This window comes from Tripterygium wilfordii, chromosome 7 (assembly GCF_013401445.1).
Source record: "Tripterygium wilfordii isolate XIE 37 chromosome 7, ASM1340144v1, whole genome shotgun sequence".
In the NCBI taxonomy this organism is placed as follows: Eukaryota; Viridiplantae; Streptophyta; class Magnoliopsida; order Celastrales; family Celastraceae; genus Tripterygium; species Tripterygium wilfordii.
In genome coordinates this window covers 7,240,083-7,312,171 of record NC_052238.1, presented here as the reverse complement: position 1 = coordinate 7,312,171, position 72,089 = coordinate 7,240,083, and the positions used below count along the sequence as shown (strand labels likewise).

Genomic DNA, 72,089 nt, shown 5'->3' with positions numbered 1-72,089 from the left:
CCGTTTACTAAGGGGTTGAGTAGAGAGCAAGTAGACTGCGCTTCGAGGGGGATGGGCTTGAAAGCCTTGATTCAATAAGTTACCTAGATAGAAACCTAACCTAGCGATTGGAGATCCCAGGGACTAGGTTCAATAAGACAACACAAGTTGGGTGTAACTTAAGTGTGAGCAGTACGAAGTTTTACTCCAACCCATTCCTAAGATGCACAAAGTGCTACTAGAATGTGTGTATAAGGTTAACTATGCTTTTAACGATTCCTATATCTTGTGATAAACAAGTGGAGTATTAGAGGATACTCCTGATAGGAAATCACATATGTGAGTGAAGAGTATGGCCGGCTCTATGAAAATATTTTAAGGCGATATTTTCTAAAACACTCACTGAACCCAAGAAGTTCATGGCCGAAATAATTAACACAACCGAGAACCAATTATGAATTGGATCAGTGCTATGTGAGGTCTGTTGACTAGGCTTACACGAACAACTGGCAGTTCAAGGCGTTAGTCCACCGACTAGTTAAGTAAGTCCGATGGATTTTCGCTAGGGAAGGTTCAAAGCCAAAAGCTACCTATCTCGACGTAGTATTGATTCTACTACACTCTCAGACGTATTCTCGTGTCTGAAATGGTCGTCTGTTCACATTCAATGTGGAGGATTGTTGGAAAATGATGGTCAACTATAGTTTGACCATTATTAATTGAAAGCTCAATAATAATTATTGAATGAAAGTTATGGGCAATTGATCCTTGTTATAAGGACAATAAATTGGAGCAATTAGTGTGACCAAATCATTTTTTGATTGAATTTAAAAAGACTCTAAAGTGACCATGATGAGCATGGTGAACATAGTACAATAAGTGTGTGTTTGGAAATCCCACATTAGAAAAATACCATGTGAATGTGTAGTTTATAAGCTCAAGTGTTGAAGTAAGACTTTGGGCCCAAGGGCACCCAAGCTTTTGTGGGAGTGAGAGGCTCCACATTATAAGCTTGGATTAAAACACACACGCGCAAGCCCGCGGCCGATCGGTCGGGCGTGGTGAGGCGAGCTTGCGTGTGGGCCAGACCCATACTCGGACTTGGGCTTACGTGGCCCAACAATTTCTTATATTTTTGCACTCTGTCACAAGCTTATAAAAGAAAAGCCCAAATGCATTGAATATGGACTTGAGACTATTTCAATGTCAAGCCCGAAATTGCAGCCCATGACTTGGTCAAGTACGGTTGCACCTTACCTGGTCAAATAGCAGTTGCAACAGCCCAAGATATGGGCTAGCGGTTGCAACATTTTTGGCCTGAAAATCAGTAATTTTCCACTGATTTTTTTGGGTTTTGGTTGCTGGGCTCTCTTATATAAGGAGAGCTTGGCAGCAGCTTTCAACACCGAAATTTTCCTTCTCTGTCTCTGTGTTGGCTATACACGAAATTCATCTTTTCTATCTCTATTACTCTGCCAAATTTTCATCTACTCTAAGAGTGCAATGCCTGTTTAGTTCGATTGTGACCACTTGTATTGTTGTGCTGCCTACTCGTGGTTGGGGCGTTGAATCTTGGGAAGAGTCTGTCCGGAGAGCTTAGCACCGGTGGATGGGACATTTCTCTTTAAGGAGATTCGCAAAAGGCGTACCTCGCTCCTCCTATCAATTGCCTTGACGATTTGGTTTGGTATTTTTTAATACAAGCGATTGTATTTATGTTACTATTTTGTTAATGTTACTGTTTGTGTAACTTGGTCGTTGTTGATGCAATTATTACTATATTGATTTATGCATGCTAAATCTCCAACAGTATGAAGGTAAACAAGTTGATTGTTTGGAATTTCCTTTCTGAAGCAACCGGCATGAAAAACAATGAAGTCGCCACCAATTGATTTTTAGGAGGCAATTGGACATCCATTTTGGTCTAAGAAAAGTGGGTAAGGAGGTCTATTGAGCATGGGGAAGGTGTTATACACCCCACAACTCCCAAAAATGGTTACCTTCAAAAATGTTTTCCTATTTGGCTCTACTTTGTTTTAAAGAATGATTGTATGTCCCAAATGTTGGACCTATGGTCCTATATGTCTAATTTTGATGATATTAAATCATTTATAAATGATAATGAAACATTAAAGCAATATTTGATTTATATGAATTGAATTTAAATGACTATATATTTTTGAGATAGTGCTGGAAATTAAGGTTTGAAAACAAACATACATGAACTAAGTTAGAGCATTAATTTTCCAATTATCATATCTTAACCAACTTAGGTCGAAATGACTTGAAACTTGAACCACATGCACATGAAGGCTTAATATATGTTCTAGGACTATAATCATGAGAAATTAAGTGCATCACATATATATTTGGTCATATGCTTAAATTCCGCCAAAACTAGGTTTTACCTAATTTTGTGCATATGTGTTCTTTGTGAACGTGGTGAACCAAATGAACTCCGATTTAAATGAAATTTCGTGTGCATCTTAGTTTCATCACTATGAACATATTTGATTTAGTAAAGTTCAAGAGAAAAGGCCATTTACACTGAGTTTGCAAAATGACTTTGAATTTACACTTAAAATTTATCAGTTTCACTATTAGTGATCAAATTGCTTGGTTGAGTGACCAAACGATTTCCGATTGTTATGAAATTTTACATGGACATTCTAATACATATAAAATGATTTATCATGCAGTAATATGAATTTTCTGGGTTGTTTTTCTAATATAATTAACCTATGCGCTCTATATGAAGCTCTTTGAGCTTACATGCAATTGGGGAGTTCTACCTCCTATTTCCTTGTAGGTTAATCATCATTGTGGTCTCATATGGCTCAGAATTCAGTATGTTCAAGAGTGGTCGAAGTCCAGTTTCTAAGAATGAGCTTGGAGCTCTAGGAAACTATGAAAAATCCTATATTTGCCAACTTTCCACTAAGGCACTTAATCAAGTTGAATGAATCAAACATTGAGGCTATTGGTTGTGGTCTTCATGGAGATACAACTCTTTTCAATCATATGAGACAAACCTTGTCCTCTCTATCATTAGTGATATATTCTTGTTTGACATTTTCACTCAAGACATGTGCTACCAAGAAAGTTAGGTTGGTGCAATCAAACAAGATCCTTGACATTTTCACTCAAGACATGTGCTACCAAGAAAGTTATGTTGGTGCAATCAAACAAGATCCTTGACTAAGGGATCACTTTTGAAGTCTTTGATTCAAAATGAAGGGACAAGATGACATAGTACAATCTACATCCATGGTTGAGAATTAAAGAGAGTTTGAATGGTCAAGATTTGAAGACATACATTGATCAAATGGTTGTGCATAAGACAACTTTCTTGCTTGCAATTTTTGACTTAAAAAAAAGAGCATGTGCAACGTCTATATGCTCTATGGTGGAGATTTGTTTGCTCAAATCATCAATGACCAAGATTAGGAGCTGCAATGGATGGTAGAGATCAACTCTTGAAGTTTGATCCAATGGCTGCAAGCATAGGAGAGAATTGCCTTTAAAAGAGGATCTTCCCTTTCATACAACTTGGAGAAGCATTTACAATCAAGAGAGAACTTTGTTCAAAGCTTTCAAGCATTCAAGCATCCATTGTCTACTAAAATCCCAGCTTCTTCTTGAGCCACTACTCAAGGCCTTCTCACCATTTTGCTGCTGCAAAGAGAGGGTGCTTTCACTTAAGCTCAAGGTGTTATTTCTCCCAAAATCACCTCACCTTACCTACTTGAAAATCCTACCCGTGAGTGTGTGATTGTTGTTATTGAAAGTTCTTCACTTAAATAGCTTAGTGCTAGTTGTGAGAACCTTGGCTAAAAAACCCATTGAGAAAGTCCCTTTGTTAGGGCATATTACAAACATTGAAGTTTGAGGGAGTTCTTAGAAACCCTTGGTTGTAAAGTTTGAAGATTGTCTTGAAATCTTCAGTTTCAAGGGTGACCTAAAAACCCTTGTGAGTTTTGTGGAGCTCTTGAGAAAACCACATCCTTAGTGGAGGTTGAAAATCTTAGGTTGGTGAACCTAGGTAGTAGACGTAGGAGAAGGGTCTCCGAACTACTATAAATCGCTGTGTCAATTTTTGTTCATTGCATTGTTTGCATGTTGATTGACTAAGTGTTTAATTGTTTCCTAAACTATTTTGGTCATTGCAAGGCCATGCATTAAAACTGATTTTCTGCCCTTGTGTGTTGATAATTTGCTTGAGGTTGATAATTGCATTAGTGGAGGTTTCTTTGTTAATTGTCATTAATTTGTTTAAATTGAAAAAGGGATTCCAATTGGAATTTGGGGACACAATTCACCCCCCCCCTCTTGTGTTAAACTCGATCCGTCACCAAATGTTTTAATGAGTTTTTCATATGCCTGGAAAATCATGTATTATTAAATGGGTGGAAATGTTACATTAATGTTAGACCAAGATTTGATTTTAAAAATCTTATTTTTATGGGTTTTGATAAAAAAGAAAAAGGTGCAAGGGATCACTATGGCCATTCCCGGCTTGGCCAAAAATATTTAATAAAAAAACTCCACTTGAAGTGGTCTTTGATAAAAAAAAAAAGGGTGCACGGGATCACTAAGGCCATTTTCGGCTTGACCAAAAATGTTTAATAAGAAATTCCACTTGAAGTGGTTGTTGAAATAAAAAGGTGCACGGGATCACTATGGCCATTCCCGGCTTGGCCAAAAATGCTTAACAAAGGACTCCTCTTGAAGTGGTTTCTAATAAAAAGAAGGTGCACGGGAACACTCTGGTCATTCCCAGCTTGGCCAAAAAATGTTTTCCTTGGTCTTGGATGAAAAATCCATATCGGAGTGAGTTTTGATGTTTTTGATGATTTGGAAAAGAGATTATTTGGATAGGAACATTGGAATGGGTTTTGATGGTTTTGGTGAAGAGATTTTTGGGAACTTGGTTGATGCACCAAAAAGGCCCACAATCAATGAAAAAGGTTCAATTCAAGTCTTACTCACAATTATATTCTTCATGAGAAAAGAAAGAATTCATTTAAGGCCCATCGGATGGGCCAAATTTTTTTAAACCCCCCTTTGGGTCCTTAAATAAATTCTCCTACTCCCTAAAAACATATTTGCTTTCTGGGTCCATGAAATCCAAATGTTTTGGATGAATGCCAATGGAACCCTAATATCTTGAAGGCTCCTTGGTATTTAAACAAAACATAAAGGTTCCATAAGTTAATCTTGGTGTGTTTATTAAGGTGAGAGGGCTTGGATTAATTCTAATGACTAACGCGTTGCATTCATTTCCATTGCATTCAAACAATTCTAGCATACATCTAAGCATCATGGCATAGTGTGAGAAATCAAAGTCCTAAGCATGCATTCTAATGCAAACATCATTCACAAAATCAATCTCTAGTTTCTATATGCTTCTAGCATCCTAGAATATCATGTATGCACTTTTCACTATTTTTACTACACTATTATAAAGTTTACACTTTACAAGTATGTACAAAACTAAAAAATAATAAAAAATAAATACAATATAACCCATGAAGGTCAATGCTCAAATCCGATCCAAATCCTCTAAGTTTGCCCTTCGACCCAAGTGTGATCAAGCCCGGTCCAAGCCCTAACATCAAACACAAAAAAATGGGGTCAAATAGATATCCAAACATAATATCAAACCAAACTCATATTTAAAGATTCATATACACATATAAACATATACAATATCGTACACATTCATCTCCAAACCATGTACATACATATACATATATAAACACATAATTCATGTGCATATATACACACACATACATATATGAACAGATACAATATATATATATATATATATGTATACCAACAAACGCATCATATATACACGCACATATACTTTATATAATATACACACTAACACCTACACATACAGAAACATACTGTACACACACCCACACCGTATACACATATACATAAACCCAAACCGTATATATATCATCCATATACACATATAGCACATATATCATATACTTATATTCAATCCTAAACAGTGCCTATATACACACATATACATATTCGGATCAAAGAATAACAAAGACCATATTTCATTTATAAACTTCGACACACTCGGACATAGTTAAGATCAAACTCAAATTAATATATCACAAACAAGAGGCAGAGTTTCAAACATTCATCATCACTAGATAACAAACACATACTCACGATATGAACCCGACTTAAGCACAAGGGCATAGAGCGGCACACACGAGTATAGCAAATATATTTCCAGAAATTTATAGAAATGAACTCACAAATATCCTCAGAAACATAAAGTCAAAGAAAGGATGGACATATGGGCAAGCTTTTTACTTCCTCAGATATGAAAGCCAACCAGTGCAAACTAGAAGCAGGGCACAACAAAGAAATGAAATCAAATTCAGAGGTATGGATTACTACCTTCCCAGGGGATAAATCCCGATTTCCGTCTTAGCTCCTTTCGTCGGCCTTCTTCTCTCAACGATCCCTCTCCGTGACAGATTCCTTCTCTGCGATTTCTCTCCTTTTGTTTTGTTTCCCCGTTGTGTAGCTCCTCTGTTTTGCTCTCTCTTCTTTCTTTTTCCTCTCCTTTTCTTTTCCTATGTTTTTCTTCTTTCCAGCCCTGATTTCCCCTCTTCTCTCTCTCTCTCTCTGTTTTTCTTTCTTTCTTTCTTTTGCAGCCGCCTTAGTCTCCTTTTGTTTGTGTTGTGTGGCTGCTTTTTCTCCCTCTCAAATAATGCTTCCTTTCTTTTATATTAAGAGAGAGTGAGACCCCCTCTCTCTTAAAACCCTAGTTCTTTCAATTTGTCCCTTTTGCCCTTTCTTTTTCTTTCCTTTTAACAAGGTTTTTAAAACCGGACCGGTCATCAAACAGGAAAAATCTTCGGTTTAAGGTTCAAAGGTTCTACCGGGTTCGAACCGGTTTTAACATACTGAATTATTTATATATATATTTATATTATATGCATATAATATATAAGAAAACTTCATAAAAATACAATATATTTAAATAAAGTATCTTTTTAAAGAAAGAAAGTTTCATAGCCTAGTGATTAAAAGCCTTTTTTTAATGAACAAATGGTCATGAGTTCAAACTATACAAATAACAAAATTAAAAAATATTTTATTAACTTTAATAAATGAACCGAACCGGTTCTGACCGGTTCAACTGAAAACATCCCGGTTCACAAATTACCGGTTCTGGCACCTCAACCGGACCAGACAAGTGGCCGGTCACCGGTTGGACCGGTCCAATCGGCCGGTCCGGTCCGGTTTTCAAAACCTTGCCTTTTAACCAAGGTGGCTATTCTTTTTGTTCTTTTCCACTTTTAATTTTTTCATTTAATTTATTTTTATTCTCTAGATATTTTCTAGGGTTTTGCTTTTGATAATTGGGCCAAAACTTAGGAATTAAACCTTAAATTTTGAATTTATGAATCTATGGACTTTTAAGCAAAGACATAAGTTTGAACTTCATTTTATTGCCTTTAATTTATATTTTAAATTTTTCTATTTTTCTATTTTTTGGACCGGACGAAAACCAGGTACTACACTTTCGTTGGTTGGTTCAAATTCAATAATGACGGTACTTCCAAGAGGAATCAAACTCTGCACTCTCTTTCTCGCCCTCCCCAACTCCCCCCAACCAACCTCCATTTTCCTACATTTGTTTCAAGGTTTCTCATTATGTATTATCATTATCATCATGAAAGTCATGACTAAGATATTTAGGGCCAGCTACTAGAATAAATTCTTAAAAAAAAAAACAAAAGTGAGTTTTGAAAGATATTTGGGGTGGGGGGCAAGAGATGGGGTGAGATAATGAAAGCAAAGATGAAGAATGAGGTGCTCAACAAAATAATGGTTAAAAGGTCTAGGATTCAAAGTATCATTAAAAGGTTTTAAGAGTTTTATTTAATTGTATTAAGAAAAAAAAATGTGTACAAAAAGTAAATAAGTCTTAAAATAATTTCATATAAGGATAATTTAATATATTTAAATTTCTTACAAAAATCTGTGTATAGTGAGTCAAAATGCTACAAGGTTAATATTTTTAGTAATATACCACATTTAATTTTTTTTGCTCAAGAATGCTTATTTTTTAAAATTCACCCGGGGTCTCTGAAGACTCAGGTACATCATTGTATGCAAATATCGACTTTCAATTTTAAAAGTGTTGTAAACTTAAAATTTTTTGTGGTATAAATAAAATCTCTATCGCGTGATATTAAATTTAACATAACAAATTCCCAAATTTACCCATTACATGGAACATAAAATAACTTGATACGGGATGTGAATGCTCATTTTGGCATTTTGCCAAACGCAAGCACGAGCGAGAGGTCGTTGCCAAGCTTTCAATGCACCACTTTAATTTAGTACGAGTTCCTGAAGACGTGGTTCACATTGACCGTCCGATCGCATCGTCTAATGTTTTATTATAGGTTATGGTCATGTGCAGGGGCGGATGTATGAAGGGTCAAAGGTGGGCAATTGCCCACCCTGACTATTGGAAAAAAAAAATAATGTTATTTTTAATTTTTTAACAATAATGATAATTTCGCTCACTCTGACTTTGTAGTATTTTGGTTGAAGTACAAAAAAGAAATATATATATATAGGGGTTGGCATCCGACCAGGCCGATCCGGCCCTTTTTTTTGGGCCCGGACCCGATTTTGAAAATCGGGCTTCGGGTCAAGCTTGGTTCTCAAAATGAGGTACAGGCCCGGCCGAGCCCGACTTTTAACTACTATAATATTTATTTTCAAAGAAATGTATTATATATATGTATACGTATTATGTATATATATATATATACACACACATACATTGCAAATATAATATATATGTATATATATAATGTATGTTGCCTAGTCGGGCTCGGGTCGGGTTGGGGCTCGGGCCAGGCCAAAATTGGTAAGAGGTGTCAGGCTTAGGGCCGGGCCCTAGAAAGGAGCCCATGCCAGGTATAATTTCAAGCCGGGCTCGGGCTCGTGGGCCAAAAGGTGACCCCTAGATATATATACTATTTTTTACCTTTGTTATTATCTTTTCAAACAAGAAATTGGATATCAAGGGGGTGACAATTCTTTTGTTGTTGATGGGGTTTACAAATTGGAAGAAAATAGAGTCTTCGAAAATATGTTATCCAAGGAATTGATTCGACCTATCACAATTGCTCGTGTAGAGAGAGAATTTTATACCTCGAAGAATATCAAGATTCGGAATCAAATAGGCGATCAATGGTTAAATGTTAATTTAGTTGTTTACAGTGAAAACATATTTTTGTGGCTATTCCAAATGTGGTTATTAAAACAATTTCAAAATATAAAAAATCATTAACAACATTTGTGAATCAAATTTTAATTATTACTTACCTCTATTTTATAATATTTTTGATTTTGTATTGTTTTCCATATTTTGAAGACATAATTAATAAATCATTCAAAAAATTATGTGAGCATTGCCCCCAGACCTCAACAAGACTTTGTCCACCCTAAGGTAAAGTCCTCCATCCACCCCAAGTCATGTGGCGCCACATTAGTATTGTACATAGATACTCTTCCATTATATTTCTACGAACTTTTTTTTTTCTATTTTTATTATTAATTTTATATATTAGTATCATAAATTGCATTATTTTCTTTTCTATCAAATGTCATGTGGCATATTTTATATATAGTGTAATATTTAGGTCAACACTTCCACATATCGGTAACTTTAATTTTCATTTTTAAATATTCTTTAAGTGCTAAGTATGGTTAAAGTGATAAAGTTTTTTAAAAAAATTAAAATTTTTTTCCTAGATTATATTTAGCTACAAAAGGTTAATATTGATTTTTTTCCTTATTATATATTATTAAGTATATTCAAAAAAAAATTTGTGAGCAAACACTGCTTGCTTATTGTCGCAACCGGGGTCACAACGCGGACCAGCGATGGAAGAATGAAAAATGTTTAGAGTCGCCACCAATTGATTTAAGTCCAATTGGACACTAAAAAATATGGTCTACGAACCAGAAAATGGGTAAGGGGGTCTATTGAGTGTGGGGAAGGTGTTAGACACCCCACAACTCCCTAAAATGTTACCTAGATTGATCTATGTGCCTTTTCTTGAAAAGTTGTTTGTCCAATATAAATGATATTTTGATTTGAAAAGATAACATAATTAAAGCATAGGCAGGAGCTGAATGTCATCAAGTCCTCCTCCTAATTAACTTCAATTTAGTTACCATTATGTTTTCGAGTACAAATGATACCTTAATTTGAAGAGATAACATAATTACAGCCTAGGCAGGAGCTGAATGTCATTAAGTCCTCCTCCTAATGAACTTTAATCTAGGTATCTAGTAAATTAATTTATCATTGTGTTTAGAAAAACAAATGACACTTTAATTTGAAAAGATAACATAATTAAAGCCTAGGCAGGAGCTGAATGTCATCAAGTCCTCCTCCTAATGAACTTTAATTTAGGTATCTAGTAAATTAAATTACCATTTACATTTGTTTAAATAAGGATAACACAATTAAAGTCTAGGCAGGAGCTGAATGTCATCAAGTCCTCCTCCTAATTGACTTTAATGTAGTATCCATTAATTTGTTTATGTGAAAAGTTGGTAAAGACGTGATTATTGAATTGATAGATTGGCAGAAAATTATCTATGCATACAATTCTAATATACATTCTAAACGTGCATTCTAAACTAAAAACCCTAACATGCGTACTAATCAATTTAAATATGCATAAATATAAATTACACTACTCTACACTATTTTCATTATTTTTCCACTATCCTATTACATGGCTTACATTTACAAGGATATACATGCCAAACAAAAATAAGATAAAAATATATACAAATAATGAAATATAAAGATAAAAATACAAATAAATATGAATATGACGCATGGAGCCCATTAATTATTCAAACCCGGTCCAATCTCCAAATGAACTCTCCGGCCCCAAATGAAATCAAGTCCGGCCCAAGTTGAATCAAGCCCGGTCCACATTCAAAAATCAACAAGAGAAAGGGTCAAAATGGTGCTCAAATGTAATAGGAATCCAAAATAAAATCGAATCCGCATTAGGAAATTCACACATAAAAAATCATCATTTCATTTCATTTCACATGACATCCACCATCTTCCACTTAACTACAAGCAATTTTAATACACCATATCACATGATATTGCAAGCATATGCCATATGAACACATGGAACCCAATACGAATTTCAGTATAAATCAAACAAGAGTAAACTAACCCGCAACCAGCAAATAACCCATGGAATCCTGATACCAATTGCAACCTAAAACCCATTCAAACGCAAGCAATAACCAACGCCAACGACCAGCAAGCAAACAGGATTAGAACACCAGCAGAAATTTGCATCCCACTCCCCTCAACCTACACATAATCCACTAACAAAACTCCATATAAAACCAGCAGAAAAATTAAACCCAGACATAAGCAGAATCCATTTTATCATTAACTGGGATTTTACCAAAACCATACCAACAAGACAAACAGAGACATGAACTCGTTAATAGAGTTTTAAAGGAATGGGAATTGCGGGACACAAAACCAGAATCAGAGGATAAGCAAGAGAATCTCAATCAAATACCGAAAACTCAAAGAGCAATCCCACGCCTAAATCAGAACCAATTTTAGCAAGAAATAATTGAGCTAAACTACCCAACAACTATTGTGATGCCATCAGATTTGTATATAACATCTCCCCTTCTTTTTTGTACAGTCCCTTCACTTCCTTGACATCACATCTTGTTCAAGCACTAAGTTATCACAGCTGAATCTTGTACATTGCTAACCAAATCAAGAAGAAAAACAAACTTGAATCTCGAGGTAAAGTTTCATTCTATCAAATCTGGTAAACATACTTTCCTCATAGAATTTCCAATCATGAACAAAACTTTTACCAATTTAGATTCAAATCAGAATAAATGTGAAATTTACAACTCAATACAAATTCCAGCAAAGAAAAATAAAATAAAATTTAATGGTGAGTGTTACCTTCTCAAAGATAGAAATAGAGAGATGCCAAGATGGAATGACTTTCTCTTCCTTCTTCTCCTCTGGTTCCACTCTCCTTGCCTTCTCCCGATTCTGTTTTCTCTTGGCCCTTTCTCTGCTGGTTTTTGTGTTTGTGCAGTCTCCACTTTACTCTCTCGGTACCCCCTGTCAAGAACCCTTTCTTCTTTATCTCCCCCGGTTTTTCTCTGTCTACTCCCTTCTCTCCTTTCTTTTTTTTTTTTTTCTCTTTTTTCCTCTCCAATTGTCCGGCTGCTACCTCCCTCTCTCAATCCAAAACCCCTTTTTATTTTATTTTCTTGTGCGGCTGCCCTCCCTTTTAACTTATCTTTATTTCAAAAAATCTCAAAATGTCCCCAAAAACCCTATTTTCCTCTCCTTCTCTAAAACCCTCAAGACTTACATTTTTGTCTTTTCCTTATTTTTGTAAAACCCTAACAAAGGAACCACCTTTCCCTCTTAAGGATTTTCTTTATTATTTATTAATTTTCCTATTTTTTAGATATTTTCTAGGGTTTAGTTATATTGGGTTTGGGTTGGAATTTTTATGGGCTTATGGTCCAAGAAATAGGCTTTAGGATTTTTTGCATGCTTGTGGGTCCAAGAAACAGGCTTTGAATTTTTTGTGAGCTTACGGGCTCCAGAACGGGCTTTTGAATTATTATTATTATTATTATATTTTTTAATTTTTTAATTTTTTCTATTTTTTTTGGGCCGGACGAAAATCGGGTACAACAGCTGCCCCCATTTGTATGTCTTTTATGAAATAAAAGACAAACAAAGGTGTAGTCAACCGAGTTTCGTACGGGAACTGAAATGCGTGGGATCACTGTGGCCATTCCCGGCTTGGCCAACTGTTTGTGCAAGAAAATAAAGGGCACGGGATCACAAGGCCATTCCCGGCTTGGCCAAATGTTGGTGCAGAAAAATAAAAGGCACGGGATCACAAGGCCATTCCCGGCTTGGCCAAATGTTTGTGCAGAAAAATAAAGGGCATGGGATCACAAGGCCATTCCCGGCTTGGCCAAATGTTGGTGCAAAAAATAAAGGGCACGGGATCACAAGGCCATTCCCGGCTTGGCCAAATGTTTGTGCAGAAAAATAAAGGGCATGGGATCACAATGCCATTCCCGGCTTGGCCAAATGTTGGTGCAAGAAAATAAAGGGCACGGGATCACAAGGTCATTCCCGGCTTGGCTGACAAGAAAAGAAAGTGCATGGGATCACTACGGCCATTCCCAGCTTGGCCATAAATGTTTGTTTGAATTTATGCAAGAAAATATCCATGAGTGTATGAATGCATGAAGAAAATTGTATTTTCTTTTATTTTTCTCATTTTGAAAATTTGATTTTGGTTAATTGTCGTAAGCACCATCACCCCTATCATCTTACAATCATCCATCATGAGAAGACTGCATCTTTTGATTCCACCCTATCTTCAATCTGCCATGTTACGCTTTTCTTGTATATTTCATTCTCTTTTTGTCTGGTCTTTCCATCGATTTGCTGCTTCCATCTTATTTCCATCAAATCCGACATGCCTTTAACGCCAAACCAAAGCTTTTCGGCTCCAGAATCTCTTGGGCCCCACTATGTCTTTTAACGTCATTTAATTTCTTTTAGCTCTCTTAGAATTAAGAACACCAGAATCTCTCAGGCTCCACCATGCCTTTTAGCACCATTTAATTTCTTTTAGCTCCTTTACAGTCAAGAACACCAAAATCTCTTCGGCTCCACCATGCCTTTTAGCGTCATTTAATTTCTTTTAGCTCCTTTACAGTCAAGAACACCAAATCTCTCAAGTTCCTGCTAAGAACAATGTCCTAATACACTTGTCATGATTCTTTTATTACTTCACTTAACTTCCAAATAAATTCAATAGTATGGCAATGCTTGTACTACACGAGATTTCTGAAGGCAAGATATATAAGCAATAAAATCGTGAAGAACACAAGCAATGAATAAGGAATTTGGAAATGAACTGAATAACCTCAGAGAGTTTTATTTAGAATAGATAGATAACAAGAGAGACTGATCAAGTATATATATGATTCAAGAGGGTTAGAAATAAAGGAAATAGCAGAAATTTTTACAGGATATAAAATGAGATAACTTTGATACCGCACAAAACTGCCCCGGTTTTGTGTGCCCCCATTTTGCAATTATTGAATCTGACTACTTCCATATGAAGCTTCTCCTTCATAGACTCATCATGCATACCCCTAAACATAACCAATTCACCTTTGTACAGTCTCGCTATCTGTCATTCATTGTATTTCCTTATATTCATCTCAAATCCTCGAAAGGCCTTTGCCTCCTTCCCCTTAGTTGTTTTCACCACACCTTTCTGATCTTTGAAGCTCCCAGGAAGGGTTTTCACTTTAGTAGAGACTTTTATATTTTCCCTAATTTTTGCCTGAAGCGCCCACGAGGGGTTTTCACTCCAGCGGGATTTTTATGGCTCTAATTTTTGCCTAAACCGCCCTTTCGGGTTTTCAATCTAGCGAGCTTTTTAACTCTAATTTTTGTCTAGATCGCCCTTTCGGGTTTTCAATCTAGCGAGTTTTTGTTTTGTTTTTTTTTTTTTGCTATGGGTAATACTTTTTGATGGCGTCTGCATTCACCAGATTAGGCAATTCTTCTCCATCCATTCTTGTCAAAATTAATGCCCCTCCTTCATAGGCTTTCTTCACCACATATGGTCCCTCATAATTCGGTGTCAACTTCCCTCGGTGATCCTTTTGAGGTGGCAAAATCATCTTCAACACTAACTCTCCCTCCCTGAAACTACGAGGTCGAACTTTCTTATTATGTGCTTTCATCAATCTTCTTTGATACAATTGCCCTTTACAAATTGCTTGTAATCTTCGTTCTTCAATCAAATTCAACTGTTCATATCGCATTCGAGTCCATTCTGACTCTTCCAATCCTGCCTCCAGAACTACTCGAAGGGATGGAATCTCCACTTCGATAGGCAAAACCGCTTCCATACCATACACCAAGGAGAAAGGAGTTTCCCCGGTAGATGTGCGTATTGATGTCCGATAACCATATAAAGCAAAAGAGATCTTCTCATGCCAATCTTTGTAATTCTCTGTCATCTTCCCAATGATCTTCTTGATATTCTTATTCGCCACTTCGACAGCCCCATTCATCTTCGGACGGTAAGGAGTCGAATTATGGTGATAAATTTTGAACTGGTCACAAAAATCCTTCATCATTTTGCTATTGAAATTCGTGCCATTGTCAGTAATAAATCTTTCCGGGACTCTATATCGACAAACAATCTCTTTCCTCAAAAACCGAGCAACCACGCTACTCGTCACACTAGAATACGAAGCAGCCTCCACCCATTTAGTAAAATAATCAATAGCAACCAAAATGAAACGATGCCCATTGGAAGCCTTTGGCTCAATTGGACCAATGACATCTAATCCCCACATCGAAAAAGGTCATGGTGATGTCAACACATGCAATGGATTAACTGGAACATGTGTTCTGTCTGCATAAATCTGACACTTGTGGCATCTGTTTGCATAACTTATACAGTCCCTCTCCATGGTTAACCAATAATACCCTGCACGAATAATCTTCGTGCCATTGCATATCCACTGGAATGAGTCCCACATATTCCTTCATGAATTTCCTCCATTATTTGTTTAGCCTCAGCAACATCAACACAACGTAAGAAAACTATTCCATCATTCCTTTTATAAAGAACATTTCCACTCAAGAAGAAAGATCCCGCCAATCTCCTGAATGGTGCGCTTATCATTCTCTGATGTCCCTGATGGATATTCTTTCTTTTCAATGTACTGTTGGATATCATGATACCACGGTTTACCATCAGGCTCTCCCTCCAAATTTGAACAGTAACCTCGAACTTCTCGTCTCTCGATTTTAATCACCTGCACTTCCCCTTTTGGGTCTATATCAAACATTGCCGCCAAAGTTGCCAAAGCATCCGCTATTTCATTCTCCTCTCTTGGGATATGATCAAACTCAACCCAATCAAAAAAACTTGACTAACTTTTTGATATGTTGGTAATATGGAATGAGCTTGTCATCTTTGGTTTCCCACTCATCATTCAATTGCCTAATCACCAACTGTGAATCACCATAAACCTGTAGCCTCTTAATCCCCGTATCAATAGCAGCATGAATTCCCATCATACATGCTTCATACTCAGCCACATTGTTAGTACATTCGAAATACAACTTAGCTGTAAACGGGATAATATTCTCATCAGGTGATATTAACACTGCACCAATTCCACATCCCATGATATTAGAATCCCCATCGAACAACATAGTCCATTTTGCCAAATCCTTCTGATTCCCCTCTTCTATCGACACAGTCATGACATCAATATCTGGAAACCTCAAATCCATAGACTGAGTATCATCAATTGCTCCATCTGTCAAATAATCTGCTATCGTACTCCCTTTGATTGCCTTCTGTGTGACATACAAAATATTATATTCTGATAACAACATCTGTCATTTAGCTATCCTCCTTGAAAGAGAAGGTTTCTCAAAAATGTATTTGATAGGATCCATCCTGGAAATCAACCACGTCGTATGATAAAGCATGTACTGTCTAAGTCGATGTGCAGCCCAAACCAAAGAGCAACAAGTTTTCTCCAACATCGAATAATTTGCTTCACAACTAGTAAAGATCTTGCTTAAGTAATAAATGACATGCTCTATCCTTCCCAATGAATCATGTTGTCCAAGCACACATCCCATCGAACTATCTAAGACAGTCAAATAGAGAATAAGCGGCCTGCCAGCCACGGGAGGCATCAACACTGGAGGACTTTTCAAGTATTGCTTGATCTTTTCGAATGCAATTTGACAATTTTCGTTCCACTCAGTAGAGTTACTCTTACGCAACAATTTAAAGATAGGTTCACAAGTAGCCGTCAACTGTGAAATGAATCTGGCAATGTAATTCAACCTTCCCAAGAAACCCCTAACTTCCTTTTCTGTCCGAGGGGGTGGCATCTCCAAGATCGCCTTCACTTTATCAGGATCTACCTCAATTCCTTTCCTACTTACAATGAAACCTAACAACTTCCTCGAGGTTGCCCCAAATGTGCACTTAGCTGGATTCAACTTCAATTGATGCCTCCTTAATCGATCAAACAACTTCTGGAGATTCACAATATGATCTTCACCTTCTTTGGATTTTGCTATCATGTCATCGACAAATACTTCAACTTCTCTATGCATCATGTCATGAAACAAAGTGACCATGGCTCGTTGATAAGTAGCACCGGCATTCTTCAGACCAAACGGCATGACTTTATAGCAAAAGGTTCCCCAGAGGGTAATAAAAGTCATTTTCTCACGATCCTCTGGTGTCATCTTGATCTGATTGTAACCCGAAAATCCATCCATGAAAGAGAAAGTTGAATGTCTAGCTGTATTATCCACTAAAACATCGATATGGGGAAGCGGAAAATTATCCTTCGGGCTTGCACGATTGAGATCTCTATAATCGACACACATCCGCACTTTTCCATCCTTCTTGGGAACAGGTACAATATTTGCCACCCATTCAGGGTATCTAGCCACTGCTAAAAAACCAGCATCGAACTGCTTCTTCACTTCATCTCTTATCTTCAAAAGCATATCTGCTTTCAATCTCCTTAGCTTTTGTTTCACCGGGGTACATTCTGGAATCAATGGCAACTTGTGAACAACAATACTTGTATCAAGACCGAGCATGTCCTGATAAGACCATGCAAAGACATCCTGGTAACTATGCAACAAATCTATCAATTTCTTCTTTTTCTCTCCTTCGAAGGCAGCTCTTACCTTAACCTCCTTTTTCTCGTTTCAGTTCCCAAATTAACAACTTCAGTTATCTTTTGGTGCGGATTTATTAGTTTCTCTTCCTGATTGACTTGTCTTAACATTTCAGGTAAAATCTCAATTTCTTCCTCTATTTCATAGTCAGATTCAACATTGCTAATGGTTGCATGAAAATCTGGTTCATTAAGTTCGTCATCTTCGTTATCATCATTTTCAATCTTGTGAAAGAAATGAATAAAAATGGTTTTGAGAATGGAGAACAAAACTTAAATGGAAATGGAGAAACATGAATATGGATGACTGTCAAAAGACTTTCATTTCATGGAAAAGGGAATATGTACAAAGATTGAACATGCAATCGCCATACTATAAGATTTATTGAAAGCAAAGTAAAGCATGCTCATTACAAAAGACCCAAACGAAGGCCGTGAGCTGGGCCCACGATGGTAGTGCACTCGGGATTACTCTTGCAGGTTCTTGAGAGATACTGGAAGCTCCAGACTGGTCCAGTTGCCTAATTTGAAATTTGAAGGACGCGAGATGACAAAGCAAGGTCTAGCAGTCGCACTCTATTCCTCTTCCACCACAGCTACTTGGAACTCTTCAAACTGAACACATAAATTTGCAAAAATTGCCCCAGTTACATCAGTTGAGTTTTCAACTGGCAGTTTTCCAAAAACTGCCCCAGTATCTGCCAAACTTATCTTGTTCTGCATCCCTCCATACACAAAACTGTCATAAAGCCAAGGAATCGGTTTCTTTTCAACTTCCAGCTTCTTTCCTTCCATACGAGCAAACCTCTTTGCCTGTTTTTCTGCCTGCACACGGTTCCTATCAACCCTAGTTGGCTTATAACCCAAACCCCAACATTCTGGATGTTTCACCATTTCTACTGGCTTCTTAATTCCTTGTCGATTCTTACCAAGTCCTTCTCCCGGGCGAAACCCCTTTTTCAACATAAATTTTGCTACATTCTTCGTAACCTTGGATACTTGTGGCTTTAAGGGAGAAAGTCCTTCCTTCACATAGCTAGCACTAGCAATTTCAAAAGATTGGAATGAACTCTCAATCCCTTCTGTCAGAGCATCAATAGGAGAATTATTAGACAAACTAGCAACCATCCATTCTGACTGGCTCTTTACTATATAAACCCTTCCATCATGAACAAACTTGAGCATCTGATGCAATGATGAGGGAACGGCTCCTGCAGTGTGAATCCAAGGTCGTCCCAACAGGCAACTGTAGGTTGGTGAGATATCCATTACCACAAATGGTACATTGAAAGTTACGCTTGCAACCTGTAAAGGTATTTCAATTTCTCCCATAATCTCTCTACGTGTTCCGTCGAATGCCCTTACTACCATCGGCACTGGTCTTAAATAAGATCTGTCAATCGGCAGCTTTTCAAAAGTCTCCTTTGGTAAAATATTGAGCGATGACCCATTATCCACCAAAATACTTGCTAATTCCTTTCCACGACACATGGCTGAAATATGCAAAGCTTTGTTGTGCCCCATCCCTTCAGAAGGAATATCATCCTCAGTAAAGGACAACAAATGAGACGCCAACACATTTCCCACAATGCCATTAAAAGAATCTGTAGGAATCTTGTCTGATACGTACGCCTGATTTAACATTCTTATCAAGACTTGTCGATGCGGTTCAGAACTCATTATTAACTCCAAGATCGAAATCTTTGCAGGGGTTTTCTTCAATTGATCCACTATCATGTACTCACTCTGCCGAATAATTTTCAGGAACTCCTGGACTTCCACATCAGTTACAACTTTCTTTTCCTCCTCTGGGCGTACAAAAAGACCTTCTTCCGGAATAGAACCAGATCCTTCAACTTCAGGTATTGCTTTCCCTTTTCTTTTGCGTTCAGCTTCAAGATCCACTACTGGATTCCCTTCTGGCTCATTTCTCGTGTAACATCTCCCACTCCGGGTAACTCCACTAACACCAGAAATATTATCTACCATTTCTCCTTGCTTTCCTCTAACTTTAACCTCATAATTCCATGGCACAGCCTTGTCATTCTTATACAAAGGATCTATCTTTGGTTTGAGTGGCCCAACTGGTGGCGCTTCGTCCACATAATACTGCAAGACAAATTACGGAGCGTGATTCGGCCTAGGCCCTTGATAATATCCTCCTATGACACTGACTTCATTTGATTGGCCTTTCACTTCAAACTTTATTATCTTCAAATCCATCAACTCTTGTACCTTCTCCTGAAAGCCACAACAATTCTCAATAGCATGTCCCCTTTGTCCTCTATGGAACTCACAAGTCTTCATGTCATCAAAAAGTCCACGTTGAATGGGCGTATCCATTGCCACTTCCTCAACTAATCCTTCTTTCCTTAACACCATAAACAACTGGCCCAACGGCATTGCAATCTCTGATACCCATCTTTTTGTAGCACAAAATTCTTCAATGGCATTCACCCCCTCCTTCTCATGATTAGGCAATGGATTGTTGTTGACATATGGTTTATTGATTGCACTAAGATCGAACCATTTCGCTTCAATCATCCCCTGGACTATCATTTTGAATTGTAAACAACCTTCAGTTGAGTGCCCGGGTGTACCTCCATGATATAAACATGTGGCATTAGGATCATACCAATGGGGATATGGAGGTTGGTGGACCCGTCCCGGAACAGGAGCCACTGCTCCTTGGGCTTGAAGTTTTGTGAAGCATTCAGCATAGGTTATGGGCAAAGGATCGAAATGCTCAACGGGCCATCTGGGTCTTTGGTTTTGGAAATTTGGACGAGGGTTTTGGTAAGTGTTTGGGTTTTGAAAATTTTGGTAAGTGTTTGGGTTTTGGAAGTTTTGGTAAGTGTTTGGGTTTTGCGAGTATTGATTGGGTGATGGTGCATTGAATCGGGGTGGATAAGGATTTTGGGTGTGGTTATGATTATAGTAGGCTCCTGGGCTTGACATCCTTGGGGCATTGCTTCTAGGGCGATAATCTGAAGTAGGCACACCATAAACAGCGGGATTTGAATCAAAATTCACAGAATGCACTTCAGCCTTCTTGCCTTTACTTGCTTTAGCTGGGTTTGATTTATCAAGGGTGGGATAATACAGAGTACCTCTCTTCATGCATCGTTCAACTCGCTCCCCTGCTTGTATCATATCAGCTAAGTTACTATGACCGCCTCCCGCCAGATTGGAAGTATAAGGCTCCTGGAGAGCATCAATGAAAGCGTTCAACAAATCCTTTTCTAAAAGGGGTGGAATTATCTGGGCTGCTAAATCCCTCCATCGATGGGCAAATTCCCTAAAGCTTTCCCCACTCTTCATTGTTGTGTTCTGCAAATCGTAAATGGTAGGGATCTTCTCTTCATTATGCTTATACTGCTTCATAAACGTTTCAGCCAAATCCTCCCACGAGGCTACTGACGAAGGGTTAAGGGTATTGAACCACCTTTGAGCTGCCCCAGTCAGACTATCTTGGAAATAATACATCAACACTTTCTCATCGCTTGCATATGGCTGCATGCGTCGACAATACATCGTTAAATGATCCAAAGGGATTCCAGTGCCATCAAACAAACTGAATTTTGGTAGTACAAAGTCATGTGGAACATTCAAATTCTTCACCAAGCACAAATTGGCTGGGTTCAGCATCCCTACAACATTGAAACCCTCCATGACTCTTAATCTCTTCTCCAACTTCTTGATAGCATCCATTGAGCTACTTTCTTCATTCTGAACCCCCTCAGTTACTACCCCGGCAATAAAAGTTCCCGCGGTATCAGCACCAACTAGGAAGGGATTCTCATGCCCATGAGGATCAACTTGATGAATGTAAGCTGGGTTCTGAGTCGTTGCCTGTTGAGAAACATATTGATGCTGGTGTAAACCAGGCAAAGATTAGTTACGGACAGGAGTGAACCTGGTGGGTAAACTGGTACTTCTTGGTGCAAATGATTCTCAGGAACCTCTGGTGTTTCAAAATTTTCAACTACTCCCTTTCCTTTCATCAGCAACGCCATATTCTTCATTAATAGGGCCATTTGCTCTTTCAGTTCAGCTATATCTTGATTCTGACTATGCTCACCCATTTCCTGCTCCATATTCTCAATAATTCTTGATTGTAGGCGAGTCTGATAGGGGTGACGGTGTTGCTTCTTGGGCGCTATGATTATTTATAATTTTCTGTGCATTTTGAAAACAACGACATTAGTCCTCATTTATTTTATTTTAAGAACATGCATGCATGTGGTTATTATTTACATCTTTACTCATCATATTGTAGCTCGAATTGTTTACATCTTTACTCATCATCAATCTCAATAACATCAGAATTAGCTGACTACGTTTGAAATATCTTCTCCCTAAGTACATACAAGTCTTTGTGTAAATCTGTCAAAAACAAGGAAACCCCAGCCAACTCTGGCGCCTTAAATGCCCGATTTACTTTCAGATCTTGTACGCGTTTTTCATAGCTGTGAGCCCATTCTGATAATTGCAATGCTCGACTCATAATTAACTTGATCTTGTCTTCTGTGCCTTGTTGCTTCTGTTGAAATTCATTCAATTCATCATGTAAAAAATCATTCTCTTGATTCAATTCTTCTACCTCGGCCTCTTTTTGCTGAATGAAATCTTTGTCTGCCTCATACAGCTTCTGGAATTTTTGACTTTCTAAAAAGGCATACTCCATTTGTTCTTTCGGAGAGTTGATCTCCACCTAATTCCTCTTTAACTTATCAACTTTGTCAACTATCTCCTTCTTAGCATTGTAGCTTAACTCCTCCAATGTCACAATTGTTCCCTTCATTTGAGTAATTTCCTTTCGTGCCTCTTGAAGTTCTCCTTTCATACTTCTCACTTGCTCCTTCATCTTGGTATACTCTTCCTGAAGATTGCCCCTTTCTTTTTCCATTTACAAATCTTCTTGCAGCTTCATTTTCTTGCTCTTGACAAACTCAGCTTTCATCCTTCTAAACTTTCCTTTATACTTTTTATATTTCTCAGTCATAGTTTGCAGCATTTTCCACATTATCTTCGCCTCTTTGTCAGGATATCCAGATGGTCCTCTAACCATTTCATCATCACTTGATGTGTCCTCCATCTGTAAATCTCCATCCATTTCCTGAATTTCTTCTTCCACCGTTACTTCTACACCTCTGTCTGGGATAAAATCTGGATAAGAAACCCTTCCATCTTCATCTTCTTCCTCAATGACCTTCTTGAGTATGGCTTCATTTTCCTGAGAATGCTTTTCTTCCCCATTATCTCCTCCACCTAACTTTCCTTTTCCTTTCCTTCTTCCCTCATCAGACATATCATAATCTGTATAAGATTTTCCTCTTTTTGCGTGCCATGCCTTGTACTGAACAGTTCCATAAATATTTCGCGGACCTTTTCTTACTCCTTGAGGGGTACTCCAGGCCTCCACTATCTTTCGTACTAACGCCTTTGCTTTTTCCTCTTCAAGGGAGAATTCAAACTCCTTCAACTGAAAAGTGACTGGTCTACACGGATTCCCACCTATTTGTTGGAGAAACATGGCCGGTGCCTGACTTGTAATTCCCTAAGGACCTATAAGTGGAACCCAATCGAAATCACCACACCTATAAATCAATCCGTCTGTTTTATGCCATGGGGCTCTCATGTATACCTTCTTTTCATCCAAACTAGACAAAAAACAACTCCACTTCTCCATTGAAGGCTTTAAAGGCTGTAATCTTGCCTTTTCGAAATCACTAATAGGATCTCTCAACTAACAATCATCCTTTTGGAACTGCACAAAAGGAGCCCCAACTGTCTTGTCATACTTTAGGTGACTAATAATAAGCCAGATCCCAAGCAACTGAGCACATCCAATAAACCTCCCTTCCGTAGAAACACGACAGTGATTAAGGGACCGGAAAGTCTCACATAATATGGCAGGCACTGGAGTCGCTTGATGTTTAAGATGATTAACCATCTTAATCACACCTCTATCTATATTTCCACCAGCACATGGAAAAATCACGGTACCATATATGACAATTGCAAAAGCAAATTGTCCTTCTTCCTTGTGAAAATTCTCTTTAGCAAAATTCATCAATATTTCTTCTGGAAAAGTCCACCTTGCACCCTTTGTACTTCCCATTTCTTTAATCTTCTTCACTGGTAAACCCAAAAGCTTAGAGATAACTGCTTCTGCAAAAGTTTTTTCTCCTGGGTTGTAGATTTTATTAGCGTGCAAGGTGTACCCCAATAATTCGGCATACTCTTCCATCAATGGTGATAAATCTATTGACCCAAAAGTGAAGCAACGGTATGCTGGATCCCAATGCTGCATAGCCGCCTTCAGAAGAGTTACTGGCGTCTGGATAGTCAACAAATGATCAATTCTCCCAAACATACTCCTAAACGCTTTCTTTGTATTCATATCCTGCTTCTGCCAAAACTCAGACAAAGCTTCCGGTGCTCGAGTCTGGAATGAAACCTTCTTCACTGGTCTCAACGACTGATCTTCTTTCAAACTATCTCCCAACTCTTCTTCTAGCTTATCTAACTTGTCTCTGATTTCTACTAGATCACCCAACTCCACCGTGCTTGTTCCTATGGGCTTGATCATTCTGCCAATATTATCTAGTTAGATTGCAAAGATGTGCTCTAACGTGTATGCATGATCAATGATAAAGAAAGAAAAAGAAAAACAATCATGGATATTAACCTGCACATGTTAGGTTAGGATACAAGCAAAACAATATACAAGAGGGAATAAGTTACACCAAAAGTAATGAGCATGATTAAGGCATATAACAAGGAATATAACATAGTATGGACATGCGAAATAAATAGTTAGGGATAGAGACGCCCCCTTTGTTCCTAAGATGGGTAATACCACCTAAAAATTTCTGAAGGTCTAGAACCATGACTACGGTTTATCTATGGTGCATATGGGTGGTTTAACTAACTAATCACGAGGTCTCTGGATCAGGTGGCTTTTGCTCCATTGGATCACAAAAGCCCATCCCTTAATGTCATAAGAGGACGTCAATCCAGGAAGGTGTCTTCCCCCACCCATACAGGGAAGTGAATCCCATGAAAGTGGTAGGTCAACCTTCACTAATCACTAAGTAACCCGGGTATAGGGTTTTGTGTGTGCAGTGATAAGTGAATGTGTGTGCGGGGGCATAAAAACCAATATCCCTAACATTTAAATCTCACAAGGCTCATATCTGATGAAGAAATCTACAACATTGAACAAATCCATCAAATTCTTCAAATTTAATATACAAATACAAATAGGAACTAACATAAAAACTATACAAGAAAAGCACAAAAATCAATCATACAGGCTCAACCCCTTTGGCATAAAGACCAATGTCCCCAGCAGAGTCGCCAGTTGTCGCAACCGGGGTCACGACGCGGACCGGCGATGGAAGAATGAAAAATGTTTAGAGTCGCCACCAATTGATTTAAGTGCAATTGGACACTAAAAAATGTGGTCTACGAACCAGAAAATGGGTAAGGGGGTCTATTGAGTGTGGGGAAGGTGTTAGACACCCCACAACTCCCTAAAAGGTTACCTAGATTGATCTATGTGCTTTTTCTTGAAAAGTTGTTTGTCCAATATAAATGATATTTTGATTTGAAAAGATAACATAATTAAAGCATAGGCAGGAGCTGAATGTCATCAAGTCCTCCTCCTAATTAACTTCAATTTAGTTACCATTATGTTTTCGAGTACAAATGATACCTTAATTTGAAGAGATAACATAATTAAAGCCTAGGCAGGAGCTGAATGTCATCAAGTTCTCCTTCTAATGAACTTTAATCTAGGTATCTAGTAAATTAATTTATCATTGTGTTTAGAAATACAAATGACACTTTAATTTGAAAAGATAAAATAATTAAAGCCTAGGCAAGAGCTAAATGTCATCAAGTCCTCCTCTTAATGAACTTTAATTTAGGTATCTAGTAAATTAAATTACCATTTATATTTGTTTAAATAAGGATAACACAATTAAAGTCTAGGCAGGAGCTGAATGTCATCAAGTCCTCCTCCTAATTGACTTTAATGTAGTATCCATTAATTTATTTATGTGAAAAGTTGGTAAAGACGTGATTATTGAATTGATAGATTGGCAGAAAATGATCTATGCATACAATTCTAATATACATTCTAAACATGCATTCTAAACTAAAAACCCCTAACATGCATACTAATCAATTTAAATATGCATAAATATAAATTACACCACTCTACACTATTTTCATTATTTTTCCACTATCCTATTACATGACTTACATTTACAAGGATATAAATGTCAAACAAAAATAAGATAAAAATATAAACAAATAATGAAATATAAAGATAAAAATACAAATAAATATGAATATGACGCATGGAGCCCATTAATTATTCAAACCCGGTCCAATCTCCAAATGAACTCTCCAGCCCCAAATGAAATCAAGTCCTGCCCAAGTTGAATCAAGCCCGGTCCACATTCAAAAATCAACAAGAGAAAGGGTCAAAATGGTGCTCAAATGTAATGGGAATCCAAAATCAAATCGAATCCGCATTAGGAAATTCACACATAAAAAATCATCATTTCATTTCATTTCACATGACATCCACCATCTTCCACTTAACTACAAGAAATTTTAATACACCATATCACATGATATTGCAAGCATATGCCATATGAACACATGGAACCCAATACGAATTTCAGTATAAATCAAACAAGAGTAAACTAACCCGCAACCAGCAAATAACCCATGGAATCCTGATACCAATTGCAACCTAAAACCCATTCAAACGCAAGCAATAACCAACGCCAACGACCAGCAAGCAAACAGGATTAGAACACCAGCAGAAATTTGCATCCCACTCCCCTCAACCTACACATAATCCACTAACAAAACTCCATATAAAACCAGCAGAAAAATTAAACCCAGACATAAGCAGAATCCATTTTATCATTAACTGGGATTTTACCAAAGCCATACCAACAAGACAAACAGAGACATGAACTCGTTAATAGAGTTTTAAAGGAATGGGAATTGAGGGACACAAAACCAGAATCAGAGGATAAGCAAGAGAATCTCAATCAAATACCGAAAACTCAAAGAGCAATCCCATGCCTAAATCAGAACCAATTTTAGCAAGAAATAATTGAGCTAAACTACCCAACAACTATTGTGATGCCATCAGATTTGTATATAACTTCTCCCCTTCTTTTTTGTACAGTCCCTTCACTTCCTTGACATCACATCTTGTTCAAGCACTAAGTTATCACAGCTGATCTTGTACATTGCTAACCAAATCAAGAAGAAAAAAAAACTTGAATCTCGAGGTAAAGTTTCATTCTATCAAATCTGGTAAACATACTTTCCTCGTAGAATTTCCAATCATGAACAAAACTTTTACCAATTCAGATTCAAATCAGAATAAATGTGAAATTCACAACTCAATACAAATTCCAGCAAAGAAAAAAAAAATTGAATGGTGAGTGTTACCTTCTCAAAGATAGAAATAGAGAGATGCCAAGATGGAATCACTTTCTCTTCCTTCTTCTCCTCTGGTTCCACTCTCCTTGCCTTCTCCCGATTCTGTTTTCTCTTGGCCCTTTCTCTGCTGGTTTTTGTGTTTGTGCAGTCTCCCCTTTACTCTCTCGGTACCCACTGTCAAGAACCCTTTCTTCTTTATCTCTCCCGGTTTTTCTCTGTCTGCTCCCTTCTCTCCTTTCTTTCTTTTTTTTTTCTCTTTTTTCCTCTCCAATTGTCCGGCTGCTACCTCCCTCTCTCAATCCAAAACCCCCTTTTTTTTTTTATTTTCTTGTGCGGCTGCCCTCCCTTTTAGCTTATCTTTATTTCAAAAAATCCTAAAATGCCCCCAAAAACCCTATTTTCCTCTCCTTCTCTAAAACCCTCAAGACTTATATTTTTGTCTTTTCCTTATTTTTGTAAAACCCTAACAAAGGAACCACCTTTCCCTCTTAAGGATTTTCTTTATTATTTATTTAATTTTCCTATTTTTTAGATATTTTCTAGGGTTTAGTTATATTAGGTTTGGGTTGGAATTTTTATGGGCTTATGGTCCAAGAAATAGACTTTAGGATTTTTTACATGCTTGTGGGTCCAAGAAACAGGCTTTGAATTTTTTGTGAGCTTACGGGCTCCAGAACGGGCTTTTGAATTATTATTATTATTATTGTATTTTTTAATTTTTTAATTTTTTCTATTTTTTTTGGGCGGACGAAAACCGGGTACTACACTTATGTAATGCAATTGCTTCAAAAATTGATTTAAACTAGTCGGGAACTCATGCAATACGTTGGAAAGTCCTAATATAATTCATTTGATTAATGAGTAGAAAAAATGAAAACAAATTTTGCTTCATGAATAACATAAAATAAAGTAGGTTTAGCGTTCATTAACATATTTGTTATCTCTTAAATTATAGTTCAAATATATCCCTCTTATTATTAGGAATTTTCTTTTTAAATATTATTAATTGTGTAGTATATTTAAAGTAGTAGAATTTTAATTAAATGAATTTTTAACATTTTCCTTGTTATTATTTTCTTTTTTATTGTGTGAAATGTGGCATCACATATGAGTTGAAAACTTTCAACACTAAATTCTTTTAGTTAAAACGGCTCACAAGTGAATAAAATTCTTATAAAATCACTAGTTAAAAAATAAAAAAATCTCAAAAAAATAAACTTACATATAGACATGCAATTATTTAAAATTTACTATATATAACTGCTAACTCTATGGTTTTTTTTATTATAAGGGAAGGGAAGGGGAGGCTAGCTCGAACTCGAGATCTCCATGAAATACCAAACACATGAGTGTCATCTGAACTACTCGTTGTTCTCACTGTTAACTCTATGTTTGAGATCGATAAAATTGAACTTGCAACCTCTCATTAGAAGTCATCTCTTTTAAAATAATCAACTATCACACCTTTTAAAATTTTAAGAGGAGAAAATACTCAAATGTTATGTTGTCCATCAAATTATTTTTTTGGACAATGCTAGAGACCCCCAAAATATCACCCCCGAAAATCCCCCAAATCTATGTGGCATTAAAATTACCATTGATTAAAAACACATATGTAAGACCTACTTCACATCCAATACTCCACATTAAATGGGGGTCTTTTGGGGGTCACTTTTTGGGAGTCTCAAGCATTATTCTATTTTTTTTTATATGGTAATGTATAGTCACGCTTCTTATTCGGGTTTAATCGTTGTGAGGGCGAACCTAGACCACATACAATTTTTTTTAAGAATTATTTTGTATGTGTATTTTATGGACTATTACTCGTAAATTTGTTTATTGGACATAGATAGACAGTGACCATAGACCACCGAAATATAATAATACTAAGTTAAATGTTTGTATCATCTCTCTCAATTTTTCAAATTACATGATAAGAAATCTGTGGTAACAATAAAATTATTCGAATATTATACTCCCTCTCACCTGACAAGAAAATGCCAAACGCAATATGCCAAGCATAGAAAAACCCAGGCAATGTAATGTCACTCTCACTAGTCTCACCCCTTTGCATTTGTAACAGGTTTTCTCTGGAATTGGTTTCTATTATAAAATATTATTCATTGCATCGACACCTAAACTCGTTTTCTTTATATATATCACCTAAACTTATTTTTAATATCGGCAAGAGTGCATATCCCATAAACGTACCTAATGACATGACGTGACATGCAAGAAGTAGTTGATTGGGTAATTTTAAAAGTTAAAAATGGAACCCTAAAATCACGTTTCTAGGCACGATTGTAACATTTTCGAGTCCTAACCTCCCTCCCAAATTTCTCCCAAATTTTGAAGGAAGCTCGAGACGTCGATAACGATAGACATCTATTTCCAGTGACTGTTTTCTGTCACGCACAACAATGATTTACAACATCTTTAGTAGGTCCGATGCAAATCCATCAATTATTGGTCCGCTAGTCATCACGTTGGGTTGGAGCCCAAAGATCCGTCATAGGGACAACAAACGACGCAAGATCGAGGTAAATAAATGAAAATTGTTGTCATTTTCAAGGTTTTAGATGTGATTTTGATTCCATTTTAGAATGGCTCTATGATTGAGTTTGGGTTTCAAAATATTGACAATGTAATTAGGTTTTCGATAAACATTCATTTTATTACACGGTCATTTTGATTTACAATGTAAATTTATTTGAAGGTCTTGATTAGTTTGAAGTTCTTGGTTCAATTCATGGGTAAAGACATAGGCAAATATATTGTTAGTTCGCATAATGTAATTGCGTAGATTAGGAGTTGAATATTACTATTATGAAATGATTCTTCTATGTAATTAGTAATTACCTTCAATATTGTCTTAATATTTTATTACATTGTCAATTAAGTACTATATTGTCATAATGTAATTATTAATTAGTACTATATTTAGCTTATGGTTATCCTTTGCAAACAGTAGAGAGGAAATTTTAATAGATTATTATGATTTTGCTAAATTTCACTGATACAAATATTGTGATGTAGTTCAAAGTTTTATGGCAATGTCTTGTATAATGTAATTAGTTAATTACATTGTTATTGACCGACAATGTAATTGTGTTTTTTTATAAAAAATGAGTTTGTCAAGTTTTTTCGTACCAATATAGTGTAATAGCATGATAACATATAAATGAGTGCTTGCAAATAATTTTCAATCGATATGTCTTTTTTTGATAAGCAAGAAAATACGTTATTACATTGTGCAAATGTGATAGTGTATTATCTGATTTATTTCAGGATGACGAAAGCTAGAGCCACAAAGAAGAAGAAGCTTATCCCCTTATAGTACCGATCTAATTTACAAGGGATAACATCACTAGTCAGAAGCTTACGCTTGAAGAAGAGGCATAAAATGTGTTTACAAAAGACATCTTTTTAGAATTTGTTCAAACTATTCATCGAGGAAGACCAAATGGAGATAAAACCAGGAAACACGATCAAATTATGACATAATGAGTACTTACAATGACAGGCATGAGTCTTCGTTCTTGGAAATAGGCGTGTCCTACTCATAAAAAACGACGTTGCCTTGATTTTTGGAGTGGTATTCGGACAATAACCAATCAAGGTAGGACGATTGAAGAAGCCAACTGATTCACAATTTGTCAATAGAAGGTTTGATGACATTGAGATTATGAAATTTGTAAATATAAGGCAAGCAATACATGAAGCACTACAGAGGGAGACGAATGATGACACAAATGCTGAGCAAAATTTTGCATGCTCTACGTGTGTTTAACATTGTTCTTTTCAACAAGAGTCGATGCCATTCCATAGGCATTCATCAAATTGTTGATGATTTGGAGCACGTGAGGAACTACAATTCATCGAAAGCCATAGTAGAGAACCTCATGACATCAATTAACAAGAACAGAAAAGACTCAAAAAAAGTTACGGAGAGTGTTACTTTGATTTCGATAAGAGATTATTGTAATGCTCATATAGTCTTGTTTCTTTATTATTGAAAAAGTTATAATAACACTGCCAGTGTAGTTATTGAAAAATGTTATTATTGCACTAATAGTGTATTTATGTTTGGATGCAATATTTGTTGTGTAAGCACACTACTGTGTTCTCCCCCTCTAAGTCTGGCATCTTATTAGGATTCTAATTTCGAATGCGAATTGAACAAGAAGCAGAATCCAAAAAAGTGGCAAAAAAATGTCACGGGTATATAATTGACAATTTTCAATGTTGATAAGTACACAGCACCAAAATCTTCTACTAGTTGAAAAATATTGGACACGAAGTGTGGGACCTAAAAGTACCTTACACCCGAGGATAGGGAAAATCTGATGGATATTTCTATACTTCAGAAAAACAAGTAAGTAACTTACACCTACTAATAAAGTTGTATTTTGATCAATCTGTTATAGTTATATTGTCTAACTATATAGTGCATTTGAGTTATTAAACTGACTAAACATAGTGTAATCATCTAAATAACAAACGAACAGGTTGAATGATATATATTTTAAATACTTTAATGATATGAGAAAAAACTCTTGCATGACAATGTAAATTGACTATGACTTATGTGTTATATGTACTTGACAACCCACGTCAAAGTTAAATACATTGTTAGGAAGGATAGTGTAGTAATGACTAACACAAACCTCGGTGTGTTTCCAACATCGTTGTGTGGAACGATGACAATTTTTGCTAATGTAGAGTAACATGATGTCCATTTGTTATTGTGATATGGTTACAAACACTGCAAGTATACACGGAACAATATTCACTTGTAATATATGTTAAACAATATATTACATTTATCATTTTAACAAATTGTCCTATTGTTGTAGATCATTAACTCCCACTACGAATATTTTACTAGGAAACAAAGTCCTGTTCCAGATGAGCCACCCTTGGAGATTGAAAAAAGTCTTATATACCGATAACGAGCTCCTATATGGCATTCCTGAGAATGAATAGAAAATATCTCATTCAGAAATTTATCTCCAACAAGCTTTTATGGCAGTGTGAAAAAATATCGATATATTATATTTTCACTCCACGTTGCTGGAAACTATGGTATCGCTAATCATTGGAAAACCCTAGTGTTCGACACCAAAGAAAGGTTATGGCTATCCTACAATTCAATTCTATCGAGGACCAAAAAATCAAGAGACCTTTATATGAAAGATGTTGGACAATTGGCAATAATTCGATACTGTATATATAAGCATACAGTACATATAGGTTATACGTATGTTAATCATATTTGAAATTGTTTCTGTATTCAGATAGCTTATTACGATGCTATATTTTCATCATTGATTGGGAGTCAGTACAGTAAAGCGCACCTAGTTACAATGTGAGACACATCACAACAATCATCAACATCATAAGTTTTAAACTTGCTTTAAAGTTTCAAACACATTAGTGTTAATTGTTGTTTACAAAATTATGACACATGCATTTTTTTTAATTAAAAACGTGATTGATTGTGGGATAATATGCATATACATAATTGATTGCCTATTCAACCATAGGAGTATCGAGAATAAGCTGACCAAGACAGGCACCTACAAATTGAGGGCAAAATTCATTCATAACTTTATGAATGAAGAAGGGTACACATGGGACGCGAACCATTACCAAAAAGTTAAAATTATGAACAATTTGAAGCTTTAGTTTAAACATGAAGGAGAAGCTTTTAATGATGGTTAGACTGATGATCTTTGAATGTGTTAAATATGGTGTAAGTTAGTTAACCTTTTTTCTTTAAGATACTGAAAGCTCTTGATCAAATGCAGATGTAGGGTAACTATTTTCATTTTCATGTGATTAATAAGGGTATAAAACAAGAGAGAAGTGCACTATTTAGACTCTGGTGGGCACTAAGTGAGTAAACTGTCAAATCTTCAATTCCACGCAAGTCTTTTATAGATGTCTCTTATACAAATTCAAATGATTGGTTTTGGAGCTCTCATTCATTCAATTCATAAGGGTGTCCTTTTCGACTTGGAACTTATGAAATTCGGGGGTATAAAACAAGACAGTGTAATGAGCACATGTTTCAATTATTTTTTTAATTACAATGTACTAATTACACTATCAAATCTGACTATGTAATAAGCCACTGGAACAAATTCACTATGAGAATTGTATAGTATAATAAGGCACTTAGACAAATAAATTATCAGTTCGCCCAATGTAATAAGCAACAGACACAAATACACTATCAGGATTGCCTAACGTAATAAGACACTAAGACAAATACACTGGCGGATTGCATAGCGTAATAAGTCACTTTACATCCACTTGGTGAGAGCTACGGGAGCTCAAAAGAGAGAAAAAAGCCATTGAAACAGTTACCCACTCTTTCACATTTACTTTTTACAAACAAAACGACACAGTTGTTCAATTCTAGAGCATATAAATAAAAAATGATAATTATAATAAACAGAGTTAATTAAACTTTTAAGCACTGAAAGATGACCTTTGTTCAAACTCAGTCACTCAATTTTAGATTGTTTCAATTCATTCACCTAAAGTTCAAATTTGTTCCAACTAGGACACTCGGGCAGATTTCATCAATTCAATCAATCAAACATCCTACATGGCGTATTAACCATTAGGATCAACGTTGATGTGGAATGACAAATTCTACTTGGGAAAAAAAACCTAGAAAAAGAGAGAGAACAAATATCAAACATTGTACATATATCAGACGTGTACATATATAGAGCTTAACCATCACATAACATAACAATTTGACTAATATGACTACTTCCTTGCTTTCGTAACGGCTTGACGGCCTCCTGAGTTGCATTCAACATGGTAGTGTACTTGGCGCTGGATGTTGCACCCTTAATTGTATAAATAATGTTTGGCATCTTCCTAGCATTGAATTTTTTCCTTTTCTTAGGGTTGCTTGATCCATCAAAAGTCAACTCCATTGGCAATACATGGCTCTAGGGTTTGACACTGCTTCTACCCCCTCGCATCATAGATCTTCTCACAACTATTTTATTTTATCTCAACACACTGCTTCCAGAAGCTCTGTTTGCATCACTACTCCCTGTTGCAATCAAAGTAGCAGAACCCCTGCCACCCACTCTCATTGCACCAACTTTTCTACCACCTCTGCCACAACCCCTTCCCCCAGTACCCTCTCTTTTAGTTGCACTTTCCATCTCCATATTAACATTCACATTGGGTTGCTATCATTTTAGAATTGATATTTAGTAACAAAATATTGTGCTAAGATATCATGAATTTTGCATTCAAAACAAGTTAACTGAGATATTGCATGATTCTTGCATCCTCTTTTTTGTGCCTTTGTCCTCCACATTTGTCACATTTTATCTTGGAATACCTACTTCTCTATCTATTGCTTGTCTTAGACTCATCATGTTCTATCATTCTCTTCTTCGTTGGTCTTCCAACAACTACATTTATTGGGGGGGGGGGGGGGGGCGGGGAAGGTATGATATAATGTTATCACTACTAGGGGCAATCCATAAGTCCTCTCCATTGGTTTGCTCTACATTGTGCTGGTATACCCTCAAATACGTTTTCCTTATATACTTTTGGTGCACATAGTCTGCTAGATCTTTGAAGCCATTCAGTTGCAACCACAATATAAGTGCATGATATGCCAAATAAGTCCCATGACCTACATGTACATGATGTCTGTTTCACATTCACAATGTATTGCTCAGATTTTTTGCTCACCTGATATAATAAAGTGTGTGTTTAGTACCTGCCATCAACAAATGATATGGAAAAGCCAAGTATATGATAACTACATATCTGAAACACTGAATGTTCTAAATTTAGGTTTTCCTACAGTAACACCAAAGAAAGGGCATTCCACAGTTCAATACTGAAACAATATTATATTAATTTAATTTCTCCCTCTTCCACTTATTTTCTCTCCTTCTTGACATCATCTCTCTGCCTCTTTGCGACTCTGTGAAGTCGACGTTGTCGGAGTCTCTATCGGAGGTTCGAAATAGATAGTTCACCAACAACAATAGAATCAGAATTCTCAATGGTGATGAAGAGAGTGCTAGAGTCGATTTCAACGCTCTCGAATCAAAAGGATTGAGAGAGATAATCCGGATCACTTGTGATGATTAAGTTGGGAATTATTTGATGATTGAATTGAGTACGTTTTCTTGGGAATTCATAAGAGATATGTACCCCATTGGAACCAGCTACGAAACGATGAAGAAGAGTTCCGATTCCACACAATAATCCACAATTGTGATTAAAATATTATTTGGCTAAGCGGCTAATAACGCTTGTGAGATGGGTATCATATACTTAATATGATCCCAAATGAGCCAGGAGTCTATGCAATGAATTTTTAGTCATGTATCATGTAATGTATTTGAAAACAAATGAACCAAGTGTCCATCAATTTGACTTTCCAATCCAAAAAAATTATGATCCAAAATACATATTATAATCAAAATATAAAAATTGTGGCACCGTTTGGTGCACAAAACTACTCTCAACTTTTTAGTGTGCTACCCTAAATACCCCTATCTTCTTTACCTCTCTCTTCCTCTTCTTTCCCATCTTCTTCACCTCTCCCTAACCGTCAACTACAGAAATTAGAGGGCTTTAATACCCCATCTTCTTACTCTTCTTCGCTTCACCTTTGTCTTCCTATTCTTCCCGTTTGAACACGTTCGTGCTAACCCAGATCGACGGCTCTTAACGCTCCACCATCGCTTTGAACCCAGATTGACGGCTCTTCCTATTCTTCCCACATCCAAAAGAGATCTTGCATTCCAGTCGCGACCACGTGAGAGAGACATAGAGAAGAAGAAAGAGAAATAAACGTGCACAGAGAGTGAAATCTATTTGTTGAATCGATCTTGTGCGAAGTAGAGGCAAAAATCCCTTTGTTGAAGATAATTCTTTAACAAGGATAATTACATAAATCTTTAATTATTTTTTTTAATTATTCATTAACTAAAATTTCCTTTAATAATTCTTTAATTGTTATGTATAATTATTTTTAAATAAAATTTGAATAAAAAAATATTTAATTATTATGTTTAAGGTAATACCCCTGCACGTAATTTACACAACAATTTTGACACCATATATGCAGCCAGCAAAAATAGCACCAGACACCTGTCAGTATTTCAAAAATCATATCTACTACCATTTATTTACCATCATTTATTTATCTATAATATATGCTACAATATATGCTACAGTTAAAATTGTCTACCAAATGCATCCTATAAATAATAAAATAAGATATTTATTATGGATATTTTTATTATATCTAGTTTTAACAAAATATTAACGTGAATTGATTTTTATCATGTAAATATGATCTCATTTTATGTTATGATAGTTGTAAAAGATATTGAGTTAAAATGATAAAATTTGATTGTATAAATAAATATTTAAATGATTTAGAGTATGGTTTAGAGTATATGTTGCGTGGAGGTATTGTTAGAGAAACTGTAAATCTGTGAAAATTGTCCTTTTACTATAAATTTAGAGTTTTTGCTGTAGATGGTCTTAACAGAGAACACAATTCCTTGGACATGTAGCTTCTCAATTGACGTCATGTAGGATGTTTGACTGATTGAAATTGATGAAATTTGTCTGCGTGTTCTAATAGAACAAATCTAAATTTTAAGTGATTGAGTTAAAACAATCTGAAAAATTGAATGATTGAGTTGGAAGAAAAGACATCTATGCTGTCTGAAATGTGGATTCGTTTGACAAACACTTTTGAGTAGCATTTAGGCTACTTAGTAGCATATGGGCTCGTTTGGTAAAGTTTTTTTACAAACATTTATACCATCCAAACAACATTTTACGTGCACGTAATTCGAGGGATTTTGTGGAACATTTTATGGCCATTTTTGAATGCTACAAAAAAAAGAATTTTAGTAGCATTTGCCTAACATTTGTCTCTTTTGTCCTCATTAATAAGTATTAAATTTTTTTTATAAATGAATTATCTTTATAGTATTTTAATCAATTATCTTTGTTTTATAAATTAATTTTTATTTTTAAATATATTTATATGTCTTTATTACAACTAAAATGCATGATACCCCTGCAAGTAATTTGTCACAATATGCTACACATCATAATTGTTACCAGTAAAAGTTCAACCAAACACTACCAAACATTCATGCAGCATATCTGTAACTAAAATTGTCCAATGTTTCTACTACCACCATTTTTACTACTTTACAATTGTTTTAAACTAGGCCATAAATTACTTGCAAACCAAACAACCATTTTGGTACACAAATTCGAAGATAATTTTGTACACTTTTACAACAATTTCGGAATTTTTGGAAAAAAACAATTTTACCACAATTTCACTTTTCATTCATAATATATCCTCACCATGATAATGAATTGAGCATGCTACCCTCATCTCCTTCCTTCCTCCACTTTTTAATTTTTTCTTTAATTCGTTGTTAAAAAGCACTCTAAAGTCAGAGCATATATATTGTATAATATTATATTAATACTAATATTATAATATTAATGGAATTGTATTAAGGAAGTTGTTTAATAAAAAAATATGTACTAATTTAATTGTATAATATTATTAATATTTAAAAAAGATGAAATACTTAATTATAATTATTTATATAAGTTTAAATTATTTTTTTATTTCCTAAATTATTTATTATTTATTTTAATTTTTATCTACATATGTTAACACTTAAATACATGATACTTATGTATATAATTTATCATTGCTTTTTCAACAACTTTAATCAACATAAATGTAACCGAACACTACCCATATTGGGTGTTTAATTAACCCTGAATAAACATAATGAGTGGCATGTGAGAAGAAGCAATTAAAGAAAGGTGATAGTGGTTGGCGGTAGCAATAACAAAAGGAAAACTGTCGGATGCAGAGCCAGTGGCCAGTGGGTTGTGTGACTGACATGATTTACCCGGGGAAAAAAGATATCGCTGCAAAAAAAAAGATAAATAAGTAAAAGGGTTATGGTATATGCAACAAAAAGAAAGAAGACGCATCCTCTCTCTCACTCAATCCCCCAGTGAAGTCTCAGAAAAGCTTCACAAGAAACAATGAAAAAGTCCTAAAGACTACACCCCCTCTCTCCTTCCATGACCAGAGAGGCTATGATTGTGTGAAACAGACAAAAACTTCCTTTGTTCTCTTCCGCTCCTCATACCCACCCCAGTTCTTCAATTCCCAGCTTTTTTTTTCCCATTATTTTCCATTTTTTATCGTGTCCTTTTTGTACTTCCCTATATCTCTCTGCCTTTCTGATTAGACCCATCTGAAATAGAGTAGTAAATGTTTGATTGGGTTAATGGCTCGGTTATAGGGTAGAGTAGTTTTTTTTTTGCTTCTTTTTGTTCGTCCACTGCGTTTTACTGTTTACTGTGTTCAATCTTTTGTTTCTGGGTTGAGATGAGGAAGCATGGTTGGCAACTCCCTTACCATCCCCTTCAGGTATATGCTTTCTCTTTATTACTGTTTGGTACTTTCTCTTTTTTAGCTTGATTTTGTTTTTCTTTTTTCCCCTAACTATTATGTATCTGCTTCGACTCTTTGAAGGTTGTGGCTGTTGCTGTATTTCTGGCATTGGGGTTCACTTTCTACGTGTTTATCGCTCCTTTCGTTGGGAAGAAGATGTTTCAGTGTATAGCCGTCGGAATCTACACTCCACTTGTAAGCCATTTGTCTTTCCTTTTGATTTCTCTACATATACATTTGTAAGCCTTTTGGTTTGCGGAAGAACTGAGATCTGTGCTCTCCAATTATGGCGAATTTCCTAAATTCACTTGTGTAGCTTTATACCTGATTTTTTTTCTCTCTAATTGGCCAACCTTTCCCTTTCTGCTTTATTGTTCATTTTTGTTGGCTTTTTCTGCACCCATGGGTCCTTAATTGTTCTCTCTCCTGGTTTGTACGATATGGTTGTCATATGATTTTGATCTGCTAGATTAAAGTAATTCACTTTTTTTTGGGAATAGCTTAACTTTTGATTTTCTGGTTTTGTTAAGGATGAACTGAATATATCTCATACTGGGAAGATTTCAATCCATCACTGCTGTTGAATTGAATTTCGTGGTTCTTCCTATTGCAGACATTTCTTGCTTGTTAGACGGGTTCTGCTTTTTGCATAGGCATTTGAAAAAAAATTTGAAAATGCTTAATGAATAAAATAATTTACTTTCTGAAGCAGTTGACATTTGAACTCAAGTTCTCAGTCATTTGCATTGTTCAAATTTCATATGGTATTTAATATGCACACAAAGTTCTTGATTTCTAACCGCTGTTGGAATCTGAGCAGTGAAGTATATGCACAATGAGCTACACATCTTAGCTAATAGTTACATTAGCACCACTAGATGACTTTAATCTCTTGAATTCATAACTTGGTTGTTAGAAGTAGTTATACAACTTAAATGACTTAGTAAGTAGCTGTCAACTTGTGCAACAATGTCAAAGTAAAATGGTGAACTTATAAAAATTCGTGACTCATATCCAGTAAAGTTTGTAGTGGTTCCCGACCGGCGACCAGTGGCCATAGCTTCATCCATGCTTTATGATCTAAAAGCTAAGAACCATATAAAACTATCCACTATGTTTCTTAGTAATGCCCATTTGCTACTACATTCTGTAGGAATATCTGCAACTTCAACTTGTGCAACAATGTCAAAGTAAAATGGTGAACTTATAAAAATTTGTGACACATATCCAGTAAAGTTTATAGTGGTTCCCGACTAGAGGCCATAGCTTCATCCCGAACTTTATGGTCTAAAAGCTAAGAACCATATAAAACTATCCACTATGTTTTCTTAGTAATGCCCATTTGCTACTACATTCTGTAGGAATTTCTGCAACTTCCATCTATGTTCTATGTCTTTTGAATGCCATACAGTGAGTGGCTAATGAGATCTCTGCCTTGCCAATCCTTGCATTGAGAACTGCTAGATGGTGGCATCTGCCAACGTACATTACATCTGTAAATGTGAGACTCAAAAGTGGCATATTAGAATTCTTGTTATTTATTATGTATTTTGCTGTATCTTTCTCTTTGGGTTTCACCTCCTTGGGGGCCTTGAAGAAAAATTCTTTTGCATTCCAAAAAAAGAAAAGAAAAGAAAGGAAAAATCTAATGAAACCTGATGCCCATATGCATGATACCTGTGAAGTCAAAATCATTAATTTCAACGATGTTTAAGACTTAAGAGCTCTGAAATTGGCCGATGATTTAGGAAATGCATTAATAGAGATTATTGGTTTGCAATATCCATGCATGAATGTGCTAGGTTTGGTCTTGTTCTCAGGTCATGGTTAGATGTGTCCTTTCTTTAATTGGAACTTTGACAACTGTTATTTTTCCAGATTGCCTGTGTTTTTGGTCTGTACATCTGGTGTGCAGCAGCTGATCCTGCAGATACAGGAGTTTTTAGGTCTAGAAAGTGTATCAACAATCCAGTTAAGGGGAAGGATATTGGAGCAAAGGATTCCAAACTAGCCGTGGACTCAACTTCATCCTTGCATGAGCCAAATGCCCCTACAATTGCAAAGAAACATGCAGATTCAGATGTTATGAGCACAGATATAACTCTCAATGACTCCAATACTGACATTCAGAAGCAGAAGGCCTTCAGAGATAAACCATGTTGTTTCCTATTGGTCTTTTCTCCTTGTGCTTTTATCTGCAATTGCTCAAATCCAAATGAGGAATCTTGTGAACAACAACTGAGCGAAGATGGAATGTTCTATTGCAGTTTGTGTGAAGTTGAGGTTTGTCAACCATTTGAGATCATTCAAATTCTATGTTTTCGTAAGTAATTTACTTTTTTTGCTCAGCTGTAAGGAATATGATGAGGGCTACTTGTTTGTCATCGTGTTCAGAAATCAAGTGTGTGACTTGGGTTTTCTCTATCAAGATCTACTTTAATTGCAAACTTTGTTTAATTGATCAGTACAGAGATAGTGATTCTTTAGCTCACGGGGTTAACCATATTTGATTATTGATAACTAAAATATTTCTCCATTAATGTGTATTTGACTATTTATGAAGTTGCTTATCAATTTATTAATGATCTGCAGGTTTTCAAGTACAGCAAGCACTGTAGGGTTTGTGACAAGTGTGTAGACCGCTTTGATCATCACTGCAGGGTATACAGGTTCTTGATTTTTTGAGACTTTTACGTTCTCTGATTATTCTACTAACCTGATTTTTATCCCTTGCTTTTGCAGTGGATTAACAACTGTATAGGCAAAAGGAACTATCGACAGTTTTTTACCCTCATGGTTTTTGCTATCCTCTTGGTAAGCACGTGTATTAATCTTCTGCCTTGGAGTCTCCAAATGTTCAAGCCAAAATTGTTAGCACTTCCTATCCATGGTATCCTATTAAAATCACTGATGCATGTTCCTCATGCATAACCTTCTAGCCTGTCCTCTAGGATATATCTTCTGTGGCCTAAATCCTTCCTTTCTCCTACAATGGTTTTGTATCACCATTCTGTTAGGAAGGGAAAAAAATCTGGTGAGAATTGAGTGCAGCAGCTTGAATGGTTATCCTGAGATTGTATATTTCCAACTATTCTGGAATTGATACGCTTTCCTCAAATTGAACTGTTCTGAAATTTACCCAGTTTTCTGAATATACACGGTTCATTGTCCCTAAATTCTGTAGTTTCTTTGCTCCTTTATGTCATTTGAATCTTTTGCTTCAAACATTATTCACTGAAACTCTCCCAATCATGTTCCAAATGAAAGTTGGACAAATCCCGGTGTAAAAGACTTGTATTTAATTGATGCTATGATATCCTCATGCGTCAGGCCAGACAATCACCCCAGAGTAAGCCAATTTATTTTCAAGTCATTTTCATATCAATTAGTTATTGACAGGTGTGTACATGGTTTGTGCAACTTGGGCTTGAGATTGCAGCTTATTATACAATGGTCGACTGGAATCCTTGTACTGGTCTGCTGTTTTCTTGAGCGAAGGCGATACTCTGTGGATATCTCTTCCAAGTTGGGAAGCAGTTTCTCTATGGTTCCCTTTGTTATTGTGGTGGTAAGTTTTCTTATGGATATATATCAAATGTTTTTCTTTTCAGATTAGCTTTCATCCAGCACTCTGCCTGAAAGAGTGATTAAATCAGATGGTCGGGGCTTAATAAATGCATTTGATGTTTGATACCATTCAAATTCTCTAGCAAACTAACAAGTTGTAACTTACATTCTCAGTCATTATGCACCATTTTGGCCATGATTGCAACGCTCCCTCTGGCGCAGCTATTCTTCTTCCACATCCTTCTCATAAAAAAGGTGATCTTGCCACCTCCAAATGTTGAGCTCTTATTTTAGATCTGGGTAAATGGGATCTTGTCGCTTTTCTTCCTCGCTCTTATGCGTGTTAAATTATTTCCCCCTTTTTATTCTTTTGAGATTTTTATGTTGGGTTTATATGAAAGCAGCTAACAAAGTGTTTTCTGCACATGTTTCAGGGGATCAGCACATATGACTACATAGTGGCATTAAGGGAGCAAGAGCAAGAACAACAAGGAATTGGGGGTCAGCAGAGTCCACAGATGTCTATTGTCAGTTCACTTACGGGATTAAGCAGTGCAAGCTCCTTTAGTACTTTCCACCGGGCAACTTGGTGCACACCTCCTCGTCTGTTTTTGGAAGATCAGGTATTAGGAGTCTGTTAATTACTCTAGTACTCATAATTTTGCAAAAAGAATTGTGTTCCATTGGTTGACCAGTGAGCTGATCACTGGAAAATCACAATACTTTACTGGAGTGCATTTTTGTGTTTACTTATTTCCTAATGGCTTCCTATCAGCAGATCACCTTCCCAATCAGGCTTGTTACAATAATTGCCCGCAACAATGTGGTTTGAGAAGTTTTCTAGATGATCAATTGTCGTCCTTCTGAAATACAGTTACGTGATATATTGAAATGTAACCCCTGGTTGCATGTATTTTTTGTTGCAGTCGGGGCCCAAAACCACTGACTTTGAAGTGTATAAAATCAAAAATTACCAGTTTACCACTCTATTACTAAGTTCACAGGAAAACTCTAGTTCACACGAAAACTCTCTTTCATTGCTATGCGAACAAAGATCGGTCTCCACTCTTCTTTTTATGTGATTCACACAGCCCCCTACAGTTTGTTTATGGTATGGTGATGTGCACATTAAACAATATTGAGGCACAAACAAACTTGTTATTGCTCAATTACTAAGATGCACACTCATTTAAATTAGTCAAACTTCATCTATCTGCTCAGTGCTGTAGACTTTGATTATGATTAACACTAGGAGACTGGTTATATAAGATGCAACGTATGCAATCGTCATTATTATTACTATTTCATGATATTCGTCATTTTTTGTTTTTTCTCTTTCAGTTTGATGTTGTTCCTCCGGAAACTGGTTCTGTAAGCTCATTAGGGAAGAAGATGGTTGGTGAAGAGCCAGTCAAGAAGAGGAATCCAGCAGTGAAGATCAGTCCATGGACATTAGCACGATTAAATGCAGACGAGGTTTCAAAAGCCGCTGCAGAGGCAAGAAAGAGGTCTAAGATTTTGCAGCCTGTTATACGACAGGAAGCCTCTTTCGGACTAGAAGCAAACAGCAGTTTTGGCAGTAGTGACCGCAGAGTGGTTGCAAGGCCTGAGAATAATAGAAGACGAGCTAGTAAGCGAGTGCGCCTTCCAGCTGACCTACCTGTGGAGCCTATCACAAAGGTCTCAGCTATGGCTACTGAGAAAGGTTTCCACGAGACATCAACTGGTTTGGCCCCTCTTCAGCTTGAAGCGCGCAGTGCGTTCCAAACAAGTCATGCTATGTCAACATCTGCTGGTGTTGTTGCTTCTTCTCCTGAGAGTAGTTTAGACTCACCAGACATACACCCATTTCGGGTCTCCTCTTCAGGAGCTGAAGAGTCAAGACGGATCGCTGGTCTTTCAGGAAGTGGTACAGTTGCTCAGAGGGGAATTCCATTTTCAAGGTCTACAAGTGATGGGTATGAAGCTTCTGGTGGAGAAGATAGTGATCAGGTTCCTTCAAGGATTGTCCAAAGGTCGGCAAACTGGAGTAATGTTCTCTTTAGCGCTGATCATGATGAGAGGGTTGTCAGATCGAAAACATCATCTTCGTCCAGCCATGTTAACGATAGAAAGATTTGACGAGTTATGAGTGACTGAAGTTTGGTCTCTGTTGAATTGATTTATGGAAATTTTTTCAAAATTCTTTAATTTTTAGGCCAACGAATTTCAACAACTAACTGGCCATCTTCAGCATTGAGTGTTTGAATTTGGTGACTTGCTTGGAGCTGTGAAATCTTGGGAGTCACTACTTCATGAAGAAGAAATGAGCAAGCTTCTTCAAATCCTGGGTCTCTTTGTCCTTTCATTCTGGCAAGTTAGCTCTCTCTGTTTACAGATTGTGTTTGAAGCATTCATTCATGTGTTGCTCACAATTATTTTCTTTGCAAATGTGCTTGGTAATCCACCGGATATAAATGTAAGAAAAATGTATATCATGTGGGAATTTGATGAATCGGAGACTTGTCTTAGAAAAGGAAGTGTTATCTGGGTTTTACTCATCTTTTATGTTCTTTCAAAGACCATCTTTCCTTTTTTGGTAGAGCAAAAGACTATGTATCTTTGCATGCAATGTTGGAATGTTGCATGATTAAATAAATTAGCCTAGGTCCGGTGACACCATGTTCGACCGGGTGTTATCGGATTATTTCTCCATGCCAAAACCAGTTAGCCACTGGATCCTTTCCCGCTTGGCTGCTTGGCTGCTTGGGTAGGAACATCTGATATAACTTTCTGATGACTTTCGGGATAATAAATTCCAGTACGGTCGTTGGGAATCCAGCAGTTGGTGTCAACAACATCTCCTTGGAGGCTCTTCCTCTCACTCTGCATATATTTTCTTGCACATATATGGCGTATTGGACGCTAACTGAAGAAACTTATTCAGTGGTTACTGCCAATTGCTTTGTTCTCAAATCTTTGGGATTGCTCTCTCCGGTAGAAAGTTTTATCAAATATCTAACTTTTATTGGCACCTCTGGGAGTAGTTGGTCTAGCTCCGAACCTACGTGCCTATGACTTCATTTCTCAGAAAACAAGCAACCAAGAATTTAAAAGGTATCCATGTAAGAAGAAAACTCGACTCTACCTTCAACACTTGTCTAAAAACCTGGAGACTTTGAAGGAAAAACAGAACTTTCCATTCAGGATTTAAATTTCCGTCACATAAATTACATTCCCTTGCAATAGATCAAATGAGCCATTAAGTATGATCAAATATGATGAGTTGTGTGTTTGATGCAGCTTAAAATGTGATCTATCATTTCATTATGTAGCAGTAGAACAAATAATTCACTCCTCGATAATCGTAATTTCTTATTATCATCATCTGAGTTTTTATACCAAAAGTTTGGGGGTTCGGCTACATGAGTCAAGAACCAAGAAGTTGAAGACAATGTATATGTAGTTGCACTTTTCACAATACGGGTTACCAGAATACAACATCTTGGATATCATTTTACGCCGCAATTACATCACAAGTTCATTTGTTTATAATCCAAATACTTATGGAGAATATCTTTACCTGTAAGCAGGCTTATATTGTTCTGATAGTTGGTCAGCTGCTAGAGTGGCTCAAAAACTTGCATCTTCAGTTGTCGGTCGCCTCAAGAAGTAACGCAAACTATTAACCAGGACCTGCAAATTTGATAGTGCACATCAATATACAGGAAAGGCAAATCGGAATACATAGAAGAACCCGAAAGCCATTGAAGTAAAAGACTTTAACATGGATCAAATGCCAGTAGCTGATTTCGACATTCTACAACACAAATGGATTACAGTTTGGATGATCCAAGACTTCACCTGTTGGAGAGGCTTGATGATGCTTTTACCCTTGTAGCTGACATGAAACTTAGCCTTAGCCAACAAACCCTACGTGCCAAACCGAGAAATACTGAAGAGATTAGGACTGGAAAAGAGAATTAATGATGCAATGAGTAGTTAAGACGTAATATAACACCTCAGTATCAAACTCTCCAGATTCGACAGCAATGTTAATATCACTGATAATCTTTACAAGATCCACCAACAATCCAGGGCGATCAGCACTCTCGACGTAAAGCAAGCTGTAATTAAAAACACACATGAACACTTAAATTTTAAGGAAGTAGAAAAAGCTAAAAACACATTCTGCCAACTTCATCATGATAAAACAATCATCCTGTATCATTAGCAACAAATTGCTGCTTAGGAAACAGTGAATAATTATTGTAATAGGGCAATAACCGTTCAAGTCCCAGAAGCCCCAACACATCAAACAAAATACAAAAGACACAATTACCTTCGATCAGGACCGTCATCATTAATGCTTATGCGGGTTGCTATATCAACATCAACCTGAGAAATTTCAACACAACAAATTTGAGCCAAAATTGATGGGGGACCTAAATGCTATTGTAAAATTGAGAAATCTATTCCCAGATGGAACCGGTTTCAACCACAAATATGAAGAATATAAGCATATTTATTATCTTCACGTGTTAAAAGACAAAAAATAATGTGATCCATACTAAAGCAAGAAATTACTTGCAACAATCTTATCTAGATTGCTCTGTGGTGTGCAAGAATAAATGTACAGGAAAAGAATCACAGCTTCAAATCAACAACCTGTTGTTTTGGTGGGACCATACCAAATGCTATTCCCATTGCCAGCTGGGAACTTGATTCCTAGATAAGCAGTTCCAAATCAGAAAAGGCAAGACGTTTAGAAGGGTCTCCAAACAACAAGTCAAGAGAAAAAACCCAAAAAAAATGTCCAGCAATGAATACCGGGTGATACTCAAGTAGATTGTTTATAATTGTCAAACGAATTGCCTCAAGCAGCTCTGGATCCTCAATTTTTCTACCGGTATCACTACAAACAAGCTCCACTACCATATCAATCAAATATCACTTCAGAATAGCAATTGGGAGAACCAGTCCAAATGCTTAGTTCATCCATGGAGTCAGAAGAGTCACAATACAACAAAATATGGCAAGAGCAAATTTACACTAAATAAAACAAATTTTGAAGAAGAGAAGGCATGAGACCGAAGTACGCCATATTATATAACATACAAAACGAGGCCAATAGAACAAGAAAGCAGAAAAAAATGATAGGGAAAGAGCATAACTACATAAGATATTCTTCCAAGGAAGCTAAAACATTCAAAATAAAAAGAGTGAATTAATTATCAAATTCCAATGATTGGATACCATGACTCTCAGGGAAGAAGAAAAGAACAGCAAAGAAAAGGGCATAATGCTACTGGATGCACATTGCAAAGAACAATGAGCATGGACCAATTTGCTCGGACAAAAGGTGAAAACAACCATATCCAATATTTGTTACTTACGCTTTTGTGATGAAAAATTTGTTGTGCTTCCCAGAAGAATCCAAAAAGACATTTGCTTTCACAACATTTAGCCCAAGGTTTTTAAGGGCATTCATCTACAAAATCACAAAAGTGCATATATTATTAACAAAAAGATAAGGATAGATGATGCAGACCTAATATTGTTTATCCCATAGGAACTGATAATTAAAGATGGCGAAAGTAAAAGATGAAACTATAATTATATCAAGAATAAATTACAAAGAAAGGAGTGTCGTACAGTATCAAGAAGAGCTCCAAGACGATCACCAAAGGTTATCTCCACCACAGTTGCATCATGGTCAGAGTCTTGGTCAATTATAACTTGAGGGGTGGGAATTGTATCAATCTCACTAGTACTGCCATCCTGCTAAACAAGTCATTCCTCCGCTCAACAACCAATAGAAACTAAACCAAATTAAAATCATTTGCACATACAATGACTAACAATTGTTGCATACCTCTAGAGTAGTAGATGTTGCTCGTGGAACAAGGGCAGTTAATGACGATGGTAATCTAAAAAATGGAACACAAACCATCTATCAAATAATAGAATCAAGCAACAAACACACATTGACGAGATAAAATAAAAATGATTCGTGCACCGGAGTTGTTTACCTTTTATACAAAATGGACCACAAATGTATACAGATTGGTACAAGCCAAGTGAATGGAATTCACAATTTGGTTCCCATTTTTCAAACACACAGCTATGTATATATTTCTCTACAAAATTTGACTATTCATTCAATCATAAGATTAACAAACCCAAAACCAATGAAACCAAAGATCTCAAACTTGAGGAGAACAGATGATCTACAACATAAAAGCTCAACATTGAACCAGACCAATTGAAATGAAATTCAAAAGAAACTTGGAAGCATCAAAGTAAAATAACAAAATCGATCACAATTAACCTCAACTCCGCAGCTGACATGAAAGAAAATAAATAAATTTCTAAATAACACACTTACTTTGCCCTCGGGCGCATGCAGAGGGAAGTGGGATAGCCCCTGGCGAAGAACCCAGTGAGAGTAGGAGCTGCAAAGGCTTTGAGATTTTTGTCATTGAGGTGAAGAGCAGAGTTGGCATAAGCTGTAGCCAGAGACATTCTGAAGCTTTTTGTTGAAAAGAATGAAGAGTAAAAAAAATAGAGCGAAAATCAAGAGGCAGAGAGTGGAAGCCAAATGGGTTGGGAAGTTGTAATATCCGCCATGAGAAAGAGAGGAAGCATCCAATTATCTCCCTCTCGATTATCTCCAACGTCCGTTTGCCTTTATTGATGTTTACAGTGTGGGGGATGGGGGCAATAGCGACGTGTTTGGTTAGGATAGCCCTCGTATGGGCCGTGGTGATGTATTTATTAAAGGAGAATGCTAGAGACTCCAATATATGATTCCATGCAAATGTATGCTCTAATTATTATTTTTTTAGAAAATTTATAGGACAGGTCATAATTTATGGTATTTAATTTCTTATTTCTAAAAAAATTTAAAAATCTAAATTCAATTCTAAACAGTCTTAGTGAGAGAACGTTTTAGTGTTAAGTTTTAACTTTGTTCAATAGTATCTGAGCTGCTTGCTTAGCGTCATGTGTCACATATACTATATGGTTCTGATTTGACCTACATTTAAAGTTTTAATTACCTCATAAAACTAGCCTAGAATCTCTGTCGTAAAATTGGAATATTAATCTTGCAATGCTTGTTAAGCCTGAAATGCTTGGGATAGAATGTTTATGTTAACAATTAGAAATTAAACATGAAATAATTGACATCAAATTTTAACTGTGATTTAGATGTGACAAGATTTGTGAGTTGCAAGATCCCATTCTTACTGTAAAAGGCTTTGCTTCTGTGTTTTATATTGATAAAATTGATTGCTTCTTGGTTCTCTTGTTTTATCCTTATCGAACATGTGCTCTTCTAGCTTGAAATTTAGGCGTCATTTGGTTTAGGTTTTTTAATAGCATTTATACTATAAATGTTAACTCCAAACCAAACAGGTTTTTTTGGCACATAATTTGAGACATTTTTTCTCAGCCTTTTACGCTACTCTTGACATGCTACTTATATGAATCATTTTAGTAACATATCACTATACAAAGTCGATATTGTCCCCATTACTTTGGTTTATTCCGTTTACACCCTCACTTTTATTAAAATATTTCTCATTCGATAAATTTAGTAATACAAAAATTAACTGTTATTAAAACTTTAACTAATTACTTAATTTATAATAAAGTACGTATCTTTAATTTTTATTTAATTATATTAAAATTAAGTAACTTTAGATTCACTGCTTTTTACATTTTATTTGATTATATTAATTTGGGATAAGTATCACAAATACCCTTTAAGTTACGAAAAATGGTCAATGCAGCTCTCTATCTTTTTTTGTGCCAAATGAACCCCTCAACGTCAACTAATGGATCACGTTTGCCCTTCCATCTATGGTCCGTCAAAAATTGCTGACGTGGAGACCATTTTCTTATATGTCATATACATTTATATAATGTGAGTAATATGTGGAATTATTTACATGGAATTTGATAAAAAATTAAACTAAAATTGCATTATAGTAAACCCAATTCCAATTAGGGTTCAGTCTTACGATTTTTTCCCACCTGTGCCACTCTCGCTTGCTGCGCTAGGGTTCTTGCAGCTTGCAAACTTGATACTGAGTCTCCCTCCTTGCTCAGGTATCCCTTTCAGTTACGATTTACCTTTCGATTTGGGTATTATGTTTTGATTTGGTTTTCGAAAATGGGTGTCGATCTACAATATGTGTTTCGATTTGGGTTTCGCTCCTTGTTTGTTTCGATTTGGGTTATTGTAGTATGCACTAGGGTTCTTTCTGTTCGATTTAGATACCTTTATGTTTCAATTTTGGTGTCTGTTTCTATCCCTTTCTGTTTCGATCTACAATATGTGTTTCGATTTGGGTTTCGCTCCTTTGTTTCGATTTGGGTTATTGCAGTATGCACTAGGGTTCTTTCTATTCGATTTAGATACCTTTATGTTTCGATTTTGGTTTCTGTTTTGATCTACAATATGTGTTTCGATTTGGGTTTCGCTCCCTGTTTATTTTGAGCTGGCTCCCATTCTGTTTCAATTTTGCATTGACTAGGTGTACTTCTTTGCAATTTTAATCAGTTATACCTTGGTTGATCCAGTAACAATGGTGAACCGAAAGACAAGAGCTAAGCGAATTAGAAGAGTGAGAAGACGTTTTGTGATTCTTTGTTTCTTGATAAAGACTTGTGTTCTGTTTAGTTAATGTCTGCATTTTTTGCAGGCATCACCACCAAGTTCTGACAGTGATTATAGTGATGCTGAGAAAGGAGAAGAAAGTGAGGAAGAATTTCTCCCTTTGGACGAATCTTCAGAGGATGATGAAGAGATCATTGCTGCTAGAGAGAAAGTTATGAATTTCGGCAGAGGATGGAAGTTTGTGGCTATGCTACAGGAAAGTGACAAAGAGGATGATGGTGATAATGCAAATGTTACTGATGTTGATGTTGGTGGTATTGATGTAGATGATGGGGTTGGTGGTAGTGTTGGAGATGCTGGGGTAGATGGTAGTGAGGATGCTGAAGAAAATAATGAATCAGATGGGCATTTGAGTGAATATTTGGAATCTTCTGATCCTGGCAGCTATGGAGAAAACAGTGATGAGGACCCTGAGTTTAGAGAAGATGTTGTCATAAAGAAGAGTAGATATCCACTTTTCAAAGGCAATAAAGGTATACCCTCTTTTGAGCTTGACATGTTATTTCAATCTAATGATGAATTTAAAGAAGCTGTCACAACATATGCAATTATGAGTAGGAAAGATATAAGATTCATGAAAAATGAGCCCAAAAGATGCAGAGCTAAATGCAAAGGGGCTGCTGATTGTAAATGGATTATTTTTGCATCCTATGACAAAGTGATTGACAGTTTTCAAGTGAAAACTTATGTGTCTGAACACTCATGTGAACCAAAAAGGGTATTGAAGAGTCTGACCAATAAATTTTTAGTCTCTAAGTTCTATGATCTAGTAGCTGCACTTCCAGAAATTAAGATTAGGTATCTGAAGCCTTTTATGGAGAGAACATTGCAGTTAGAAATTAACTTAACTCAATGCAAAAGGGTTAGGAAGAGAATATTGGCTAATTTGGCAGGTAATTGTATAAAGGAGTATGCTAAACTCAGGGATTATGCCGAGGAGTTATTAGTTTCTAACCCTGGTTCCACTGTTTCCTTACTCACTAATAGACAGAATGAGAATGATCCACCATCATTTAAAGCATTTTACTGCTGTTTCAAAAGTTGCAAAGTTGGGGTTTTAAATGGATGTAGACCAGTGTTAGGAGTTGATGGTTGTTTCCTTAAGGGGTTGGTAAAGGGTGAGCTACTAACAGCAATTGCTAGGGATGGGAACAACCAAATGTTCCCTGTTGCTTGGGCTGTAGTTCTAGTGGAGAATAATGAGACATGGACATGGTTCCTAAACTTGTTGAGGCATGATCTTGGGACAGCTGAGGGAGAGCTCTGGACAATAATAAGTGATAGACAGAAGGTATGTTTATCATGTTTGGTTTAACTTTTTAATCATTATGTTATGTACTATTATCTGGCATCTAATTCAATACTATTATATGTAGGGATTGGTTGGGGCTGTTGCAGAAACATGGTCCAAAGCTGATCACAGGTTTTGTTGTCGACATCTGTATGCAAATTGGGGCAAGACACACTCAGGAAGACATTTGAAGAACTTGTTCTGGGCCCTAGCTAAGTCCACCAACAAGTATGACTTTGACAAGAATTACAAGAATCTTGAGAGGGTGCACCCAGAGGCTGCTAAGGACTTGATGCTGTGTGATCCTAAGCATTGGTGCAAAGCTTTCTTCTCAGCATGGCCAAGGTGTGATTCAAATGATAATAACTTGTGTGAAGCATTTAATGGGACAATAGTTGAGGCAAGAAGCAAGTCTATAATATCTATATTAGAAGATATTAGGAGGGCAATGATGAGGAGGTTTAGGGACAAGACAGTTGGTGTTAATTCATGGAAACATGATTATGGTCCACTGATACACAAAAAGTTTTTGCACAATGTGAATGAGAGTCATGTATGGGTGTCTGAGTGGAATGGGGGAGGGAGTTATGAAGTCAGACATGGTTCTAATCAATTTGTTGTTAGATTAAGAGAAGGTGAGTGCACATGTGGGGCATGGCAACTTTCTGGAATCCCTTGCCCCCATGCCATCCATGCATTACATGATAATGGTGACAAGCCTGAAGATTACATTAATCTTTGGTACAAGACACCAATTTATCTGAGGGCATATCAAGTACCACTAGAGCCAATTCGAGGAGAAAATATGTGGCCAAAAAGTGAGCTAGATGTTGTGGTTCCTCCAAAGTTGAGGAAAATGCCTGGGAGGCCAAAGAAGAAAAGGAGGAGGGAAATTAATGAGAATGTATTGAAACACAAATTGAGCAGAGTTGGGAGGTTAGTAACTTGCAATGTTTGCAAAAGCAAAGGTCACAATGCAAGAAACAAGGAATGTCCGGGAGCCAGCAGCCAAAGGAGTACCCTCACTGTATATAGGACACCAAACCAGCAGACTTCTCCTTCCATTGCTTCTGCTTCCATTGCTACTGCAAGTATGGAAGGGACCACAACTGGTTCATGTCAAACTACACAAGGACAGTCTAGCAATTCAATGGCTGCAACAATGTCTAAGTACGTAAGCCGTTTTCACAAAGACTGCAAGGCTAAGAGCAATCCAAGGAAGAGAAAAATTCCAACTGGTATTGACACAGGATTTGTTTGTCTTTATTGTAGCCTAGAACTTCAATGGCTAGGGTGGTAGATCGTGGAAGTCAAAAATCCATGACTAAGAACAACTCATCCCATAATGAAGCTGGAGGTGGCTCTTGAAGAATGGATTTTATTGTCTCACTATTTGGAATTGTTATGTTGTTTTTGTTTGTTATGAACTTAGTTTTCATTTAATGATGGTTTTTATTGTTACAGTATCTGGATTTCTATTGGGACTTAGTATCCCTGGAATTGTATGAATTTGAATATCTATTGTCTTGTTTTGTAGTTGATTTGGGACCACTGAAGTATCCTGTAAGTCTTATGAATGTTGATATATGGATTGCAGCTACAGGTTAGGTATATGAAGGTTTCATTTGACCCTATTACATAAATTGTAAGGGCTTAATTGACCCATCTCATCTTCTTAAAGGGCTTTGTAGACCCCAGAAAATAAGTCAACAAATAATTAAAGTTTTTAAATTGACTAAATGTAAATAAATTAATTCTGCCACGTGGCATCAATGTATTGGTGGTTGTACACGTGGAAATTGATTTAAAAATAAAAAATTACACCTCAACACTTAACGGCCACGTCATCAACGTTTTGACGGAATAGTGACCCAAGGGCTTGATTGACCCATTAGTTGACGTTGAGGGGCTCATTTGGCACGAAAAAAAGATAGAGGGCTGAATTGACCCTTTTTCGTAACTTAAAGGGTATTTGTGATACTTATCCCTATTAATTTTAATGTTTGGATACAGTTATATTTCTCTTATACAACTAAAATGCAAAATACCCCTTCACGTAATTTATCACAATATGCTACATAGATTAAATTTACCAACAAAATTTCAACCAAACACTACAAAGCATTCAACCAGCATATCTGTTACTAAAATTGTCCAACATTTTTGCTACCACCATTTCTGCTAGTATATCTGCTACTTTCAAAAAGTTTGACCAAATTAGGCCTTAAACAATTTTATTAATGTGTAGCTCTATCTAATATCTTAGTATTTGTTGACCTTAGCTGTAAGCCTGCAACTGGAATTTCTTGTGTTATCAGCTATTGATGTAATTTTTATCAATGTTACTGCGTCTATATTGAAGAAAGAAAATGTAATTTGACCCCAAAGTTTTCTTAGACAAACTTTTTAGAGTCGAGGTGTTAACAATATTCTGATTTTGTGACTTTAAGACACCCTAATGTAATATGATCTCGCCTAAGATTAAGGAGAGGAGATCCACTCCTTCCAAAACTAGAATTCCTCTAACTCATATAAAAGGAGACTCCGCTACAGGTAAACAATTCCAATTCTTTGCATTATAGCATAGTTAACAGTAATTTGAGAGCAGAATTCTGAACACCGAGCATTCTTCCTTTTGACTATTTACTTATTTGAGCGTTAGAGAGGTCTCTCGAGCACACCCTCGGGGCCTCCCATAGCTTAGTGCTTCTTTGTGCAGACTCTTCAGCACTACAAGGATCTTCTTGACTTCGACCCTATCTCCTGTGACGTCCTTGAAATCGAAGATAGTTTTGAACGTCATCAGTATCCAATGTAGACCCATTACACATACGATATCCAACATATGTGCCTCACGATAATTATACCATCACTACACCATGTTGAACATATAAGGCTTTTGATCACTCAATTCGCTACAGACAACTTTTATACCAAACAAGTTGGGCGATTTATGTAGAAAAATTACAATTGATCAATAAATTAAATGACAGATCCATATTCATTGGGATTGTTAGTTGGGCGATGTTTAATTTTCTTCTCGTTCCCCTAATGTAACTTCATTCTTAGTTAATAACAATCAGATTTATCAAAAAAAAAAGTGTTGGGTATTAGAAAAGTCTCAAAAATGTAAACCCAGTTTCATTTTATTACAATCCCAAATATGTCATAATCAAGCTCAATCATATTTGGTACATCTATTGTTTTATTATATAAAGTAAAATTAGAGAAAAACACTAGCAAAACACACCATACTAGAAAGAGGAAGACGAAAAAGGACATTGTCAAATGTAAAATCACAACTTAATAAGAGACAATCACTTAGAGTTCTCCTTTCATCCAATGCTTTATCATGTGCAGAGCAACTTTTGGTTGATCCCCTGGAACATTGATTCCAGAATCATAAACCTGATGTAGAGTAAGAGTCACTAGAATTAGACTACATTAGATAATATACATTGATGCGTATGCACATATACATTCACAAACCTTGATGAAAGTGAGAGGTCCATGGCTAGTCATCAATCCCGAATCACTTCTATCAACTTCAAATTTAATTTTTTTAGAGTGTATGAATTCTTGTTGGCCATTCCACTCCATACTCATGAGCCATCGAAAATTTCCTGATCAAATAGAAACACCAATATACATAAAGTCAGATGTAAACAAAAAATAAATTATAATATGACACTGTGAAGTTTACCAAGCCAGTTGCATATAAAATCTTTATCTCCCGCATAAATAAGGACTTTGATTCCATCCTCAAGTAGAGTTGGAATGCCTGCTTCAAGATTTTTTGCCCAATCTCCCTTTAGTGCATTATATACAGGTCCGCTCAACAAAACAAATTCTATATCTGACACGCCAAGAGCATCCTTTATTGGTTGTGCATTCATTAAACGTGCAAGTGTTGAGTAGTTATTACTAGCTCCACGATCCTTTCTGATATCTTTAGACTATATATATAACACAAACACATAGAAGTTCAAGTTTCATAATTATATTTGTAACAGTCTACGAAGGCATGATTGTCTTAGGATTTCTTACATCAAAATTTCCGCTCCCAAGAGTTCGTTGGTATATTAAATCACAAGACTCAAACGCGTCCAAACAAGCAGTATCATTACCTGTGCCTAACAACAAGGCAACATTCACAAATTATCAATCAAGCACATTTTATCGTTTAAGTACTCTCAATCACTTCAATAAATGCTAAGAATATATCGATGAAGCTATTCTCTCCTCCAGAGACCACATGTCCTAACAAATGCAACACAACATGGATTCAAAAAAGAAGTAATTTGTTATCAAAAATAATACTCACGACATGTTTCTGTGTCTGATTCACATTGTTGATTCAATTCATTTAGTTGCATGTATTGGTCGTATGTAATTTTTCCCTCAGACCAAGCATAATATGGTAATGATGGGTATTGAATTTTTAAATCTATAAGTCCATTACCAACAGCAAATCCCTGCAAAAGTACATAGTTAAGCAAATTTAATAACGAACAACATGAAAATTTAGTAACTCAACTCAAAAAATACCTTAAGATTTATATGAATTCCCTCATTTTCTCTATTTCCTCTCTGTATCCGAGAAGCCAAAGCAGGAGCATAGTGACCAGCATAAGATTGTCCAGTTATGAAAAAATCGTTATTGACAAAATCGGGATATTTTTTAAAAAATTCCTGTCATTGTAGAAAATAAAGGACAACATCAATTATTAGATTTTATTAATTGAATTAAGAATAGATAGGAAGAGAGAGAAATTAAACCTGTAAAAAATCATACAAATCATTGCTGATACCATTTTGATCTTGTCTTATGTCATTATCGTTAAAAGGATAACTCAAACCTGTACCGATAGGTTGGTCAACATATATAATGTTTGATACCTATAAAAAATAAAATAAATTATTGTATGTTAAAAATAATTAGATTATAATACATTTATTTTAAAACAATAAGGAGCTCATGATATGGTGATAAAAATTCTTGAGGATTTCTAATAGGAGTAAGGTTCAAGTTCTCTCTCACGCTTAAATAATTAATAACAAAAAAACTAATTATTTATGAAATTTTTTTAAAATGAACTAAAAAAGCAAGGCAGTCTAACTAAATGACACGTCAATGAATACAACATTTTGAAGACCACATATGTTTTGTTTTGTATTTAACCATTAAATTGTAACCATATGAGTCCATTTTAGCTATAGCGAACAACAATTTACGGTCTATTTAATCTAGCCCTTTAGATAGTGGAATGACATTAGTGAGATAATACCATATCCCAACCATAAATATTCCATTTTAGGTGAAGGCTACTTAAGTTGTATTCTTCGATACGAAAAGGACCATTTCCGTTAAATATTGAAATTGCACTATTGCCTCCTGGCCCTCCGGTCAACCATATCACAACTGGATCTTCTTTACTATTCCGTGATTCAAAGAAGTAGTAGAACATCCTATAAAACAAATAAAAAAAAAAATCTTTTAGATGGATTGTATGTGTCAAAATTACACAAAATCTCACACTTATTTGGGAAACAACAATAAAAAGATTACTTGATTAATAATTACCTTGCATCTGTAGTATGTCGAAGCTTTATGTAACCAACGTGACGAGTAAGGTCATCAATCGAAGCGTATATAGCAGGAAGAACAGGAAACTTAAATTCCTTCTCAACTAAAGAGTTATTCTTGAAGATGTCAATGTCATCTTCAGGGAGCAAGTTGGTTGATCTGGTTAGCTTTTCTTCTTCCTTTTTGGATGAAATGACCTTTGTTGCTGAAGGAATAGAGTGATGGATGTATCTAGCATACCCAAGTGATGATATTACCATGAATTCAAAAAGAATAAGAGAAATGAAAAGAGTAGTTGAAGCCATTACTGTAAATCTGTCTATATGGAGCATCTTAGGGTGGGGTATTTATAGGGTTTCTCACTAACCCCTAAACACTATTATCCACAGAGAGTCTACACCCTAACATTTTCCACTAATTGTTTATTTCTTTTTTGTGTGTGTGAGCATCATAATTTCTCCAACTACGTGATCACATACGTCATATATTCTCATTTTTCGAACAGGACAAACATATGTAAATGAATTTGTCTCTAGAATTTTGACTCCTCTCACTATGCTGCATTGTCCACTTTACCTTCAATATTTTTATTGTTCCTTGGATAAGATTCATTTTCCCTTGTTCTTGTGATTAGTTGTCCAATTTCTTGGATCACTCCATTTTTTTTAAATACTGTTGAGAAATTTGTTTCTCATTATAATCAAATTTTAGGCACACATATGTGTAACCCAGTCGATTGTCAATTGAGCCACATCTCGTTGGTTATCGCTCCATTCTCTTGAAAAGCCTTATTTTTTATAATTTTTTTTGAATAATAAGGAGGGAAAAAAAAAAACTAGAGTGAAGTAATCGGTTAAAATATTAACTCTGGAAACTGGTTTTTATAAGAAAATATTATACTCAACATATACAAAGGTTGAAGCTAGATTTATAAATTAAAAGACCACATTTATCTCCTTACAAAGCTCTTGTAAGATATTTATAAAAGATGAGGTGGAAGCAATGTATATGACAAAAAAAAAAGTATTTTAATCAATAAATTTAATGATGGCGTAAAATCAAACTGGTAAAAACAAAGGTAGTGGTCATAAGATATTTGATAAATGATACGGTGGAAGCAATGTGTATGACAAGAAATTTTTAGTAGTTTAATCAATAAATGTAATTATGACATTATAAAAATGATGGATATGAGGGCTGCTGCAGGCGATTAGCTATATGTTTGTACTCGTGGGTTTTTTTTTTTACGGTAAAACAATGATGGATTGATTGATTTTTACCCTCAATTATCATATTTTCTTCCTTGATTCTATTCTCAAATTAGTAGCTAGTTTCGGAAAAATATTTAACTAACTATTAGGGCATCTCCAACCATGGGTTGGAAATTAGGGATGCAATTTAAATTTTGCATCCATGAATAGTTGTGTTTTAGGGGTTGGAAATTTTTTTGATTGCAATGGGGCGTTGTATAATGGAGATGCAATTTAATATTTAAGACTAAAGCCCAAATTGAAGGCCCATTATAATTCCAGCCCGATACTAGTTATACTTATTAAATATATATATGAATTGTCTAAAAAAATAATATCAAAAAATTACTTATTTAATATTTTAAAATTTTCCCGCCTAAATGAATTGGAATGTTTGAAATTTTTAATTTCATCCCGTCCATTTTGTATCCCACCTAAAAAATTTTCGCCTTGTTTTAAGTTTCGAATTTTAAACCCAAAAATTGCCTATATATAGTTGATGTTTGTTCAATAATTCAATATTGGAGCAAACAAGAATCATCATCCTCACATCAAATTTTCATTTTCTTTGATATCAAAATGAGTCGTTATCATGATATCTTAGGTGAACTTCTCAATATAGATGAGGATTCCGATGATGATCTTGATATTACGATGGTTGCCATGTTGGAAGAAGAAGAACAACGTCGGAATGTAGCAATTATGAGCCACCGTGGTTCCGCTCCCGGTCATCGTGTTATCAACCGCAATTGGGAGGAAGGTCATCAAAGATTGTGGCATGACTATTTCGCAGAGGTTCCAGTATTTCCTCCTCATCTTTTTCGGAGACGTTTTCGGATGAACCGACATCTCTTCTGTCGTATTGTGGACGACGTTGTTGCTCGTAACGACTATTTTCTTCAAAAAAGAGATGCTCTGGGAGTTCTTGGCTTGTCATCACTCCAAAAGGTCACAACTGCAATGTGCATGTTGGCATATGGGCAACCCGCAGATTCTATTGACGAATACATTCGGATCGGTGAAAGTATTGTTATCCAGTGTCTTCGCCATTTCATCGCTACTGTTGTTGACGTTTATGGCGATCATTACCTGAGGGCTCCTAATTCCAATGATATTGCTAGATTACTCTCCTTCGGAGAACAAGTAGGATTCCCAGGCATGTTGGGTAGTATTGATTGCATGCAACGGACTTGGAAGAACTGCCCCACTACATGGCAGGGAATGTACACTGGACATGCTCGTGAACCTACAATCGTACAAGCTTCACTATTTCTTGAGAATAACCAACATTCACTTTCCCTCCATATCTCCTATAATAAAAATAAAAAAACCATTTCAACAAACTACCAACCTCTATTTTCCCTCTATCTTTCCTATAATAATAATGAAATTATGTTATATTAATTCGTAAATTCTTATATGAACAAAATATTTCAAGCAGTATCATTCATAAACAGTATCGTTCATAAACAGTATCGTGACACTGGTTGTTTCTTCATTCAAAAAGAAGTGGATTCCTTTATGAGATTGTATCTAACAAATAATGTGCTTCGATTCATCGTTTTTCCATGAGCAGCAACAAAGGAAACACAATGAATTCCCTCTCATCTACTTATTCTAAAACCACTACAGATAACAGGTAATCTAAATTAGAACCAAGATCTCAACAAAAAAAAAGACATTAAATTCTTACTCAAACAAGGAAAACAATAACATTCAAACAACACAAGAAAAGGTACATAATTTAGTGAAACCAAGTCCAGATTGAAGTCAAACCAATCCAAACAACACAATTAACAACTTAAAATCCCACTCATTCATCAATCCATCAACAAAACTAGAAACCCATAAACCAAAACTGATCTAATCATGGACATGGAGCAGGTGAAACCCTAATCCCTCAAATATTCATTGAACAACTCCCAGTCCCAGTTCAGCATAGAAAGATGTAAACAAACGCCTAAAAACTCAGTAGATCCTAAGCCCTATTTCACAAATAAACTTTCAATCAACAAAATCTTGAACAAAACCTGAAAGAACTAGTATACAATGATCGATTCATACCTGATTCGAAGCCTGAGTTCGGTGAAAATCGTAAGATAAAACCCCGGATGCCCATCGCAATGTAGTTGAGGATTTTCGGAGAAAAGAAGGTAATAGATCGATTACAATCTCAAATACAAGATGATTAAACATAAAAAACTTGAAATCCATACCAAAATCGACGCAAACCAACCTGGAATGGAAGCTTCAAGATAGTGACGACAACTATGTGTTCAACGGAGAAGAGACGAAGAACGGTTGAAGACAACCCTCGTATTTTCCATCCCAAGGAAAAGAGGTGGATATTTGGCATCTGAAGCCCACGGGTTGCATAATGCAACCCCATTTACAACCTGGGTTGGAGCCCTATTTTTTGTGATTGGGTTTGTATAATGGTAGTTGGGCCTTTTACAACCCCATTTACAAACTAGGTTGGAGATGGTCTTACAACATACAAGTTGCAACCATAACTCAATGCTCATTCTTGCCTGTCATAAATTAATATTTATTGCCTGTGATAAATATTAATTTGCAGATGAATTATTAAACACTCTCATTGCACTGATAGGAAGGGAACATTCATATTGCAAAGGTAAATTTAGTTTATTAAAAAAAACCTTCAAAAAATATAGTTTAGAGGTTGGGGCGGTTTTTTTTTCACTGACAAAATTTCTTTTGTAGGTTTCATTATTCTTCTAGGCCCTACTAGGCAGGCAGGTGTGGTTAGTAGGGCAGGCAGGTGTGGTTAGGGGTCACAATTTCGCCCAAGAGCCTAGGCCTAGGCCCGACCCGAGCCCGATCCCGATCCCGACTTGTGGCCAAAGCCCGGCCTAGGCAACCCTACCCTATGCCTCGAGCGGGTCGGGCTCCATTTCTTTGGCCGGGCCCGGCTTGAAGCCTGACACCTCGGGCCAATTTTGGACTGGCCAGAGCCCGAGCTCTAAGCCCGGTCTGAGCCTGGCCAGTGACACCATACATTATTTATATATATATATTTATAATCAAGAATTCTCTTATGCGGACACCCGCAAGTTATATTAACTTACGCACCTCAATCTCACCATTGATTGGGAAACATGTGTGGCCCAAATTTATAGTCCATACTTATCATTTCACTCATCTATACCATTAAAAAAGGTGCGTAAGCTAATATAACTTGCGGGTGTCCGCATAAGAGAATTTCTTTATTTATAATATATGTATATATGTATATATATATATTATATATATATTATATAGAAATATATAAAACATATTTATATATATGCACTGTTTGTAATATATAAAACATATATATATATATATATATAATAGGGTCCAGCCCGACCCAAAGGCCCGAGCCTTAGGGGCCCAGGTAATGCTTTTCTCTTCCACGTGGGGATTGTGCTGAGAGTTTCAAGTAGTTCAATGCCAACAATATTCATCAAGAGGAATGTCTTGCTGGTTATTGCTCACCTAGATAATGAGTCGATGTAAATGCTAAATGTCATATTTGTCAATTGCCATGTGTAGTTTCTGGCTTTGGGTCCAGTTTGAACTTTGAAGTAATGATATTTCATTGGTGATTCAATTTTTGGGTACCGATGATGTTTGAGTTTTCGTAATATGAGATTTTGTTTTGTATTTAAAACTTGTATTTATGGTTGCAAGTTCTACTCTAGCTCCAATAATAAATTATCTGATATCAAGTACTTCTAGCATACTATAATACTCAGATCAAATTACGATGGATTTGTTGCGTTTGAAGCTGTTTACTTGATGGATTTGTATCAAATGTGTAATGTTTGAACTGGATTTGGTTTCTTGATGTTTGTTCTGGATTTGGTCTCTTGGATTTGGTTTCTTGTTTATGTGAATTGTTGTTTTTATAAATTTAATTGTAGGGACAATGTGTTTATTTTGATGTAATTTCAGAGATTAAAAATTTTTAACTTAAATATTTCAGGGACATATCGTTCAAATTATGGATAGTTTTCCACGTTTGCAAACTCCCACATGCCACATATGTGCCGCCTAAGCTTTTTTCGACCTCAATCTCACTTGAAGGATGAAATGGGTACCTTCAAATAGTGGGACACAAAAATGGGACAAAAAAAAAGGAAAATGACAAAAATGAAACCACATCCATAGTTTAGGGACGAAAAGTACATTTTGGTCGTTTGGGCTGATAGTTGGACAGTGAGGGGCAAGATTAATTTTGGCTTCATTTTGTTATGGCTCAAAGTTAAGGCTTCAGTTTCCCTTGCTCTTCCTCATCATTGGGTTCTTAAGCTGCTCTTTGGTAGAGGATTGTAGCTAATGTTCTGCGTTATTGCCTTTTCAGCTGTAGCTCTTTCTTCTGTTTGGGTTTTTGTTTTCAGTTTTGTCCTCAGTCCTTTTGGTAATTTTGTTCAGGAAGGGTAGTCCTTCGGTTTTCTTTTCTTTTCTTTTTTGGCTTTGGGGTGGCCTTCTGTTGGTGGTCGGCTGTCCCTTGAGTAAGTCCTTCGTATTTTGTGATTTTGATTTTCAATAAATTTTCTGTTTATAAAAAAAATAGTGGGTTCGAGAGAAGTTTCTGTTGGATCATTTTCGCAGACAATTTTAAAAGAACACTTAAAAAAAAAGTTGAAAATCCAAACTCAATACTAAACGGATTCTTAATAGTACCTGAGCTCCTTCATGCATCGCATATAATGTATGGATACATAATTTGACCTATATTTATAGTTTTAATTATCTCATCAAAATCGCCGAGAATATATTCATCCTTCACACATATGTTTGGGTCATAAAAATGAAACATTAATGTGTAACTAAAAGGAATTTAAGAGGTAGACTGGTTGGTAGGTTACTCCATCTAAAACCCTTGAGAATCATGGTTCTAATCCCATGGGAGTTAGGGTTAGAGTGTTTTTATTTTTTTTATTTGAAATATCGTTGAGAAATATATTTATCATTGGAATCGAACCTAGGGAACACTGTACACATATGCCATGCCTAACCTAGTGCCCAGTCGATTGCCAAACGAGGCAGACAAGCCACTTCTCGTTGGTGAGTTGGAGTTTTTTAGGGGATGAGATGTGTGCCTAACCCAATGCCCAGTCGATAGCCAAACAAGCCACCTCTCGTTGATGGGTTGGGAGTTTTTTTAGGGGATGAGATGTGGGTGTATCGCCTCGAGTAGGTCTTATGTATATATAAAAAACTAGTAGCGTACCCACGCTTCACACGGTATGTGATATTATGCTTATAGTAGTCATGTTGGTGAGGGCATTCAAGACAGTTGACTATTGTGAAAGGTACTTCTACCCAATTCTACCTACTGAGCTTCATTGTCTTTTTTATGGGTATTTAAAGTTTATAGATTTGGGCTATTTTGCTTTATTTTGTTGGCCCTATATCATATGATGGACTGGCTATAGCCGTGGTCTTTTGTTGAGAAGGTCTGGGTTAATCTTTCGTTTCTATGTCTGAAAGGTTTTGCGATAGGTGTTTGCCGTTTTGTTCTCACGGGTCAAAGAAAGTGTTAAGTCTTTATGCAAGGATATGTTTTCAATGTTGATCGTTTTTGCCCCCTAATTTGATGTAAAAAAACATATTCATGTTTTTTATACGAAATATAAAGTAAAGTAAATTAAAATATATTCATGTTCTTTATACGAACAGCATAAACCAAATGTAGAGATTGCAAATAATGAGCAACTAAAAGCAGGCGCATATTACCATAGAATCAAATGTAGATGCTTGTATTTGCACCTCATCTTTGGCCCCATTAATCATCTACAATTTCATGGATTGGACTTTTAGAATCCAAGTTCAGATTATCTGCTTCATTAGATGTTTCCAATTGTCCATCACCTCCCATCTCATCAACTAAAGAATCCTCCTCAACTAACTGATGCCCATAAGAGACATTCCCTTCAATTTCAGATTCTTTCTCCACTACTTGAGCTCCACCACCAAGTAATAATCATGACCAAATTTGATATGTAATAGAGGGAGATGGTTTTGCTTGCCAAACATCCATGCTAAGGGGAGAATCAGTCGATTGAAGATCAAATGCCTTCCCTGGGTGGTTGTATAGTTTTCTTCAAATCTCAGAATTCCTATCTGCAACATTTTTACTACCAAATGGCAGAGGAATACCCGGTAATGTATTTGTAATAGGAGCCTTTTCTTTCAAAAAATTACATTTTCAGCAAGAATAGTTTTGAGGTGCCTTTGGATCATAAATCCATTGAGATAGAGATGGTGAATTAATAATGCAGGCAGATCAATAAAGGAAGAAAATAACAAATCAAACCAACGTTTGATTCAAGAAACAAAGGAATCCACCCAAAGGTTGAGAGAAAACTCTCTAGGTTTTTGATATGTTGATTGATAATGAAAGAGATAATGACCTCTAGGACCGGTTACAACCCTAATATGATGAAAACACGAAAATATAAAATTATAAAAACACCCTTAAAATAGAAAGCAATCGATTTGAGGCCCGAAACGATGGAATTTTACGAAACTAGGATGGTTCAAAATGTCGTTTTGTTTCAGTTGATCAAATTTCATCGAAAACAGACAATGTTTGCAAATTTGCCAATTGTGCAACTACACTCTCAAAAATGATTTCTAATAGCTGATAAAAGTGGTAATTTCATGCAACTTTCTGTTTCTATCCAAACAGCTCCAAAACACCCCTAATTTGGCTCAAACCAACTCAAAATCAGCTCCTATATCAGTCACTTCCACCTCAGAAGAACTCGACCCGAGCGAACTTCAAGGCAAAGCTCCCTCACAGAAATGAAATGCATACAAATCAGCCACATTAAAAGTGTGGACATCCCCCATATGAGTTGGAAGATCCATCACATAAGCATTGTCATTGATCTCTTCAACACCTTGAAAGGACCATACTTCTTAGGCTTCAATTTGTTGTAGGTGCCAACCGGGAAATGCTCCTTACGTAAGAAAACCATAACCAAATCACCATTCTTAAAAAGTCTAGCACGCTTGTGTTTATCTGCAACAGTCTTACACTTTGCATTAGTTGCCTCCAACTTTTTCTTGACCTCAGCCTGGATGGCCTGGGAATCATCAGCAAAACTGCCTGCAACAACACTAACACCAGGGGCAACTGGCAACCTCAATAAATCCACAGCATGTATAGGAACCTGTGTGTAAACCAGCGCAAATGGCGACTTACTAGTAGCACTATGAACAACACTGTTATAAGCAAACTTTGTTTGAGCAAGGGCATGGTCCCACTACTTTGGTCTATCACCACAAATGCTGCGAATCATGTTACCTAGTGACCTATTCACCACCTTTTTCTGTCCATCAATCTGAGGATGTGCAGTGCTACTAAAGTTCAAAGATGTATCAGGCTTCCACAAAGTGAGCAAAAAATGGCTAAGGAACTTAGAATCACCATCAAAAGTAATAGTCAAAGGAACTCCAAGCAAGCGCACAATTTCCTTGAAAAACAGCCGTGCAATGTGGGATGCATCCAATGTCTTCTTACAAGGTAGAAAATGTACAATTTTTGAAAACCTATCAACCACCACGAAACAGAATCTACACCACACTGAGTCTATGGTAATCCCAGCACAAAGTCCATAGAAAGATCCTCCCAAATACCACTAGGAACAGGTAGCGGCATATACAATCCAATATTCTGAGATTGTCCCTTAGCAGTCTGACAATTAAAACACTTCTGCACAAAATTCCTCACATCACGCCTCAACTGTGGCCAATAATACCTCTCCTCCACACTAGCCATGGTCTTGTCTTCATCCACATGAACACCCTCTGAACCGATCATAAATCCAAGAAAGATCAACCTGTCTATCATAACTACACTTCTTCAAGTTCACAAATAGCTTGTTTTCTTGTAAAACTGCCAGGACAGTAGGTAAATGCAACAAGTGCTACTCTATTGTCTTGCTATAAATTAGTATATCATCAAAGTAAACAACCATAAACTTAGTCACAAAAGGCCTCAATACCTGATTCATAACCCGCATGAATGTGTTAGGAGCATTGGAGAGGCCATATGGCATAACCATCCACTCATACAAGCCATCCCTAGTATTGAAAGTTGTCTTCCACTCATCTCCCTTACAAATCTGGTGGTATCCACTACGAAGGACAATTTTTGAAAACACCTTTGAACCCCATAATTGATCAAGTATATCATCCAGCCGCGAGATAGGAAAACGGTACTTAACTGTGATCCGAATAATGACACAACTATCCACACACATCTTTCAGCTACCATCTTTCTTAGGCACCAATAGTGGTCGAATAGCATAATCACTCATGTTCTCCCTTATAAAGCCTTTCCGCAGCAAATCCTCAACATTCTCCCTTAATATAGGGCTCAATCTCTAGTGAAGCAGATTAGCTCCAGGAATAAAATCAACATGGTATTGAATGTCCCTCCTTGGTGGGAGATTATATGGTAAATCATCTGAAAATAGATCACCAAACTCAACTAATAGTGGTTGGATCGCTTTTGAACACTCTGCATGCCCATCTTCATTCTCTGCCTGACTCACAACCAATGCCTTCACCGCCAAGGCATGCATTTCTCCCACATTATTATACTCTACAACAATGTCATGTTCTGAACAAGCAATGGTCAGAAAAGAACTCCCTTCCACCTTAGCAGCCTTGGGCATCAGAATAGAACGCTCCTTAGAAGGAACCATTGCCACCTTATGATATCCCCATTTAAATAGACAAATATTATCCTGAGAAGTCTGCGTAAATAGAACATTAGAGAATAAGTAATAAAACTAAAATGAATAATGGACATGTCATTCAGAGTTATACCTACATCGTGTAGCTGGCAGAGGCATCCGGGCGACCAGAGAACTCGTCCAGATGTACAGGTAAATTTTTGAAGACTCATTATAGGAGGCCGTTTGGATGACCTATATGCCAATCAAGATGGGTTGTCGCGAGCAACGAACCTGTGAACAGTGTTTTTAAAAGGAAACTCAGGAAACAAAACGTAGAACCATTGGGAATCATTTTGTACGGGTAGTTAGGACTTATTAGGATTAGGAGACTGTATATAACCCTACTTTAAGGGTTATTTTGGATACTTTTGATACTTACTTCATTTTCTTCGTAGTTAGCCATACAATAGTAAAATAGTTTTCTCTCAAGCTTTCATAGATTTTTTTTATTTGTTCTCATCGATTCTTGTGTAAGCACTGCTTTTAATCAATAAATTATTGTTTATCACAAAATCATGAGTGGCTAATTTCTTTATCTAGTCTTTAATATCTGAATGGTAGTTGCAAAGTTGGATTGTTCAAGATAAGGTTTGTAGTTCTAAATCTTTTGATGCTTTTGTGTGATTAGCTGCTGATTTCTGATTTGGGTAATTATAAACGAGCATGTTAATGTTATGATTTAGCGATTTGGAGTGTTAAACTAGATTGATAACTAAGCCAAGCCATTGGGAACATTAATTCATAAAATTCAGTGTGTTGTATTCTAAGCTTTCATTAATAATCTGGCAATCCAATGTCTTAGCATGTTTGTGTAAAAGTCTTCAAAGCCCAATTCTTAACTTTTTTGATTGCATGTTTTGTGATTATATGAGTGTTGATTGGAAGTAATTTGGAACCTATGGAATGAATGTGATAATGTTATGATGCATTGATTTTTAAGTGTGGAACTAGGATTCTGGTTAGGCTAGGTCTTTTAATTGAAAATTAAGTGCACTATGATAGGTATGATAATACCTATTGTTTTTGGTAGAAATATCCCCCTCTTAAGCTTTCTTTTGATAAATAATGAGTGTATTTATGTGTTGATTTGTATTTTGATAGGTTGATTGCGGTTTGGATGAAAAGCGACGGAAAAAGGGCTGAATTGAAGAAAATGTCCACCGACCTTCGTGTGTTCAAATAGTCATAACTTTCTGTCACATTATTGGAATTGAGCGCAACAAAAGGCATTGGAAACTAGACATCTCAAGCTTTCCGTAGAACCTAAAATCATGCAAATCGGAGGTCATATGGAGAAGTTATGGTCATTTGAATAATATGCCTAGGGGTAACGCGCCTAGGCGCGCGCCTAGGCGTGGCGCGCCTAGGCGCACAAATTGTGCACGCCCAGGATCACTCCTGCACGCCCAGTCCAGAGAGTTGGACTTGAATTTTAAGTTGTGCACGCCTAGGATTGCGCCTAGGCGTGCGCCTAGGCGTGAAAACAACGCGCCTAGGCGTGAAAAGCAATTTTCTGGGGTGTTTTAAGTCGCGATTTGTCCGAGCTGCGGGAGTTTTTAGACCTAGAACTGATTTTCTGGGGGGCGAAACCAGAGGGGGAAGGCGATTCTTGGAGCTAGGAGGAGAGATTCTTCAGCTCAACTTGGATTTACTCAACTAATTGGGTTTATTCATGATTTTCTCATCTCTCCTTTTGTGTTTTTCTCTCATTATGTGTAACTAAATCACTTGTACCAAGGCTAGGATGAAGCCTTGGGTTTGATGACTTTGTTTATGACTTGATTTACATACATATGAGTTGATTTGGGTATAAATCTTGTGTTTCTATGTTTGATTGCAATTTATTCATGCTTGTGGTGTTTGGCCAACACTTTAGGTTTTTGGATGAAATTGTTTGGTGAATTTGCTTAGACAATAATATGTCAAGTAGATTATGCTTCTTGAAACACTTGATTATGAATGTGTCTCCCTTTAATTAGGTGACAATTTGTATGAATCCTAATCTCCATAGAACTTCATGAATTCCTATGCATGTTTAGACCAATAGGATGGCTAGAATGTATTTTGGAATATCCGACCTAGACCAATAAGATGGCTAGTAATCGATTGTAGGGAGATTTGGCTTAAGTGCGCTAAAACCGACTTAGGTACGGATTCGTTATGCCCGAATTAGCAAATATGTGTGTGAATTTGTGTCATTGCAAGTCATTTCCCAAGGGGGATTCCAAAGCCTTGGTGTTCATCTCATTTGCATTAGTTGCATCCCTATTCTAAGAAAATACCAAAAATACTTTGCTCTTTACTTGTCTTAGTTTAATTACCAACCCAAACAATCTTGAGTTGATATTTACTTTGTTTGCATTGTACATACATACATACAAGTATACATTTGGATTAGACATAACTCCATCCCTGTGGATTCGACCCTTGCTTATCATTGTGCTGTAGTCGCCGACTAGTACACTTGCTAGTAAGGTTAATTTAGACCCAACACACTAATCTTAAGCTTTCATCATAAATCAATGAACCCAATGTCTTGCCATGTTTCAATTGAAGTCGTCAAAAGTCACTTTTCCAATTAAACTTTTATGATTGCTTGCCTTTTGCTTTGAATATGAAAACTTTATATCTACCGAGATAGATTAGGGACTAGGTTGTTTTCCTTTATAGTTTTCTAATTCATTAGTTTTGATACAATTTCTCATGCTATCGGGTTATTCGGCCTCTTTAAATTTTTGCAGAAAAATCTTTATTCTTTACTATAAGCTCTCCTACTAGTTTTTGCATCAAATCCATTCTACTCAACATTGTTTCCTTGTGGTTTGACTCCGGACTTCCGGATTTATTACTTGATGACTGCCCTACACTTGGGGTTGTTTCTTTGTCACTTTTTGGTGCAGGTCAATCCTCTTGTGGTATCTTCTCACAAGTCTCTCGACGTAACTTGTTTTTTCTTTTTATGAGTTCCTTCAACAATACCCTTAGCTCTAGACCTTTTTCTTGACATGAGAAGGAACTTCAGAAGGACCTTTGGAATAATCAACATGAAGCTGTGAGTCGAAAGGCTTGGCTGGAGTAGGTAATTGAGGAGCGATAGGTCGCATTAGCCACCGACCCCAACGCCAAAAGCTCTAATCGGAAGCACCATTGTTGAAGATGATCCCGTTGAAGCAAAAAAGATTATAAGAAAATAAGCAGAAATAATTCTACGCTCCAATATAAAATTCAGTGTGTTTATGCACTGGATTCCTCAAGTTTGAAAAGGTTCTAGTTGGCAATGGGAAGATCGACCAGATCATCATTGGCACCCTTTAACCAGCTTTCAATACTAGAAGACGTACAAGGAACCTGGGGAGGACCGGCCCATCATTTCAGCCGACATAAAAAGCAAGAATAAGGGCATTGGTTGAATCGACGATAACGAAGAATTCAACTACTTGGACCTTGTCCACTTCTGTGGGAAGTAAGAAAATAACACCATCGAAAGTGTATAACGAAGAATTATTAGGGCAGATCGGCCAAATGGCTTGATTTCTTCATCACCTAAATGTCTATAGAGTTTGGACAAGGCCACATGCCCAGATTTGTCATATAGAAGGATCATCACCTGAAAAAGAGCAATCTAGGGTCAGAACATGGCAGAGATAACATCCTATAGGATTGGCTAATTAAAGAGGGATGGATGGCTGACCTGGAACAACTATTGCACCTTGGATAAGCCTGTTAGAGGTCATTTCATTCCTTTTTGCCTACAAAGTAGACCCTCTCCTAATCAATCGACCTAACTATGAACCCGTATGCCCTATTCAAATAGTGAAGCCCACTGAATAGTCAGAAGAAATTAGAGTTGCATTGGTAGGGAGCAAGTTGGAAGATTCTCAATGACTCCTTATAGAATTCAGAAAATGGGGAACCTCCCTTTCCCTTAATAATGACGATAAGGGGGGATTTCACCCAATCGCTAGTGAACTCGTCGGGATAGAAGAGTGCGAGCTCACACTCAGGTGAGAACCCATATCTAGAAGCGCACTCGTTGAGTGCTTCAACACTACTAACGTGGCTCAAGAATAGCCCTATGCACTAGATCGGGTAAGGATGAAAGAACTTATTGTTAAAAATGACGTT

General features: G+C 36.4%; 5 protein-coding genes across 6 annotated transcripts; 3 read left to right on the top strand and 2 right to left on the bottom strand.

Moving 5' to 3' along the window:
• Positions 1-38,343: 38,343 nt before the first annotated feature.
• On the top strand, positions 38,344-44,952 carry LOC120003036 (probable protein S-acyltransferase 22). The gene is made up of 9 exons (XM_038851930.1): positions 38,344-38,821; positions 38,927-39,040; positions 40,724-41,128; positions 41,438-41,506; positions 41,588-41,659; positions 42,285-42,413; positions 42,587-42,667; positions 42,847-43,035; positions 43,754-44,952. The coding sequence occupies exons 1-9, from the start codon at positions 38,780-38,782 to the stop codon at positions 44,531-44,533; spliced, it is 1,881 nt and encodes a 626-aa protein (XP_038707858.1). The 5' UTR covers positions 38,344-38,779; the 3' UTR covers positions 44,534-44,952.
• A 794-nt stretch (positions 44,953-45,746) lies between these two features.
• Positions 45,747-49,114, bottom strand: LOC120001661 (ACT domain-containing protein ACR11-like). Of its 2 annotated transcripts, none has more exons than XM_038850077.1 (10): positions 48,780-49,114; positions 48,267-48,321; positions 48,047-48,175; positions 47,788-47,882; positions 47,222-47,306; positions 47,060-47,119; positions 46,734-46,789; positions 46,413-46,518; positions 46,256-46,324; positions 45,747-46,087 (listed from the first exon to the last, which is right to left on the bottom strand). In XM_038850077.1, exons 1-10 carry the CDS (start codon positions 48,914-48,916, stop codon positions 46,025-46,027), a joined length of 855 nt encoding a protein of 284 aa, XP_038706005.1. In that variant the 5' UTR covers positions 48,917-49,114; the 3' UTR covers positions 45,747-46,024. The 2 variants fall into 2 exon arrangements, with proteins under 2 accessions (XP_038706005.1, XP_038706007.1); XM_038850079.1 differs by having other exon boundaries at positions 48,047-48,172.
• Positions 49,115-50,985: 1,871 nt separating this feature from the next.
• Positions 50,986-54,010, top strand: LOC120002562. Its single transcript, XM_038851326.1, has 6 exons — positions 50,986-51,024; positions 51,103-52,368; positions 52,454-53,542; positions 53,641-53,725; positions 53,833-53,870; positions 53,966-54,010. The coding sequence occupies exons 1-6, from the start codon at positions 50,986-50,988 to the stop codon at positions 54,008-54,010; spliced, it is 2,562 nt and encodes an 853-aa protein (XP_038707254.1).
• Positions 54,011-55,689: 1,679 nt separating this feature from the next.
• LOC120002561 (serine carboxypeptidase-like) lies at positions 55,690-58,260 on the bottom strand. Its single transcript, XM_038851325.1, has 10 exons — positions 57,953-58,260; positions 57,657-57,837; positions 57,148-57,267; positions 56,917-57,060; positions 56,693-56,843; positions 56,560-56,628; positions 56,416-56,501; positions 56,072-56,324; positions 55,858-55,991; positions 55,690-55,776 (listed from the first exon to the last, which is right to left on the bottom strand). The coding sequence occupies exons 1-10, from the start codon at positions 58,258-58,260 to the stop codon at positions 55,690-55,692; spliced, it is 1,533 nt and encodes a 510-aa protein (XP_038707253.1).
• Positions 58,261-59,784: 1,524 nt separating this feature from the next.
• On the top strand, positions 59,785-66,025 carry LOC120002560. Its single transcript, XM_038851324.1, has 2 exons — positions 59,785-60,459; positions 65,906-66,025. The coding sequence occupies exons 1-2, from the start codon at positions 59,785-59,787 to the stop codon at positions 66,023-66,025; spliced, it is 795 nt and encodes a 264-aa protein (XP_038707252.1).
• The last annotated feature ends 6,064 nt before the right edge of the window (positions 66,026-72,089 follow it).

What these genes read in the sequence shown, in the direction of transcription:
- LOC120003036 (XM_038851930.1), top strand. Translation starts at nt 38,780, where the DNA reads ATGAGGAAGCATGGTTGGCAACTCCCTTACCATCCCCTTCAG. An exon ending in GCTTTGATCATCACTGCAGG is followed by an intron (nt 41,507 to 41,587) that starts GTATACAGGTTC and finishes TTGCTTTTGCAG; the next exon opens with TGGATTAACAACTGTATAGG. An exon ending in ACATCCTTCTCATAAAAAAG is followed by an intron (nt 42,668 to 42,846) that starts GTGATCTTGCCA and finishes CACATGTTTCAG; the next exon opens with GGGATCAGCACATATGACTA.
- LOC120001661 (XM_038850077.1), bottom strand. Translation starts at nt 48,916, where the DNA reads ATGTCTCTGGCTACAGCTTATGCCAACTCTGCTCTTCACCTCAATGAC. An exon ending in AAATTTTTCATCACAAAAGC is followed by an intron (nt 47,307 to 47,787) that starts GTAAGTAACAAA and finishes GCTTGTTTGTAG; the next exon opens with TGATACCGGTAGAAAAATTG. An exon ending in TGGTCCCACCAAAACAACAG is followed by an intron (nt 46,790 to 47,059) that starts GTTGTTGATTTG and finishes GAAATTTCTCAG; the next exon opens with GTTGATGTTGATATAGCAAC.
- LOC120002561 (XM_038851325.1), bottom strand. Translation starts at nt 58,260, where the DNA reads ATGGCTTCAACTACTCTTTTCATTTCTCTTATTCTTTTTGAATTCATG. An exon ending in GAATTCATATAAATCTTAAG is followed by an intron (nt 56,844 to 56,916) that starts GTATTTTTTGAG and finishes GTACTTTTGCAG; the next exon opens with GGATTTGCTGTTGGTAATGG. An exon ending in TTTTATATGCAACTGGCTTG is followed by an intron (nt 55,992 to 56,071) that starts GTAAACTTCACA and finishes CTATTTGATCAG; the next exon opens with GAAATTTTCGATGGCTCATG.
- LOC120002562 (XM_038851326.1), top strand. Translation starts at nt 50,986, where the DNA reads ATGGTGAACCGAAAGACAAGAGCTAAGCGAATTAGAAGA. An exon ending in CTGCAACAATGTCTAAGTAC is followed by an intron (nt 53,543 to 53,640) that starts GTAAGCCGTTTT and finishes TCTTTATTGTAG; the next exon opens with CCTAGAACTTCAATGGCTAG. An exon ending in GACTTAGTATCCCTGGAATT is followed by an intron (nt 53,871 to 53,965) that starts GTATGAATTTGA and finishes TATGGATTGCAG; the next exon opens with CTACAGGTTAGGTATATGAA.
- LOC120002560 (XM_038851324.1), top strand. Translation starts at nt 59,785, where the DNA reads ATGAGTCGTTATCATGATATCTTAGGTGAACTTCTCAATATAGATGAG. An exon ending in ATGCTCGTGAACCTACAATC is followed by an intron (nt 60,460 to 65,905) that starts GTACAAGCTTCA and finishes CTATCCAAACAG; the next exon opens with CTCCAAAACACCCCTAATTT.